This window comes from Triticum aestivum, chromosome 2A (genome assembly GCF_018294505.1).
Source record: "Triticum aestivum cultivar Chinese Spring chromosome 2A, IWGSC CS RefSeq v2.1, whole genome shotgun sequence".
NCBI classification, from domain to species: Eukaryota; Viridiplantae; Streptophyta; class Magnoliopsida; order Poales; family Poaceae; genus Triticum; species Triticum aestivum.
Genome location: NC_057797.1, coordinates 774,017,980 through 774,090,068, shown reverse-complemented (window position 1 = coordinate 774,090,068; position 72,089 = coordinate 774,017,980). Strand labels below are relative to the sequence as shown.

Genomic DNA, 72,089 nt, shown 5'->3' with positions numbered 1-72,089 from the left:
GTCAATCCCTTGAACTTGTCGATAACCCTTAGCGACAAGCCGAGCTTTATAGATGGTCACATTACCATCCGCGTCTGTCTTCTTCTTAAAGATCCATTTATTTTCTATGGCTCGCCGTTCTACGGGCAAGTCAGTCAAAGTCCATACTTCGTTTTCATACATGGATCCTATCTCGGATTTCATGGCTTCTAGCCATTTGTCGGAATCCGGACCCGCCATCGCTTCTTCATAGTTCGAAGGTTCACCATTGTCTAACAACATGATTTCCAAGACAGGGTTGCCGTACCACTCTGGTGCGGAACGTGTCCTCGTGGACCTTCGAATTTCAGTAGGAGCTTGATCAGAAGTATCTTGATCATTATCATTAACTTCCTCTTTAGTCGGTGCAGGTGTTGGGTAACGTTGCAGAAAACAAAAAATTTCCTACTCGTTTCACCAAGATCATCTAGGAGTTCATCTAGCAATGAGTCATTGGATGCATCTACGTACCTTGTAGATCGCGAGCGGAAGCGTTCAAAGAACGGGGATGATGTAGTCGAACACGACGTGATTCGAATCACCGGAGATCCTAGCACCGAACGGACGGCACCTCCGCGTTCAACACACGTACGGAACAGCCACGTCTCCTCCTTCTTGATCCAGCAAGGGAGGGAGGAGAGGTTGAGGGAGATGGCACCAGCAGCAGCACGACGGCGTGGTGTTGATGGAGCTGCAGTACTCCGGCAGAGCTTCGCTAAGCAATAAGGAGATGGATGAGGTGTTGGGGAGGGAGAAGGAGGCAACCAAAGGCCAAGGACTCAAGGTATGAAGTCCCTCCTCTCCCCCACTATATATAGGGGTGCCAAGGGGGGGTGGCCGGCCCTAGGAGATCCAATCTCCTAGGGGGTGCGGCGGCCAAGGGGGGTTTCCCTCCCCCCCAAGGCACCTAGGAGGTGCCTTACCCTCCTAGGACTCTTGCCCCCTTGAACCCTAGGCGCATGGGCCTATGTGGGGCTGGTGCCCTTGGCCCAAGCAGGCCAAGGCGCACCCCCTACAGCCCATGTGGCCCCCGGGGATGGGTGGCCCCACCCGGTGGGCCCCCGGGACCCCTCCGGTGGTCCCGGTACAATACCGATAACCCCGAAACTTGTCCCGATGCCCGAAACAGGACTTTTCATATATAAATCTTTACCTCCGGACCATTCCGGAACTCCTCGTGACGTCCGGGATCTCATCCGGGACTCCGAACAACATTCGGGTTACTGCATATACATATCCCTACAACCCTAGCGTAACTGAACCTTAAGTGTGTAGACCCTACGGGTTCGGGAGACATGTAGACATGACCGAGATCGCTCTCCGGTCAATAACCAACAGCGGGATCTGGATACCCATGTTGGCTCCCACATGCTCCACGATGATCTCATCGGATGAACCACGATGTCGAGGATTTAATCAACCCCGTATGCAATTCCCTTTGTCAATCGATATGTTACTTGCCCGAGATTCGATCGTCGGTATCCCAATACCTCGTTCAATCTTGTTACCGGCAAGTCACTTTACTCGTACCGTAATGCATGGTCCCGTGACCAAACACTTGGTCACTTTGAGCTCATTATGATGATGCATTACTGAGTGGGCCCAGTGATATCTCTCCGTCATACGGAGTGACAAATCCCAGTCTCGATCCATATAAAACAATAGATACTTTCGGAGATACCTGTAGTGCACCTTTATAGTCACCCAGTTACGTTGTGACGTTTGATACACCCAAAGCACTCCTACGGTATCCAGGAGTTATACGATCTCATGGTCGAAGGAAGAGATACTTTGACATTGCAAAAACTCTAGCAAACGAACTATACGATCTTGTGCTATGTTTAGGATTGGGTCTTGTCCATCACATCATTATCCTAATGATGTGATCCCGTTATCAATGACATCCAATGTCCATAGCCAGGAAACCATGACTATCTATTGATCAACGAGCTAGTCAACTAGAGGCTTACTAGGGACATGTTGGTGTCTGTTATTCACACATGTATTACGATTTCCGGATAACACAATTATAGCATGAATAAAGACAATTATCATGAACAAAGAAATATAATAATAATGCTTTTATTATTGCCTCTAGGGCATATTTCCAACAGTCTCCCACTTGCACTAGAGTCAATAATCTAGTTACATTGTGATGAATCGAACACCCATGGAATTCTGGTGTTGATCATGCTTTGCTCTTGGGAGAGGTTTAGTCAACGGATCTGCTACATTCAGGTCCGTATGTACTTTACAAATCTCTATGTCTCCATCTTGAACATTTTCACGGATGGAGTTGAAGCGACGCTTGATGTGCCTTGTCTTCTTGTGAAACCTGGGCTCCATGGCAAGTGCAATAGCTCCAGTGTTGTCACAGAAGAGCTTGATCGGCCCCGACGCATTGGGTATGACTCCTAGGTCGGTGATGAACTCCTTCACCCATATTGCTTCATGTGCTGCCTCCGAGGCTGCCATGTACTCCGCTTCACATGTAGATCCCGCCACGACGCTCTGCTTGCAACTGCACCAGCTTACTGCCCCACCATTCAAAATATACACGTATCCGGTTTGTGACTTAGAGTCATCCAGATCTGTGTCGAAGCTAGCGTCGACGTAACCTTTTACGACGAGCTCTTCGTCACCTCCATAAACGAGAAACATTTCCTTAGTCCTTTTCAGGTACTTCAGGATATTCTTGACCGCTGTCCAGTGTTCCTTGCCGGGATTACTTTGGTACCTTCCTACCAAACTTACGGCAAGGTTTACATCAGGTCTGGTACACAGCATGGCATACATAATAGAACCTATGGCCGAGGCATAGGGGATGACACTCATCTCTTCTATCTCTGCTGCCGTGGTCGGACATTGAGCTGAGCTCAATTTCACACCTTGCAAAACAGGCAAGAACCCTTTCTTGGACTGATCCATTTTGAACTTCTTCAAAATCTTATCAAGATATGTGCTTTGTGAAAGACCTATGAGGCGTCTTGATCTATCCCTATAGATCTTGATGCCTAATATATAAGCAGCTTCTCCAAGGTCCTTCATTGAAAAACTCTTATTCAAGTAGGCCTTAATGCTGTCCAAAAGTTCTATATCATTTCCCATCAAAAGTATGTCATCTACATATAATATGAGAAATGCTACAGAGCTCCCACTCACTTTCTTGTAAACGCAGGCTTCTCCATAAGTCTGTGTAAACCCAAACGCTTTGATCATCTCATCAAAGCGAATGTTCCAACTCCGAGATGCTTGCACCAGCCCATAAATCGAGCGTTGGAGCTTGCACACTTTGTCAGCATTTTTAGGATCGACAAAACCTTCCGGCTGCATCATATACAATTCTTCCTTAAGGAAACCATTAAGGAATGCCGTTTTGACGTCCATTTGCCAAATTTCATAATCATAAAATGCGGCAATTGCTAACATGATTCGGACGGACTTCAGCTTCGCTACCGGTGAGAAAGTCTCATCGTAGTCAACCCCTTGAACTTGTCGATAACCCTTAGCGACAAGCCGAGCTTTATAGATGGTCACATTACCATCCGCGTCTGTCTTCTTCTTAAAGATCCATTTATTTTCTATGGCTCGCCGTTCTACGGGCAAGTCAGTCAAAGTCCATACTTCGTTTTCATACATGGATCCTATCTCGGATTTCATGGCTTCTAGCCATTTGTCGGAATCCGGACCCGCCATCGCTTCTTCATAGTTCGAAGGTTCACCGTTGTCTAACAACATGATTTCCAAGACAGGGTTGCCGTACCACTCTGGTGCAGAACGTGTCCTTGTGGACCTTCGAATTTCAGTAGGAGCTTGATCAGAAGTATCTTGATCATTATCATTAACTTCCTCTCTAGTCGGTGCAGGCACCTCAGGAACATTTTCTTGAGTTGCGCCATTTTCCGGTTCAAGAGGTAATACTTCATCAAGCTCTACTTTCCTCCCACTTACTTCTTTCGAGAGAAACTCTTTCTCCAGAAAGGACCCATTCTTGGCAACAAAGATCTTGCCTTCGGATCTGAGGTAGAAGATATACCCAACAGTTTCTTTAGGGTATCCTATGAAGACGCATTTTTCCGATTTGGGTTCGAGCTTTTCAGGTTGAAGTTTCCTGACATAAGCATCGCATCCCCAAACTTTTAGAAATGACAGCTTAGGTTTCTTCCCAAACCATAGTTCATACGGTGTCGTCTCAACGGATTTCGACGGGGCCCTATTTAAAGTGAATGCGGCAGTCTCTAAAGCATAGCCCCAAAAAGATAGTGGTAAATCGGCAAGAGACATCATAGATCGCACCATATCTAATAGAGTGCGATTACGACGTTCGGACACACCATTACGCTGAGGTGTTCCAGGCGGCGTGAGTTGTGAAACTATTCCACATTTTCTTAAGTGTGTACCAAACTTGTGACTCAAGTATTCTCCTCCACGATCTGATCGTAGAAACTTGATTTTCCTGTCACGTTGATTCTCAACTTCACTCTGAAATTCCTTGAACTTTTCAAAGGTCTCAGACTTGTGTTTCATTAAGTAGACATACCCATATCTACTCAAGTCATCAGTGAGGGTGAGAATATAACGATAGCCACCGCGAGCCTCAACACTCATTGGACCGCACACATCAGTATGTATGATTTCCAATAAGTTGGTTGCTCTCTCCATTGTTCCTGAGAATGGAGTCTTGGTCATTTTACCCATGAGGCATGGTTCGCACGTGTCAAATGATTCGTAATCAAGAGACTCTAAAAGTCCATCAGCATGGAGCTTCTTCATGCGTTTGACACCTATGTGACCGAGGCGGCAGTGCCACAAGTATGTGGGACTATCACTATCAATCTTACATCTTTTGGTACTTACACTATGAATATGTGTAGCAATACGCTCGAGATTCATAAAGAATAAACCATTCACCATCGGAGCATGACCATAAAACATATCTCTCATATAAATAGAACAACCATTATTCTCGGATTTAAATGAGTAGCCATCTCGAATTAAACGAGATCCTGATACAATGTTCATGCTCAAACTTGGCACAAAATAACAATTATTGAGGTTCAAAACTAATCCCGTAGGTAAATGTAGAGGTAGCGTGCCGACGGCGATCACATCGACCTTGGAACCATTCCCAACGCGCATCGTCACCTCGTCCTTCGCCAGTCTCCGTTTATTCCGCAGCTCCTGTTGTGTGTTACAAATATGAGCAACGGCACCGGTATCAAATACCCAGGAGTTACTACGATTACTGGTAAGGTACACATCAATTACATGTATATCAAATATACCTTTGGTTTTGCCGGCCTTCTTGTCCGCTAAGTATTTGGGGCAGTTCCGCTTCCAGTGACCACTTTCCTTGCAATAAAAACACTCAGTCTCGGGCTTGGGTCCATTCTTTGGCTTCTTCCCGGCAGCTTGCTTGCTGGGCGCGGCAACTACCTTGCCGTCCTTCTTGAAGTTCTTTTTACCCTTGCCCTTCTTGAACTTAGTGGTTTTATTGACCATCAACACTTGATGTTCCTTTCTGACTTCTACCTCTGCTGATTTCAGCATAGCAAATACTTCAGGAATGGTCTTTTCCATCCCCTGCATATTGAAGTTCATCACAAAGCTCTTGTAGCTCGGTGGAAGCGACCGGAGGATTCTGTCAATGACCGCATCATCCGGGAGATTAACTCCCAGCTGAGTCAAGCGGTTATGTAACCCAGACATAGTGAGTATGTGCTCACTGACAGAACTATTTTCCTCCATCTTACAGCTGAAGAATTTGTCAGAGACTTCATATCTCTCGACCCGGGCATGAGCTTGGAAAACCATTTTCAGCTCTTCGAACATCTCATATGCTCCATGTCTCTCAAAACGCTTTTGGAGCCCCGGCTCTAAGCTGTAAAGCATGCCGCACTGAACGAGGGAGTAGTCATCAGAACGTGCCTGCCAAGCGTTCATAACGTCTTGTTCTGCAGAGAGAACAGGTGCATCACCTAGCGGTGCTTGTAGGACATAATCTTTCTTGGCAGCTATGAGGATGATCCTCAGGTTCCGGACCCAGTCCGTATAGTTGCTGCCATCGTCTTTCAGCTTGGTTTTCTCTAGGAACGCGTTGAAGTTGAGGACTACGTTGGCCATTTGATCTACAAGACATATTGTAAAATTTTAGACTAAGTTCATGATAATTAAGTTCATCTAATCAAATTATAATGAACTCCCACTCAGATTTGACATCCCTTTGGTCATCTAAGTGTTACACGATCCGAGTCGACTAGGCCGTGTCCGATCATCACGTGAGACGGACTAGTCATCGTCGGTGAACATTCTCATGTAGATCGTATCTTCCATACGACTCGTGTTCGACCTTTGGGTCTCCGTGTTCCGAGGCCATGTATGTACATGCTAGGCTCGTCAAGTTAACCCTAAGTGTTTTCGCTGTGTAAAACTGTCTTACACCCGTTGTATGTGAACGTAAGAATCTATCACACCCGATCATCACGTGGTGCTTCGAAACGACGAACTGTAGCAACGGTGCACAGTTAGGGGAGAACACTTCTTGAAATTTTGTAAGGGATCATCTTATTTACTACCGTCGTTCTAAGTAAACAAGATGCATATAATAAACATCACATGCAATTATATAAAGTAGTGACATGATATGGCCAATATCATATAGCTCCTTCGATCTTCATCTTCGGGGCTCCATGATCATCTTGTCACCGGCATGACACCATGATCTCCATCATCATGATCTCCATCATCGTGTCTCCATGAAGTTGCTCGCCAACTATTACTTCTACTACTATGGCTAACGCGTTTAGCAATAAAGTAAAGTAATTTACATGGCGTTTCTTGATGACACGCAGGTCATATAAAAGAATAAAGACAACTCCTATGGCTCCTGCCGGTTGTCATACTCATCGACATGCAAGTCGTGATTCCTATTACAATAGCATGAACATCTCATACATGACATATAGATCATTCATCATTCATCACAACTTTGGCCATATCATATCACAAAGCACTTGCTGCAAAAACAAGTTAGACGTCCTCTAATTGTTGTTTGCAAGTTTTACGTGGCTGAAGTAGGGTTCTAGCAAGAACGTTTTCTTACCTACGTGAAACCACAACGTGATTTGTCAACTTCTATTTACCCTTCATAAGGACCCTTTTCATCGAATCCGCTTCAACTAAAGTGGGAGAGACAGACACCCGCCAGCCACCTTATGCAACTTGTGCATGTTAGTCGGTGGAACCGGTCTCACGTAAGCGTACGTGTAAGGTTGGTCCGGGCCGCTTCATCCCACAATACCGCTGAAGCAAGATAAGACTAGTAGCGGCAAGAAAGTTGACAAATCTACGCCCACAACCAATTGTGTTCTACTCGTGCAAGAAGAACTACGCATAGACCTAGCTCATGATACCACTGTTGGGTAACGTTGCAGAAAACAAAAATTTTCCTACTCGTTTCACCAAGATCATCTAGGAGTTCATCTAGCAACGAGTCATTGGATGCATCTACGTACCTTGTAGATCGCGAGCGGAAGCGTTCAAAGAACGGGGATGATGTAGTCGAACACGACGTGATTCGAATCACCGGAGATCCTAGCACCGAACGGACGGCACCTCCGCGTTCAACACACGTACGGAAACAGCCACGTCTCCTCCTTCTTGATCCAGCAAGGGAGGGAGGAGAGGTTGAGGGAGATGGCACCAGCAGCAGCACGACGGCGTGGTGTTGATGGAGCTGCAGTACTCCGGCAGAGCTTCGCTAAGCTATGAGGAGGTGGAGGAGGTGTTGGGGAGGGAGAAGGAGGCAACCAAAGGCCAAGGACTCAAGGTATGAAGTCCCTCCTCTCCCCCACTATATATAGGGGTGCCAAGGGGGGGTGGCCGGCCCTAGGAGATCCAATCTCCTAGGGGGTGCGGCGGCCAAGGAGGGTTTCCCTCCCCCCAAGGCACCTAGGAGGTGCCTTACCCTCCTAGGACTCTTCCCCCCTTGAACCCTAGGCGCATGGGCCTATGTGGGGCTGGTGCCCTTGGCCCAAGCAGGCCAAGGCGCACCCCCTACAGCCCATGTGGCCCCCGGGGATGGGTGGCCCCACCCGGTGGGCCCCCGGGACCCCTCCGGTGGTCCCGGTACAATACCGATAACCCCGAAACTTGTCCCGATGCCCGAAACAGGACTTCCCATATATAAATCTTTACCTCCGGACCATTCCGGAACTCCTCGTGACGTCCGGGATCTCATCCGGGACTCCGAACAACATTCGGGTTACTGCATATACATATCCCTACAACCCTAGCGTAACTGAACCTTAAGTGTGTAGACCCTACGGGTTCGGGAGACATGTAGACATGACCGAGATCGCTCTCCGGTCAATAACCAACAGCGGGATCTGGATACCCATGTTGGCTCCCACACGCTCCACGATGATCTCATCGGATGAACCACGATGTCGAGGATTTAATCAACCCCGTATGCAATTCTCTTTGTCAATCGATATGTTACTTGCCCGAGATTCGATCGTCGGTATCCCAATACCTCGTTCAATCTTGTTACCGGCAAGTCACTTTACTCGTACCGTAATGCATGATCCCGTGACCAAACACTTGGTCACTTTGAGCTCATTATGATGATGCATTACTGAGTGGGCCCAGTGATATCTCTCCGTCATACGAAGTGACAAATCCCAGTCTCGATCCATATAAAACAATAGATACTTTCGGAGATACCTGTAGTGCACCTTTATAGTCACCCAGTTACGTTGTGACGTTTGATACACCCAAAGCACTCCTACGGTATCCAGGAGTTATACGATCTCATGGTCGAAGGAAGAGATACTTTGACATTGCAAAAACTCTAGCAAACGAACTATACGATCTTGTGCTATGTTTAGGATTGGGTCTTGTCCATCACATCATTATCCTAATGATGTGATCCCGTTATCAATGACATCCAATGTCCATAGCCAGGAAACCATGACTATCTATTGATCAACGAGCTAGTCAACTAGAGGCTTACTAGGGACATGTTGGTGTCTATTATTCACACATGTATTACGATTTCCGGATAACACAATTATAGCATGAATAAAGACAATTATCATGAACAAAGAAATATAATAATAATGCTTTTATTATTGCCTCTAGGGCATATTTCCAACAAGAATTGTATTAACCGGAAACATAATACATGTGTGAATACATAGACAAACTTAGTGTCACTAGTATGCCTCTACTTGACTAGCTCGTTAATCAAAGATGGTTATGTTTCCTAACCATGAACAAAGTGTTGTTATTTGATTAACGAGGTCACATCATTAGTTGAATGATCTGATTGACATGACCCATTCCATTAGCTTAGCACCCGATCGTTTAGTATGTTGCTATTGCTTTCTTCATGACTTATACATGTTCCTATGACTATGAGATTATGCAACTCCCGTTGCCGGAGGAACACTTTGTGTGCTACCAAACGTCACAACGTAACTGGGTGATTATAAAGGAGCTCTACAGGTGTCTCCAATGGTAGATGTTGGGTTGGCGTATTTCGAGAATAGGATTTGTCACTCCGATTGTCGGAGAGGTATCTCTGGGCCCTCTCGGTAATGCACATCACATAAGCCTTGCAAGCATTGCAACTAATGAGTTAGTTGCGGGATGATGTATTACGGAACGAGTAAAGAGACTTGCCGGTAACGAGATTGAACTAGGTATTGGATACCGACGATCGAATCTCGGGCAAGTAACATACCGATGACAAAGGGAACAACGTATGTTGTTATGCGGTCTGACCGATAAAGATCTTCGTAGAATATGTAGGAGCCAATATGGGCATCCAGGTCCCGCAATTGGTTATTGACCGAAGACGTGTCTCGGTCATGTCTACATTGTTGTCGAACCGTAGGGTCCGCACGCTTAACGTTACGATGACAGTTATTATGAGTTTATGCATTTTGATGTAACGAAGATTGTTTGGAGTCCCGGATGTGATCATGGACATGACGAGGAGTCTCGAAATGGTCGAGACATAAAGATTGATATATTGGAAGCCTATGTTTGGATATCGGAAGTGTTCCGGGTGAAATCGGGATTTTACCGGAGTACCAGGAGGTTACCGGAACCCCCCGGGAGCTATATGGGCCTTAGTGGGCTTTAGTGGAAAGGAGAAAGGGGCAGCTGGGCTTTAGTGGAAAGGAGAAAGGGGCAGCCCAAGGTGGGCCGCGTGCCTCCCCCCTCCCCTAGTCCTATTAGGACAAGGAGAGGTGGCCGCCACCTCTCTCTCTTTCCCCCCTCGAGGAATCCTATTCCAACTAGGATTGGAGGGGGGGAATCCTACTCCCAGAGGGAGTAGGACTCCCTTGGCGCGCCCTCCTTGGCCGGCCGCCCCTCCCCCTTGGCTCCTTTATATACGGAGGCAGGGGGGCACCCTAGGACACACAAGTTGATCCTTGAGATCGTTCCTTAGCCGTGTGCGGTGCCCCCTGCCACCATATTCCACCTTGATCATATTGTAGCGGTGCTTAGGCGAAGCCCTGCGACGGTAGAACATCAAGATCGTCACCACGCCGTCGTGCTGACGGAACTCCTCCCCGACGCTTTGCTGGATCGGAGCCCGGGGATTGTCATCGAGCTATACGTGTGCTAAGAACTCGGAGGTGCCGGAGTAACGGTGCTTGGATCGGTCGGATCGGGAAGACGTACGACTACTTCCTCTACGTTGTGTCAACGCTTCCGCAGTCGGTCTGCGTGGGTACGTAGACAACACTCTCCCCTCTTGTTGCTATGCATCACCATGATCTTGCGTGTGCGTAGGAAAATTTTGAAATTACTACGTTCCCCAACAGTGGCATCCGAGCCTAGGTTTTATGTGTTGATGTTATATGCACGAGTAGAACACAAGTGAGTTGTGGGCGATATAAGTCATACTGCTTACCAGCATGCCATACTTTGGTTCAGCGGTATTGTTGGACGAAGCAGCCCGGACCGACATTACGCGTACGCTTACGCGAGACCGGTTCTCCCGACGTGCTTTGCACATAGGTGGCTTGCGGGTGACAGTTTCTCCAACTTTAGTTGAACCGAGTGTGGCTACGCCCGGTCCATGTGAAGGTTAAAACAGCACCAACTTGACAAACTATCATTGTGGTTTTGATGCGTAGGTAAGATTGATTCTTGCTTAAGCCCGTAGCAGCCACGTAAAACTTGCAACAACAAAGTAGAGGACGTCTAACTTGTTTTTGCAGGGCATGTTGTGATGTGATATGGTCAAAACGTGATGAGATATAAGTTGTTGTATGAGATGATCATGTTTTGTTAAAGTTATCGGCAACTGGCAAAAGCCTTATGGTTGTCTCTTTATTGCATAAGATGCAAGCACCAAATAATTGCTTTACTTTATCACTATGCGATAGCAATAGTTGCAAGAGCAATTGTTGGCGAGACGACCACGTGACGACACATTGATATAGATCAAGATGATGGAGATCAGTGTGTCATGCCGGTGACGATATAGATCATGACAGTACTTTGGAGATGGAGATCAAAGAAGCAAGATGATGATGGCCATATCATGTCACATATTTTGATTGCATATGATGTTTATCTTTTATACATCTTATTTTTGCTTTGATTGACGGTAGCATTATAAGATGATCTCTCACTAATTATCAAGAAGTGTTCTCCCTGAGTATGCACCGTTGCCAAAGTTCGTCGTGCCCAGACACCACGTGATGATCGGGTGTGATAAGCTCTACGTCCATCTACAACGGGTGCAAGCCAGTTTTGCACACGCAGAATACTCGGGTTAAACTTGACGAGCCTAGCATATGCAGATATGGCCTCAGAACACGGAGACCGAAAGGTCGAGCGTGAATCATATAGTAGATATGATCAACATAACGATGTTCACCATTGAAAACTACTCCATTTCACGTGATGATCGGTTATGGTTTAGTTGATTTGGATCACGTGATCACTTAGAGGATTAGAGGGATGTCTATCTAAGTGGGAGTTCTTTAAGTAATTTGATTAATTGAACTTAAATTTATCATGAACTTAGTCATGGTAGTATTTTGCAAATTATGTTGTAGATCAATAGCTCGCGTTATTGCTTTCATATGTTTATTTTGATATGTTCCTAGAGAAAATTGTGTTGAAAGATGTTACTAGCAATGATGCGGATTGGATCCGTGATCTGAGGTTTATCCTCATTGCTGCACAGAAGAATTATGTCCTTGATGCACCGCTAGGTGACAGACCTATTGCAGGAGCAGATGCAGACGTTATGAACGTTTGGCTAGCTCAATATGATGACTACTTGATAGTTTAGTGCACCATGCTTAATGGCTTAGAATCGGGACTTCAAAGACGTTTTGAACGTCATGGACCATATGAGATGTTCCAGGAATTGAAGTTAATATTTCAAGCAAATACCCGAGTTGAGAGATATGAAGTCTCCAACAAGTTCTATAGCTAAAAGATGGAGGAGAATCGCTCAACTAGTGAGCATGTGCTCAGATTGTCTGGGTACTACAATCGCTTGAATCAAGTGGGAGTTAATCTTCCAGATAAGATAGTGATTGACAGAATTCTCTAGTCACCATCACCAAGTTAGTAGAACTTCGTGATGAACTATAATATGCAAGGGATAACGGAAACAACTCCCAAGCTCTTCGTGATGCTGAAATCAACGAAGGTAGAAATCAAGAAAAACATCAAGTGTTGATGGTTGACAAGACCACTAGTTTCAAGAAAAGGGCAAAGGGAAGAAGGGGAACTTCAAGAAGAACGGCAAGCAAGTTGCTGCTCAAGTGAAGAAGCCCAAGTCTGATCCTAAGCCTGAGACTAAGTGCTTCTACTGCAAAGGGACTGGTCACTGGAAGCGGAACTACCCCAAGTGATTGGCGGATAAGAAGGATGGCAAAGTGAACATAAGTATATTTGATATACATGTTATTGATGTGTACTTTACTAGTGTTTATAGCAACCCCTCAGTATTTGATACTGGATCAGTTGCTAAGAGTAGTAACTCGAAACGGGAGTTGCAGAATGAACAGAGACTAGTTAAGGGTGAAGTGACGATGTGTGTTGGAAGTGGTTCCAAGATTGATATGATCATCATCGCACACTCCCTATACTTTCGGGATTAGTGTTGAACCTAAATAAGTGTTATTTGGTGTTTGCGTTGAGCATGAATATGATTTGATCATGTTTATTGTAATACGGTTATTCATTTAAGTAAAAGAATAAATTGTTGTTCTGTTTACATGAATAAAACCTTATATGGTTACACACCCAATGAAAATAGTTCATTGGATCTCGATCTTAATGATACACATATTCATAATATTGAAACCAAAAGATGCGAAGTTAATAATGATAGTGCAACTTATTTGTGGCACTGCCGTTTAGGTCATATTGGTGTAAAGCGCATGAAGAAACTCCATGTTGATGGGATTTTGGAATCACTTGATTATGAATCACTTGATGCTTGCGAACCATGCCTTATGGGCAAGATGACTAAAACACCGTTCTCCAGAACAATGGAGCGAGCAACAGATTTGTTGGAAATCATACATACTGATGTATGTGATCTGATGAATATTGAGGCTCGCGATAGGTATCATTATTTTCTGATCTTCACAGATGATTTGAGCAGATATGAGTATATCTACTTGATGAAACAAAGGTCTGAAACATTTGAAAAGTTCAAAAAATTTCAGAGTGAAGTGGAAAATCATCGTAACAAAAATGAAAATTTTCTACGATATGATCGCAGAAGTAAAATATTTAAGTTACGAGTTTGGTCTTCAATTAAAACAATGTGGAATAGTTTCACAAACTCATGCCACCTGGAACACCACAACATAATGGTGTGTCCGAATATCATAACCGTACTTTATTAGATATGGTGCGATCTATGATGTCTCTTACCGATCTACCACTATCGTTTTGGGGTTATGCATTAGAGACAGCTGCATTCACGTTAAATAGGGCACCATCTAAGTCCGTTGAGACGACACAATCTGAACTGTGGTTTGGCAAGAAACCAAAGTTGTCGTTTCTTAAAGTTTGGGGTTGTGATGCTTATATGAAAAAGTTTCATCCTAATAAGCTCAAACCCAAATCGGAGAAATATGTCCTCATAGGATACCCGAAGGAAACTGTTGGGTACACCTTCTATCACAGATCCGAAGGCAAGACATTCGTTGCTAAGAATGGATCCTTTCTAGAGAAGGAGTTTCTCTCGAAAGAAGTGAGTGGGAATAAAGTAGAACTTGATGAGGTAACTGTACCTGCTCCCTTATTGGAAAGTAGTTCATCACAGAAATCTGTTCCTGTGACTACTACACCAATTAGTGAGGAAGCTAATGATGATGATCATGTAACTTCAGATCAAGTTACTACCAAATCTCATAGGTAAACCAGAGTAAGATCCGCACCAGAGTGGTATGGTAATCCTGTTCTGGAAGTCATGTTACTAGACCATGACGAACTTGCGAACTATGAGGAAGCGATGATGAGCCCAGATTCCGCGAAATGGTTTGAGGCCATGAAATCTGAGATATGATCCATGTATGAGAACAAAGTATGGACTTTGGTTGACTTGCCCACTGATCGGCAAGCAATTAAGGATAAATGGATCTTCAAGAGGAAGACGGACGCTGATAGTAGTGTTACTATCTACAAAGCTAGAATTTTCGCAAAAAGGTTTTCGACAAGTTCAAGGTGTTGACTACGATGAGATTTTCTCACTCGTATCTATGCTTAAGTCTGTCCGAATCATGTTAGCAATTGCCGCATTTTATGAAATCTGGCAAATGGATAAACAAAACTGCATTCCTTAATGGATTTACTAAAGAAGAGTTGTATACGATGCAACTAGAAGGTTTTGTCGATCCTAAAGGTGTTAACTAAATACGCAAGCTCCAGCGATCCATCTATGGACTGGTGCAAGAATCTCGGAGTTGGAATATACGCTTTGATAAGTTGATCAAGGCATATAGTTTTATACAAACTTGCGGTGAAGCCTGTATTTACAAGAAAGTGAGTGTGAGCACTACATCATTTCTGATAAGTATATGTGTATGACATATTGTTGATCGGAAATAATGTAGAATTATTCTGCAAAGCATAAAGGAGTGTTTGAAAGGAGTTTTTCAAAGAAAGACTTCGGTAAAGCTGCTTACATATTGAGCTTCAAGATCTATAGAGATAGATCAAGAAGCTTGATAAGTTTTTTCAATGAGTACATACCTTGACAAGATTTTGAAGTAGTTCAAAATGGAGCAGTCAAAGAAAGAGTTCTTGCCTGTATTACAAGGTGTGAAGTTGAGTAAGACTCAAAGCCCGACCACGGCAGAAGATAGAAAGAGAATGAAAGTCATTCCCTATGCCTTGGCCATAGGTTCTATAAAGTATGTCATGCTGTGTACCAGATCTATTGTATACCCTGCACTGATTTGGCAAGGGAGTACAATAGTGATCTAGGAGTAGATCACTGGACATCAGTCAGAATTATCCTTAGTGAAATAAGGATATGTTTCTCGATTATGGACGTGACAAAAAGGTTCGTCGTAAAGGGTTACGTCGATGCAAGTTTTTGACACTGATCCAGATGATTCTAAATCTCAATCTGGATACATATTGAAAGTGGGATCAATTAGCTAGAGTAGCTCCGTGCAGAGCATTGTAGACATAATTTTGCAAAATACATACGGATCTGAATATGGCAGGTCGTTGACTAAATTTTTCTCACAAGCAAAACATGATCACTCTTTGGGTGTTAATCACATAGCGATGTGAACAAGATTATTGAATCTAGTAAACCCTTTGGGTGTTAGTCACATGGAGATGTGAACCAATCACATAAAGATGTGAACTATTGGTGTTAATCACATAGCGATGTGAACTAGATTATTGACTCTAGTGCAAGTGGGAGACTGAAGGAAATATGCCCTAGAGGCAATAATAAAGTTATTATTTATTTCCTTATATCATGATAAATGTTTATTATTCATGCTAGAATTGTATTAACCGGAAACATAATACATGTGTGAATACATAGACAAACTTAGTGTCACTAGTATGCCTCTACTTGACTAGCTCGTTAATCAAAGATGGTTATGTTTCCTAAGCATGAACAAAGTGTTGTTATTTGATTAACGAGGTCACATCATTAGTTGAATGATCTGATTGACATGACCCATTCCATTAGCTTAGCACCCGATCGTTTAGTATGTTGCTATTGCTTTCTTCATGACTTATACATGTTCCTGTGACTATGAGATTATGCAACTCCCGTTTGCCGGAGGAACACTTTGTGTGCTACCAAACATCACAACGTAACTGGGTGATTATAAAGGAGCTCTACAGGTGTCTCCAATGGTAGATGTTGGGTTGGCGTATTTCGAGAATAGGATTTGTCACTCCGATTGTCGGAGAGGTATCTCTGGGCCCTCTCGGTAATGCACATCACATAAGCCTTGCAAGCATTGCAACTAATGAGTTAGTTGCGGGATGATGTATTACGGAACGAGTAAAGAGACTTGACGAGGAGTCCCGGATGTGATCATGGACATGACGAGGAGTCTCGAAATGGTCGAGACATAAAGATTGATATATTGGAATCCTATGTTGGGATATCGGAAGTGTTCCGGGTGAAATCGGGATTTTACCGGAGTACCGGGAGGTTACCGGAACCCCCCGGGAGCTATATGGGCCTTAGTGGGCTTTAGTGGAAAGGAGAAAGGGGCAGCCCAAGGTGGGCCGCGCGCCTCCCCCCTCCCCTAGTCCTATTAGGACAAGGAGAGGTGGCCGGCCCCCTCTCTCTCTTTCCCCCCTCGAGGAATCCTATTCCAACTAGGATTGGGGGGGGGGGGGCGGGAATCCTACTCCCAGAGGGAGTAGGACTCCCTTGGCGCGCCCTCCTTGGCCGGCCGCCCCCTCCCCCTTGGCTCCTTTATATACGGAGGAAGGGGGCACCCTAGGACACACAAGTTGATCCTTGAGATCGTTCCTTAGCCGTGTGCGGTGCCCCCTGCCACCATATTCCACCTCGATCATATTGTAGCGGTGCTTAAGCGAAGCCCTGCGATGGTAGAACATCAAGATCATCACCACGCCGTCGTGCTGACGGAACTCCTCCCTGATGCTTTGCTGGATCGGAGCCCGGGGATTGTCATCGAGCTGTACGTGTGCTAAGAACTCGGAGGTGCCGGAGTAACGGTGCTTGGATCGGTTGGATCGGGAAGACGTACGACTACTTCTTTTACGTTGTGTCAACGCTTCCGCGGTCGGTCTGTGTGGGTACGTAGACAACACTCTCCCTTCTCGTTGCTATGCATCACCATGATCTTGCGTGTGCGTAGGAAAATTTTGAAATTACTATGTTCCCAACACAAGTGTGTGCACAGATTCACCAAAGCCGTGATCGAGATCTTTGGACCAAAAGTACTTGAGGGCTCCCACTTATGAAGATATTGAGAGGCTTTTGGCAGAAAGTAAGGAGGGGTTGGCCAGGGATGCCTGGATCCATTGATTGCATGCATTGGACATGGAAGAATTGTCATGTGACATGGCAAGATCGGTTCAGAAGGCATTACTATGATCCAACCATCATTCTTGAGGCAGTCGCATCACATGATACATGGATTTGACATTCACACTTTGGGATGCTTGGCTCTCACAATGACCTAAATGTGCTCTAGAGAAGTCGTCCTTTTGCAGACTAATTGTCGATGACCCTCCACCCTACAACTATGTTGTCAATGGTCATGAGTACAACATGGGTACTGCCTTGCGAATGGTATCTATCACCGTGGGCCACATTTGTGAAGACATTCCTGTATCCTCAAGGCAACAAGAGAACTCACTTTGCAGTGGAAACATTTTTAATTTACACATGAACATTTTCTAGATATAATTTATTACATGATAAATATTTTAAATTACATGACAAACAATTTTGAAGAACATGAAGAACATTTTGTAAATACATGACCATTCTTTCAATATCCGACATACTTATTTTTAATACACGATGAACCTTTTTGGAAAACATGATGAACATCTTTAACGCAAGCAATTTTTTTGTGGGTAGAAAATATGCTCTATTAGATGAAGAACTTCTATTAATACCTGATGAGAAAAAATATCGTACACGAGGAGTTTTCATACATGATGAAAAAAATTATAAAAACACGAAGAAAATGTTTCTAGCACGTGATTAACATTTTCTAAATAGGCGTCAATGTTTTTTAATACATGACTAGCATCTTATATAAACACAATAGAAAAGAATTAACATGGACAAAAAAAATAATACGTGCAAAAATTGTCTTTATACACGATGAATAAAAATCTTGTAATACGTGACTAATTATTTTTAAGGCACTTTTACATTTGTCCCCAACTCAAACTCACTATTCAGATTTGCCCCTAATTTCGAAGCATGCTCAAATTTGCACCTCTGCCATTAGTTGCACTTACAGAAATGCCCTTTCGTACCGTTACCGTCCAGTCAAAGCCGCTTAACCGTTTCTTTGACATTTTTGCCCCTGTCTCCATGTGTCACTTACTGGTTGGACCCATTCTAATAAAATAAAATGAAAAAACCCTTTGTCTCACCCCCTTTCTCTCACACACTTACATGTGGGGTCAAACTAGAGAAAGTAGAAAAGATAAAAGATAAAAGAAAAGGACCTCTCTCTCGGTCGATGCTATATTCGTTTGATCTCGCATGAAGATCCGTAAAAATCCTTTTAGTTTTTCTTTTTTCTTTTTATATAGTATATCACTTGAGTGAGACTTTGTTAAGTCTCAATCCACTGAGAGACATACCCTGTTTTAATATATGACAAACATTTCTTATACATGGTCAACCTTCTGAAAAACGTGATGATCTATTTCTTAACATGGACGAATGTGAAAAACATTTCTTTAAATACATGAAAAAGTTTTTTCATACACGAAGAAACTCTTTTATAAAATAAATAAGAACAAATTTCTAATACGCCGCCAATATTTTTTAATTTATGATGAAAATATTTTAATAAGTGATGAACGTTTTTAAAAAGAATAATGCTTTCAGGAAATATCCATACAATTTCAAACGCATGCGCAGGTTTTTAGCAAAATCTTTGTGTATTTGCAATCTATATATATTAAATTTATTTGTAAAATACAAAAGCGATTGTTCATAGACCAAAAGATTAAAAAATACAAGAGATAAGGAAAGAAACAAAGTGAAATAAACAAACGGAAAAGAAGAAACCAAGAAACAATCTGGCCTACAGCAAGATTAGTTCCTGCGAAACATCCCGGGTAACAAGAGAAAAGGAATATTACATCAACTAAGAAATAATTACGTAAAGAACCAAGTGCTAGTCCATTTTTGAATATTACATCGGCTTGTGAATGCTTGCATCTGGCCACCGCTATCGATGACTATATCCGCATTGCAGAAGAGGAAGATCTCATCCTTTAGTGTGTGCACAAATTAACCAAATGAGTGATCGAAATCTTTGGACCGAGACTACTTTTGGGCTCCCACTGATGAAGATATTGAGAAGCTTTTGGCACAAAGTAAGGAGAGAGGTTGCCAGGGACGCTTAGATCCATCAATTGTATGCATTGGACATGGAAGAATCGTCATGTGACATGGCAAGGTCGATTCAGAAGGCACTACTATGATCCAACCATCATTCTTAAGGCAACTGCATCACATGTTATGTGGATTTGACATTCATACTTTGGGATGTCTGGCTCTTGCAATGACCTTAATGTCCTCTAGAAAATTCCTCTCTTTGCAAGGCTTGTTGTCGGTGACATCCCTCCACCTTGTAACTATGGTGTTAAGTAAACACGGGTACTACCTTGTGAATGGTATCTATCCCCATGGGCCACATTTACGGAAACAATCCAGCATCCTCCAAGCAAAAGAGAACCCACTTTGAAGTGAAAACCTTTTTAATTTATAAGAACATTTTTTAGATATATGATGACCAGTTTTTATTACATAATAAATATTTTCAATTACACTATGCACAATTTTGAAGAACATGATGAACCTTTTATACATACATGACCAATTACTAAAATATGTGACATACTTGTTTTTAATACACAATGAACCTTTCTGAAAAACATGATCAACAGTTTTTTAACCTGAACAAAAACATATTATATGATGAACAATTTTTAATACATGATGAACAATTTTTCCATACTCAAGGAATTTTTCTTATTGCATCATGGAAAATTTTAAAAACACAAACAACAAGTTTCTAATTCCATACTCAAAAGAAATTTAATGTATGATAAGCTTTTTGAAGAAGACAATGGAAAACAATATTATGGAAGGACTTTTTTTAATATGTGAAGAAATTTTCTTCATATATGATGAGAAAATATTCATACACGACCAAACTTTTTAAAAACCATGAAGAACAAACCTTGTAATATGTGACTAATAATTTTTGAATATGTGAAAAACATTTTTGAAACATGACGAACCATTTCAAAAACCCGATGGACAATTTCTTAACATGCACGAATGTGAACATTTTTTTTAATATGTGGTGAACAGTTTTTTTCATACACGGTGAATTTCTTTTATACAAAAGAAGAACAAATTTTTAATAGACAACAAATAATTTTTTATATACAATGAACATATTTTAAAACAAGATGAAGTTTTTACAAAATTTCCATGTATCGCAAAAATATTCATGTAATCTCAAAAGTGGTCATGCATTTTTAACTATTTTTTATGTATTAGTAATGTACATATTTAAATTTAAATTTAGATAAAAATAAAAATAAATACAATAGAAAAGGAAGAACAGAAAATAATGAGCAAAAAAAGGAAAACCGTCCAATATGTAACAACTCTTGGACAGAAAAAAATAGTTTTTTTTTGGAAATCCAGGGAAAAAATAGTAACCCAAGTATTCTAGCGAGCACAAGCAACATAATTGGTTGTTGGGCCGGCCCGCTAGCGGGTCCGCTGTAGGCGGGCACCCCTTAGCTGGCCGTCCTTGGTTGATTCTAAAAAGAAGAGTTAATTACACAAAACCACAACTTCAGAGTAACTTATAACACTTTATCACAACTTTTGAGTTTGTTAACAAAAAACACAACTTCAGGTCAACTTATAACACTTTACACAACTTTTGAGTTTCTTTAACACAAAACCACAAATTCTGAACTAATTCTCAACATTGAGCCCAAATCTATAAGTCAACTTCTTTTAATAGACAATCTGATTGATTGGGCCCACATGTTAGGACCTAAGCAGGAAAAAGGTGGCATGTGCGCATCTCCGATGTGGCCTACCATTTCCTCCTCTTGCCATCCCTTACCGGCGCTATGAACTCCATCGGCGCATTGAGCAGGGAGCTAGGTGTTGTTTGGGTGGTCAAAATTCTGCCATATGATGATCACTCCAAGCGTTCTCGATGGCGAGGTTCCTATTGTCGCAAAGCCGCGCCCGCATGTCACTGTTGTTGGCGTTGGAGTTTCAAATGATCTCGACGCCGTAATCAGTGAGGACGAGCGCGTTGAAGTGGTCGTTAAGTATGAGGTGGCAGCCCTGATTGTGCACGACGTGGCGGCACGGATGTGCTGGCAACGCCTGTTCGGACTATGACATGGTCGGGCGGGGCGCGCAAACTAGACAGAAAGGTCCTGGGAAGGACGAGCGCGTCTTTAGGCGGTGCAGCACAAGGTTGTGCATGTGCTAGCTGTGGCTGTCTAGACGACAACATGGTTGGGCGGAGTGCGCCAGATGAAGAAGGTGAAGACGGTGGATTCTTTTCTTTTTTGAGGTATATGGTGTAGAAGCTGCAGGCGAACGCATCGTCGAGGAAACGACGATGTTGTATGCACACTGGCACACTGCTATGTTACACATATTCAGTCAGCGCCACGTAGGAGGGAACTTGTCGCCTAGAGCCTGACATGTGGGCCCAAGCATTCAGATTGGCTATTAAAGAAGTTGACCGGTAGATTTGGACTCAATGTTTAGAATTAGTCTAACAGTTATGGTTTTGTGTTACAAAACATAAAAATTATGGTAATAAGTTGCTACAAAGTTGTGGTTTTGTGTTAAAAAACTCAAATGTTGTGGTAAAGTGTTATAAATTATTCTGAAGGTGGTTTTGTGTAATTAACTCTAAAAAGAAAGAAAAAAGCTGGCCGTCCTATGAACAACGGCGTTGGTGGCGAACCAGCGACGGTAGACGGTGCAAAGGCGTTTGCCGTCGGCGAATTAGGCGAACCCCTCCCTGCTCGCTGCCCTGCCCTCCCGTTTCAGCGGTGGCGCGTCTGTCAAGCGGCGAGCTGATCTGCATCTGCCGAGCTTTGGCGCTCATCCTTCCTTCCTAAGGCAAGTCCCAGGCTCGAGCGCATTTTATTCTTTTTCCAATGCAGATGCAGGGGCTTGCCCCCAAGTTCATTCATCACGAAAACCGATGAGAAAAGACTCGATCGCGCGCTGGCGAAGCTAACAATGGTTCTGCTGAAGAACGCGAGGACGGATTCCTCTGCCTCTAGCTGTATCTGGTCACGCTCACCAGGTGCTCGAGACATTGCCAGCGCCTGGGTCTGCCCTCCATTTGGCAAGGATAACTCATACCATCTCTCGCATGGATGGAGGCATCGACCCATGGAGACGTTCACAGTTCGATTTGGGATGGAACGCAGCCAGGTGGAGTAGGCCGACGACGAGACAATGCGCACCAGGTCAGGTGTTTGATCAAATGCCTGTTGCAGAGGCTGTAGTTCATATATAAACCACAGGAAAAGTGAACACCACCATAGGAAGAAGGTGCTGCAAGCAGGCACTGAATCATGTTCCGGAATCATCTAGCATGGTACTGAGTGTGTTTCTACCTCCTAGTGAAGATCAGCAGGTGCAAGACAATTGTTCAAATATTCAGTGCCGCGGCTGATGGCAGTCTTGACCAATAGAAGTGTGATTGCGCCAAGGAATATATCAATTGCAGCTCTCGAAGCTCATTTAAGTACTGGAATGGAAGATCAAAGGAGGAAAAAATAATGCCGGCGCAGAGGAAGTGGGAGCAACAAGAGCAGGATACAGAACTTCCTTGCTTCTTATACTCTGCTTTTGATCTACCTGACAAGGAAGCTGTTGGCGTCGCATTGTCCTGAATCCTGATAGGGGAAGATAACAGGGTACAAGTGACTCACGGTTCCTCACTTGGTGGTGTTCTCAGTTTTGCAAAGTAAATGTGGCCTTGTTCCTTGAGAAGAGATTCAACAGTAAGTGAAATCTCTATCAACAGCTTTATGGAATTTTTGCGCACTGAACATAGGTGTCTGGTCATTTGTGAGCCTGTTACTGAAATCTGTCAAGAGGACTCTAGTGAAGCTTAGTCTATGAAACTTCTGTTTATTTGGCCAATGACTTTACCGACCTTGCTATTTGTCATTAGATCAGTGATGACTTGCATGAAACCATGTGCGGTTTAACTACCACACTAGCTAGGGAGAAGACGGACAAATATCTGAGAAACCTCTGATCTGCATAAAACTCCACTTCAAGGGCTATAATTAACTGCTGCTGGTAGCTGCGTTGTTATGTATACATATATGACATACAACCAGTTCATCATTGCAGAACTCAGCCAAAGCACATGATATAACACACAACAGTATATATTAATAAGAAGTCAAATGTGCGTACAAGCATCACACTTATTACATGGAACCATTTTGTCCAGAGGAAAGCCACACAAATCCAGACCCGTGAGCATATGCACAACCATTATGCTCGACCACAATCACAAGCCACACATGCAGGTCAGGACAAGTAACTGGATACACCCACACCACTTAAATCACTGGGCACAAGCCGAACACAAATGCACACTCAGTAGACGGAAACACACAATGGCAAATCACACGAGCACACACAAACACATACCATTGCAGGAATTGACGATGAATGGACGAAGTAACGGGAAGCCCTTCAGTTCCTCCAGCGCCAGTTCTTCGCCTTCCCCAAGGATGGGCATCTTGCACCATCTGCTTCTCTTTTGTTTTCTTCTTATTTTTATGGCCTATCCCTGGGTTTATAGTCAAGCCTAATCTTTTGTTTTTTAATGTCTTCTTTCAACTTATTAGGGACACTGTCACCACCTTTCAACTCCAGCTCCTTTAATGCAGGAAGCTTGTCGATTCCGGACAGAGAAACAATTCCCTTGAATGACCAGACGATCTTCTCAAGATTAGGAGACCTGTTGGTAAAGCTTATCTTGGTTATGTCAGACTCAGAGGAGTCAACAATAAGAAGGTTGAGCTTTTGGAATTCATCTTCGAAGATAAGATGACTGCCATTATAAAACTTCCACAGGAGCACTAGGGAGCGCATCTTCTTATTGCTAGCAAGGATTTTCAGATCACCTTGCTCCAGCATTGTATCACGAAGAGTCACCTTGGTTATGTGTTTGGCATTGTCAAATAATGAATGCACCATCTCCATGTTATTGATGCCCTTCAGCTCGAGCTCCTCCAGTTTTTGAAGGCAGTTGACTCCACTGATAGAGACTATGCTGGTGAAGGACAAAACGATCTTCTCGAGGTTACTAGCTGCTCCATTATCAAATGTGATTTCAGCCATGTTGTTTCCCTCAACAAGAAATTTGTTGAGATTTTTGAATTCTCCCTTATTGAAAGTGAGCTTGCTCTCATTGTACGCACTGTGTCGAAGCTTGACACAACGTAAGTTCTCAAGCTTGGCAAGGACCTTCAGATTTTCCTGGCTCAAAAAAGTGCGACTTAGAGTTATCTTGGCAAGTTGCTTTCCATTTTCAGTCAATGATTCAAGAAGCTTCCACATTTGTGTGCTAGTGCTTTTGATATCCTCGGGGCACGTTTTGCTTCCATTGATAGTTAGGCTCTCAAGATCCTTGGGGCTGTTTACCAGACTCAGCTTTGAGGGAGAGTCCTTGTATATGGTTATGTCAAGAGTAATTGACAGAAAGCGGAGGGACTTGTTTAGGAGCTCACTGATTGCATTAAGCAACGGCTGGAGGTCACTCTCCTTGTTGATAACCACACCGAGCTTCTTCAGGTCATTTAGAGTTGCAATGCTTACCAAGTCTTGTTGATTCTTGGGCTTGACATTGGACAATACTTCCACACCCAGCATTTTTTCGATCTTCTCAGGGATCTGCACACTGGAGTAATCAGCAGGACTTGAATCAACATGACCGTCCAACAGACGCTTCAGACCATTCTGAAGCTTGCCATTGCACAGTACCTCCACAAGCTCCACTTTTTTGGTCTTGTCATCAGAACTGCTTTGAATTGAGTCAACGTGACTAGCTATCAGACCCTTCAGCTTTCGACCAGCCAACAGTCGTTTCAGCTTTCGGAGCAGGATATTTCTTGTGGCAGACATAGGGATCTTGGTATCCCGGATATCCAATACCTCCAGCTCAAGAAGATTGTTGATTTCACTGGGCAGCCTGGTAATGCCTGTTCCCCTCAGGCCGAGATACTTTAGCATTACTATGTTCCTGCATATGTCATTCAGGTAGTACTGGTACTCTGGGAAGCATTCACAGCCTTCTAGATCTAGCACCTTGAGCTTGTAGAACTGAGATGACTTTTTAAAGAAATCCTCTATTGTGTCTGAGCTGCGGAGGCGGACATCGTTGAATATGGAGAAGTGACGAGCCAAGTGATGTGACAGCCATGTCTCCAGAATGCGCTCCTTGATGGCGACCGTGGTAATGAATCCATAAACTAGCTCATCCACCATGCAGCTCTTGACCCTTCCAGCAGCACCAATGCCGGCAGGACAAACAAGGCACCGTGCGACCAGTGTATCAAAACATTTCTCGGCTTCATCCACTGAAGAGGACCGGCGTGAGTCTTTGGTGGTTATCAGCCCTTCTGCAACCCATCGTCCTATCAAGGTTGACCGTCTCATGGCACGTCCTTGAGGGAAGATAGCAAGGTACAACAAACAGAATCTGTACTCTTTAGGTAGCTCCATGTAGGAGAACTTGAACATCCTACTGGGCAATGATTTTTGTGTGACACGGTCACACAAGGTTCTGTGCAACTTGCTCAGCTCTTCACTGCTCCTCTTGGGTTTGGTATACAATGCATGAGCAAAGAGCTTCATACAGAATTCTTGTGACTCGCACCTGCACAAGATGTCGCGAAGAATCTGGCAGGTTTCTTCACTATCCATATGCTGGCCTATTTTTCTGAGCACAGTATCAAGGTAGAGGCCAGCAAGAGAATATTCCATACGATCCAGCTCTGGACCTTGAAATGCTTGCTGCTTCTTGTCCCGTTGAGCGGTCTTTGTGGCCACAATCACAGCACCAGTGATGGGGCACTCCAATAGGCTCAAACTGTTTCTGGTCTCCTCCCATTGGCATACATACTTGTCATAAACTAATTTGAGGATTACCAGGATCTTTTGATCATCTCTCAGACATTCTTTAATCTTTTGCACCATCATTTTGATCTTGAGACGGTTCCTAATCTTCTTTACGATTTCTTTCTTCTTCTCTGTGGTTTTGTTAATATCAGCTTCTGGGTTCTTGTCAGATTTGTCTAATTTCTGGAGCTCATTTATCATCTCTTTAACCCCTTCAACTGTTTCTTCGATTTCTTCGTCGACCGATGTGCCACTGGGACTATTGGCGGCAGCAGTGGTGGTGATGCTGGTCGACTTTGGAAACACCGTCTTCAATATGTCTTCATATTCAGGCTCAGGCAGCTCTGGGCTTGAGTCGCCTTTTTCTATTTTCCATTTGAGTTTCCTGGCTGTTTTTTTTATGATGACATTGTACAATATTGCTACTCCGGATTTAATCTTTTTGTCTTTTTCAGATACAGCAGCACTAGTTGAGTGGTAGATGAGCAGCCGGAGGAGTTGGCCCAAGCCGATTTCTTCATTTTTCAACTGGTCCGAATCCCCAAGATTGTGTATTGCGTTGACATCCACTCCTCTTATCATGTCCTTGATTTCACGAATCTTTTCCCTTGTGTATGTGTAAGTAAGCCATCTTGATCTGGGAGTGCCTTTCGGCCACTCGAGCTCAGCGAGGATGTAGCACAGGATCTTGTGGGGTTGTAGTGGTACACTATCGTAGTGCACCGTTGGGACATCGACGAAGACGATGATGTTCCCAGCGTCCTTGTTCTCTGGTAGCACAGCTACCTTATCTTGGACGTCTTTTGCCCTCTTGAAATAGTCTTCTACCACCCCCAGGACTTTAAGCGCAAGACGGTCGGTGTCCTCGGCCTTCGTTACCTCAAAGGCGATGCATGGTAGTAATGGTTTTGATTCGGCCGCCAGTTTTGTTGATCCTGTCGCATTCGGCTCTATGTCTCCCTTCACCTCCGAACTCACCACCGATCCCATCCAGTCATCTAGCCTTTCTCGAAAGTAGGCTTCCTTGTCCATCCTCATGCTGGTCATGGATAAGGCCACCTTGAGTGGATCACCAGCATGTTGGTAGTAGTCTTCTTCTTCTTCTTCATGGTCTTGTGTGGCCGACAAGAACAATGGCTCCCAGAGCTGCCCAGCCCTCGAAGATGATGACTCTGTTTTGACCTCGACGCCATACCTCCTTCGGCGGTTGCTGATGTCCAATGCGCGGTCCTTGAGCTCCCTCAGCTGGCCGGCCGCGCGGTGTTGCGCGAGCAGCTTCCGTGGCAGCCAGGAAGTCCACCAGAGGCAACGGGCGGGACCTTCCTTGGGCCGGTGGAGCGCGGGGTTCCCGCGGTAGAGGTAGAGGTCGATGCAGTTGTTGCAGTCATTGGCGAGGATCCGGACCTGGTTCATCCAGGTGCGGACCTGCTCGTCGTGCTCGCGGCTGTTTGCAGAGAGGTTTGCCAGGAAGCTGCCCATGCTCTCCATCTCCTCCTGGATGAACTGCACGTCGTGCCGAACACGGCCGAGCCTCAGCGCCTCTTGGCCGATCACACCCAGCAGGGTGCTCACGGCACCCGTTGCGAGCTCCGCCATGGATAAATCCCTTCGCCGCCGCCGGCGGCCTGGTGTGTGTGATGGTGTCTCAAGAGTTTGATTGATCGGTGTAGCAGAAGCAGGCTAAGCTAGCACCTAGCATGCGTTCATGCGTCTTGTGGTGTGTGGCCTTGCATGCAATGCGATGCACACGTCTATCTGTGTGTGTGCCGTGAGCAGCTAGCAAAAGGATTTGTTCTTCTATTCTAGTACCTGGTACCCACGCCACTTAAGGCAGCTTCTTCTTTTCCTTTCTCTACATTCTTTACTTCTTTCAGCATGAACCTTCATGATGAATGTATGAGGGCAGGGGACCGCGATTTGCCTACTCTTCAGAAAGAGCATGAACCCATTACCCAACTTCTTCTTTTTCTTTTCTGTCATTTCTTTACTTTTCAGCAGGCTGCATGCAGATCCTTCATCACGATTTCTCATTTCATCTTTGATAGTCTAAAGTAGTACTCCCTCCGTTCCTAAATATAAGTCTTTGTAGAGATTCCACTATGGACTACATACGGAGCAAAATTGAGTAAATCTACATCTAAAATACGTCTACATACACCCGTATATAGTTTGTACTGCAATCTCTAAAAGGACTTCTATTTAGGAACGGAGGGAGTAGACGGGATGACATTACACGCGTGCAACGCGCAGTCTTTCAAAATCAGTTGCAAGCAGGATGGAGTGCTTAGTGTTTTCCACATTCTGACGAATGTTTTGTTTTAAAATGCAGGCGAGGATATTTTTATTTGGGAAGAGAAGCAAACGGGTGATATATACTTCGAAAATTAGCTCCAAGCAGGAGCCGGCCTGGGTGCATCAGTGCTACCACTATCAAGGTAAAGGGTCTTTGGTACCTCTTGCAGAAGATGTTCCTGAGATGGCCTTGTTCTCACTGACCACAGTTAAATTGTGCTGATGAAGTTAGAAAAGAAACCATAGTTCTGCAAGCAACCACAATTGGTAAGTTCCCGTGTCATCTTTGGTCTTCTGGAAGGATACGCCATTAATTGATTCATCGCCCACTGTTACAGTTTTGCATGGTCCCTTCCGTGTGATGAACTTGTCGAAAGCTCAAGCCTTTGATTTCATTCGAACCTTGGTCGTTTGGAAGGGGGATGGCATTTGATTCTTGCTCCAAGCGGGAGTCGACCTGGGTGCCTCAGCACTACGCCACCCTTCCACTGGGTCGTTGCCCTGTTCTCTGAAGAATGTTTTGTGTGCATAGTGCAGGCAACGTTAAGGGTCTTTGGTTCTCCCCTGCAGATTTTGTTTCTTAGACGACATTCTTCTCACTAGTTCATGTATATATATACACTTGCCATAATTAAAGACCTAAAATCTATGAACAGTTAAATTGTGTTGATGGAGTTTCAAAAGAAAACAGAATTCTACAAGGAAGAACACCATCTACTGGCAATCTCAGAAAGAAAAGGCGTTTTTGGTAGTCTTCTGCAAGTTATCTCTAGCCGGAGCATCAGCCCTACCCAACTTCTTCCTTTCTTTTTTCTTTCTGTTACTCCTTAACTTTTCAGGAGGCATGCTGATCCTTCATGACGGTTTCTCGTGTCATCTTTGGTGTTCTTGAAGGATGCGTTATTAAATTGATTCCTCATCCTCTTGTTACGATTTTTGTTATGGTCCCTTCCATGTGATAAATTTGTCGACAACTCGATTACTTGGCTGACAAGTGACTTTGATTTCATTTGAACCTTGGTTCTTTGCACGGCGATAGCATCTGTGTTCCTTTCTCCTTTGCTTCCATTTTGCATTTTTGCTCCAGGAACACTGAAGAGCCTGCATTGTTAAGCATGCACTTTGGGACAATTACAGTAGTAACATCGATGATCAACGTTGAAAGAATAGTTGTAATGGATAAACATGTTGAAATAGCAGCCATCGCATGATATAGTTTCAGTACTAACATAATAATAGGAAGGTTTACATTGATAAGTCTCCTAAAAGAAAGGGGTGCAGGCTGAATTTTTATTTGTCCATAAACACCACATAGGCAAAAGGTTGAATGATTATATACATATATGGCCTATGGGTTTTATTTTTCTTAACTGATGGCATCCAGTTTTGACTAGCATGATCCTTCCATCCTTTCTCTTCGTAGAAGAACCTTTTTGACTACCATCGGTTTTCTCTCTCATCATTTTCCATGTTCTAATGAATGCTTTTGAATGCAGGCATGTACTAGCACCTAGTAGCTAGGGTATTTTTAGTAAGGAAGAGAAGCGACGGGTGAGATACTTCAAGAAAAATTGCTCTAACCGGGAGCCGGACTAGGGTATTTTTATTGCCCTGTGTCTCTAATGAATGTTTTATTCATAAAACAGGCAAGCGTGAAGGGTCGTCGGTTCTCTTCTGCAGATGATGTTTCTGAGATGCATTCTCACTTGCTTCATATATACATAAACAGATAATTGTCGTAATGAAAGACCTAAAATCGATCTGGACAGTTAAATTGTGCCGATGAAGTAAAAAAAGAAAAGAAAAGATGTATAGTTCTGCAAGCAAGCACAATCAAGGCGTCTATTGGCAACTTATCACCACGCAGAACATCAACCCTCAACCCAGCTTCTTTTTCTTTTCTGTCCACTTTTTACTTTTCAGCAGGCTGCAGATCTATCATTACGATTTCTCGTGTTATCTCTGGTATTCTGCAAGGGTGCGTCGTTAATTGATTCGTTGCCCCATGTTACAATTTTTCTATATATGGTCCCTTCTATAGATGCCCCCCCTTTTGTGTGATAAACTTGTCGACAACTCAACTACTTGGCTGGCAGGTGACTTTGATATCATCCGATCCTTGGTCTTTTGGATGGAGATAGCATTTGATTCTTCCTCCTCTGTTTTCATTTTGCTCTAGGAACAACTTGTATTTCCCCAAACGTAAGTCACCGAAGAGGCGACCGTGTCTGGTACAAACACGGGAAATGCAGTTTGTTACAAATTGCTAATAGCAATATTTGTTACATTTTCCAGCAACAACATCTCTAAACGAGTCATTCAGTGTAGCCAATACCGTTGGTCGTGTCATCGCGTTCCCAGTGGTGGCTTCAGTGCATGCTTGCCCATCGCATAGTATGCATCTCCCATGGCCAAGCGTCGGCTCCAAGAGGCACATATGAAGCGTCAGCGAGCTCGTTCCCATGCAACCACGTAGGCTTCCTGCACGGCTCGACATCAATACCCAGAAACCTCAATCCTCTCCGACCAGCTATGTAAAGACCCCCAATCCCTTGCCAAGTCATGCATTGCATCCATCCCCCAAGGTCGTTGCCACTCCACATCGCATTCACCCCTAAGGTTGCCTCCACTCCACATCGCATTCTCCCTTCTCCCCCGACCGCCGATGGCACTGCTGCGCCATTGCCCAATGACCTGTCCTGTAGATAAGCTCTCTATCTAGCCACATATAGTTTTCGTAACACTAATTCTAGTTCTCCTCTCAAGTCTTGATAGATAGCTAGGTGGTGGAAGAAGTCTGAAGCGCCTCTCTTATTGATAGTTCAAACAATTTTGCACATGACACTTATATTAAATATTTTCATGTAGGTAAGTATAATCAAGTAGCTACTTTTTCCTCCAAGAGAGTTTCATTATCAAATATAGCTACCTTGATCGGAAACCATGAACTTAATTAGTGAACAAGCTTTGTGTTTTTAATATTCAAGTTTAGGGGCCATTATCTTGCCAGTGATTACAATTACAAATACACCCACCTTGCCACTCATAACCAAGATACAAGTGATTAGAAAGTTGAGCTTCACGTGATAGCATTTCCACTACAGCCGTTCTTCCACTAAATAGACAAAATCTGGGATTAAACCAAAAGGAGAGCTTCACCAAAATAATCAAAAAGTTGGTCTAACTTTTATTATGCAAAAATGAAAGTAAACATGCTAAATGAAAGAAAAACGCAAGGAGAAAGGAGGAATTGACCTCCCCCAAGCACATGCTTTTGACCTAGCTAGCTGGGTCTATTTGTCGTCCCTACCATCGTTCGACGACTGTTGAGGCCACTGGTACACTCGATGTGCACCGGAGGACGTTCCTGGCGGATGGATGTGGTGGCTTCCCATAGGGTGGCTCGTAGAACAAGGCATAAGGTGGTGCCGTGTGCTACCCGCTAGGCACCCACGTGAGTACAGTGTAATATAGTTCCCGCTGATGACTATAGTCATATGCATTCGAGATATATTAACAAAAGAAAAATTGCTCTAACCGGGAGCCGGACTAGGGTATTTTTATTGCCCTGTGTCTCTAATGAATGTTTTATTCATAAAACAGGCAAGCGTGAAGGGTCGTCGGTTCTCTTCTGCAGATGATGTTTCTGAGATGTATTCTCACTTGCTTCATATATACATAAACAGATAATTGTCGTAATGAAAGACCTAAAATCGAGCTGGACACAGTTAAATTGTGCCGATGAAGTAGAAAAAGAAAAGAAAAGATGTATAGTTCTGCAAGCAAGCACGATCAAGGCGTCTATTGGCAAGTTATCACCACGCAGAGCATCAACCCTCTACCCATCTTCTTTTTCTTTTCTGTCCTCTTTTTACTTTTCAGCAGGCTGCAGATCTATCATTACGATTTCTCGTGTCATCTCTGGTATTCTGCAAGGGTGCGTCGTTAATTGATTTGTTGCCCCATGTTACAATTTTTCTATATATGGTCCCTTCTATAGATGCCACCCCCCTTTCGTGTAATAAACTCGTCGACAACTCAACTACTTGGCTGGCAGGTGACTTTGATATTATCCGACCCTTGGTCTTTTGGATGGAGATATCATTTGATTCTTCCTCCTTTGTTTTCATTTTGCTCTCGGAACAACTTGTCTTTCCCCAAACGCAAGTCACCGAAGAGGCGACCGTGTCTGGTACAAATACGGGAAATGCAGTTTGTTACAAATTGCTAATAGCAATAGTTGTTACATTTTCCAGCAACAACATCTCTAAACGAGTCATTCAGTGTAGCCAAAACCGTTGGTTGTGCGATGGCCGTGTTATGAATGGAAGGAGCCCACCAAGATGTGGGTGGGGATGGGAAACCCATGTGACGAGGAGGACCTAGAGTTTTTCTATGCATCTACCACTATCATTGTTGGTAACGGTGCAAAAACCCCCTTCTGGGACTCACCTTGGCTCTTTGGGCGCAAACCGAAAGACATTGCCCCGCTCATTCACGAAGCGTCCACAAGAAAGAATTGGAAGGTTTGAGAGGCCCTCAAACACAACGCGTGGATTCTCAAGATCAAACCTCCCGCCAACGTCTCCGCGGAGCACATCACACAAATCTTCACACTTTGGGCGCTTTTGCATGAGGTCCAACTCGATGAGCTCACCGAGGACGACATCCTATGGAAGCATACGGCTAGTGGGCTCTACTCGGCGGCATCCGCATACAAGGCGCAATTTTTAGGGATGGTTATCTCACCCATGGATAAAATGATATGGAAAGCTTGGGCTCCCCCAAAGGTCAAGTTCTTTGCTTGGTTGGCTCTACAAGATAGAGTTTGGCTCTACAATTCTTTGCTAGTGGTCGCGTCCTACTCGGTTGAGGCTTGGTGGGCAAGTACCTGCGACAAAGACACGCCAAACCGCCAAGCTAAGGCGTCCCTAGCCATGCTTGTTTCATGGACTATTTGGAACGAGCGAAACGCAAGAGTCTTCAAGCACAAGAGCGCACCGCCGACTATATTGCTTGCCTCCATCGAGACCGAGGCCAACCTTTGGGTCATCGCCGGTGCAAAGAAATTATGGTCTATTATTTTGCGAGAGTAATCTCATGTCATGTATTCGGGTTACTTGTAACAAACTCCATTCTTCCTTATTTAATGGATGAGGCAAAGCTTTGCCTCCGTTTAAAAAAAACCGTTGGTTGTGTCAGCGCGTTCTCAGTGGTGGCTTCAGTGCATGCCTGCCCATCGCATAATATGCATCTTTGATGGCCAAGCGTCAGCTCCAAGAGGCACAGATGAAGCGTCGGCGAGCTCGTTCCCTGAGGTGGTGGAACGGAGGCCAACCTTTGGGTCATCGCCGGTGCAAAGAAATTATGGTCTATTATTTTGCGAGAGTAATCTCATGTCATGTATTCGGGTTACTTGTAACAAACTCTATTCTTCCTTATTTAGTGGATGAGGCAAAGCTTTGCCTCCGTTTAAAAAAAACCGTTGGTTGTGTCAGCGCGTTCTCAGTGGTGGCTTCAGTGCATGCCTGCCCATCGCATAATATGCATCTTTGATGGCCAAGCGCCAGCTCCAAGAGGCACAGATGAAGCGTCGGCGAGCTCGTTCCTTGAGGTGGTGGAACGGAGGCCAACCTTTGGGTCATCGCCGGTGCAAAGAAATTATGGTCTATTATTTTGCGAGAGTAATCTCATGTCATGTATTCGGGTTACTTGTAACAAACTCTATTCTTCCTTATTTAATGGATGAGGCAAAGCTTTGCCTCCGTTTAAAAAAAAACTGTTGGTTGTGTCAGCGCGTTCTAGTGGTGGCTTCAGTGCATGCCTGCCCATCGCATAATATGCATCTTTGATGGCCAAGCGTCAGCTCCAAGAGGCACAGATGAAGCGTCGGCGAGCTCGTTCCCTGAGGTGGTGGAACAAGTCTGAAGCGCCTCTCTTATTGATAGTTCAAACAATTTTGCACATGGCACTTCCATTAAATATTTTTGTTCAGCTAAGTATGATCAAGTAGCTACTTTCCTCCAAGAGTGTCATTATCAAATATAGCTACCTTGATCGGAAGCCACGAACTTAATTAGTGAACAAGCTTTGTGTTTTTAATATTCAAGTTTAGGGGCCATTATCTTGCCAGTGATAACAGTTACAAATACACCCACCTTGCCACTCATAACCAAGATACAAGTGATTAGAAAGTTGAGCTTCACGTCATAGCATTTCCGCTACAGCCGTTCTTCCACTAAATAGACAAAATCCGGGATTAAGCCAAAAAGAGAGCTTCAACAAAATAATCAAAAAGTTGGTCTAAATTTTATTATGCAAAAATGAAAGTAATCATGCTAAAAATGCAAGGAGAAAGGAGGAACTGACCTCCCCCAAGCACATGCTTTTGACCTAGCTGGGTCGACTACTGCTGAGGCCACTGGTACACTTGAGGTGCACTGAGATGGATGTGGTGGCAACAAACCCAAATTGCAAGTACCATGTTTTGAACCTAGGTGGGTGAGAAGGCATCAACCCTTTTCCACCACTAGGCTATGCCTTAGTCTGCCATTCAAGATATATTAACAACGTCGTGTGTTCTATCTTTTGGCTACTAGCGTGACGCCCTTGTATTGCTACGGACTACAAAGAAATTGAAGTTGTATCGGATTATCAGTATACAACAACCAATGGACTTGCAACACTACAAAGAAAAACAAGCAATTAAGCAAAAATGCATATCTGTAACTGCACGACCGTGGGAGCACTGACATGTACTTATAAAATACTTTCTCATTGAAAACATGAGTAAGTTTGTCGCTTGCTGGTTTGATTGAGTTAGGTGTAGACAGAGACGTGTGGCTTGAGGCTCCCCAATGGCATTATTTTTATTGTTTCATCTATAAAAGAATTTCAAACCGGAGGGATCTAGTGGATTCTAGATGGATGAGAAGATTGGGATGGAGTGGACAGTGATCTCTTCCAAATTGGGAGGGATCTAGTGGGTTCTAGATGGATGAGTGAGATTAGGACGGAGTGGGGATTTAAGTCACCACCAACTCCAATTTATAAGGTAGTAGACAGATATCTCCAAGAGATACTGATAATGTCATATGTAAGGGAATGTACGGTGGTTTCTAAGGCGACATTGCCGTACACATTTCACGTCATCCAATGAAGATAAAAAACAAGTTAAGCAACAGATTATCTCTTTGTTTACATTCTCTTAAAATTAGAGTGGTCAAAATATAAAAAAATATGCGACTTAGAGAAGAATAATGAAATATGTCATATCTTGCTTACCAAACCATCATCTCCTGGATAAAAGAGGGCAAACATCATTATTTTTTGTTTATCACTCTACCGACCAAACAAGAATAATAACCAGCAATTATCCTATGTGCCATTTGCTAAGACAATACTGTTGTACATGCCTTCTTTGATTTTTATTTTTATTTTTGTCTGAAACAAATCATATGGGGCTCCTTTGATTCAAAGGATTTTCATATGAATTTTGGAGGATTGTAATCCTTAGGGAGTTTTCCTATCTTGGTTGTTTGACGCATAGGGCTGAATCCTATAGGTATTTTTTCTATGGACTCATTTGTACTTCATTCGATAGGAACTTTAGCATCCACTCAAACCTCACTAGTAGAAAACGGGCCTTGTGTCCCGGTTCGTAAGGGCCTTTTGTCCCGGTTCCTGAACCGGGACTAAAGGGTCGTTACTAATGCCCTGACCCTTTAATCCCGGTTCTAACCAGAACCGGGACAGATGGGCCTCCACGTGGCCTGCGCGCTGAGCCCAGGCAGGAGGGCCTTTGGTCCCGGTTGGTGGCACCAACCGGGACCAATAGGCATCCATGCGTCAGCATTTCTGTGGCTGGGGTTTTTGTTTTTTTTGAAGGGGGGGGGGGGTTGGGGTTTTTGGGGGGTTAATTTAGGTATTTCATATATTGTGTTAGATAGCTAATTAATAGAGAGAAGTGTCCTCTCTTATGTCCGTGCTTGGTCGACACTACGTACTATACATACGTATAGAGAGGACTAGACACGCTAGCTAGCTAGTAAGCAAACGAAGGAAACAGAAGATCGTCATGAACATATATGCATACAGAGAGAAGTGATATCGACCACCTCTCCTTCTCCGAGAGATTGGTCGAACAACAAGTTCTCGTATATCTATCCGACACTACCGGCTACATATATACAATAATTATATCTTACAAATATAATCTCCTAAATTACGGACGCATGGTCCACATAGTATTCTCCGTTTTCAGCGATCACGTGGTCAAGAAAGAATGCTGCCAATTCCTCTTGAATTGCTCGCATGCGATCTGGTGCTAGGAGTTCATTCCACATCCGAAACATCTAATTTGAAGAAGGGGGTCAATACATAAATATATGAATGAATGAAACTCAACACAAATGATGGTAATAAAATAAAATTGTGAATATTGTTATTTACGCACTTCATATTGTTTGTCAGAGTACCTGCCCCGCTCACAGGTCGTGTGGCGGATGGACTCGCAGACGTAGTATACACAGAAATCATTCCCTTGTTCCTGCCACAATCACTTTACAAGAAATAGAGGTCAATCAAACTGATAAGTAAGAACGCCAAATGGTATTGATGAAACTAGCGCTTGAATCACTAGGAGATGCGCGGAACATGCTACTATAGTACTTACTTTTGGGTGTCTAAATTGCAGCTCCTTCGGCAGTCCCAGAGCTTTTCTGGTGAATTTTCTCCAAACCCTGTCGGACAAAGAAAACAATTACTTGATATCAGGAAATGAACAAAGTTGCTGATATGGTGGATAATGATCGATTTAACTTACTTCTTGAGGATTTCAGTCATGTCCGCATACTCCTGGGGATCTTTTCGTTTAGAGTCCAAGACAGTTAATACTCCCTGCTCAAGCCTAATCTCTAGGAGAATATAGTGGTATCTGCGCACGCATGCATAACTCATCAATTACATTACTATAACCTGGACTAATATATAAGGGAAACCGAATATGCACAAGACAGTAACACTCACTTGAAGTTGTAAAGAAAGAGTATTATATCTTTGTTTTCATTTATTTTGAATGATCGTAGCAAGTTGGCCTCGGTATCTTCGGGACGATGTTCAACCTCAGTTGCATCTATGAGATATGTGTTAACGAACCCAATATCATCGATTTGTCTTTTATTCAATTCGACGATCTTCAATCTGCATAATATAGTGAGGATAATTATAAATACATGCAATGAAAGAGCTGAGCTATATAGAGAGACTTAATGACAGAAGTAGTAGTACTTACAGACAGTAGCAGGTGACCGTTGCTTTATCGAGGGCCAATTGATTGAAAAACCGATAGAACTCCTCAAATGGAATAGGCAACAGTTCAATTCCAACGACGTCATGCTCCGGTTTAACTCTCGCATACAAAGTACTCCTCCCCCCAGACTCTCTGTAGATTTTCAAGTATCAATCATGCAATCTTCACATCATCGTTGTTAGAGATTTTTCATCTTTGACGAGAGGCTTCCCGTACCCGTATCTGTGTATCTGCACCTCCATGGGATCATAATGTACATCGTTGGGCAGGTAATCATCAAGATTGCTATAACCGGGCACCATCCTCGGATCGACGATGTCGCTAGGCACCTTGAGCGGGGGGCAGGATTGCTTCGCTTGTTCGCCGAGCTGGGCAATTTGTTCCCCAGCTGCTCGTCGTTCTTTCATCCTTTGATCACTGATTGTACTTCCCGACCGCTCTGCTTCGGCCCATGTCTTTGCAATAATGCGCTCATAGTTGCCTTTCGGTGGAGACTTGGGTGGTTTTGCAAGGGCAGCCAGAGTGCGCTTCACTTTCACCGGATCTACCTTATCCTCCGGAGGTGGATGTCTCTTTGCTTTCAACCCTTGAAACCAGTCATCCACTTCGGTTCGCGCGATCTTCGCGTTCTCCTCCGGGTCCTCTCGTATGGTAACTTCTCTGGAGTCTTCAGAGAAGGACCGAATCTGTATGTCCTCCTGCCTCTGGCTGTACTGCTAAATGCCGGCCGAACAGACGGAGCGGCTGTTTTCTTTACTTGCTTACGAGGCGGAGGAGAAGGACTACGACACGCCGGAGCAGCTGCTGGAGCGGCGGCGGGTCTCTTCCACCCTTGCTGACGAGGCGGAGAAGGAGGAGGCTGGCTGCTCGGGCGCGCCGGCGCAGGCGGAGAAGGAGACGGAGTGCCGCCACGCGCCGGAGAAGGAGCCGGCCGAGGGCCATGATCGTCACTCGCCGGAGGAGGAGGCGGTGGAGGAGGCGGAGTGCCCTGACTCGCCGGAGGAGGAGGAGGAGGCGGAGGCGTCCAGTTCGGAAGGTTGATGAGCTCCTTCCGCCATAGGCATGGAGTCTTCAGAGAAGAACCCAGCCGAGTCTCCCCTTCTCCGGTAGGGTGGTCAAGCGGGAGGTCCTCAAATCCCTCCATTATTTCATCCACCATCACCTTAGCATATCCTTCTGGAATCGGCCGGCAGTGAAAAGTTGCGCCGGTTTCATTAGGAAAAACAGAGCCAACAGCCGCCTTGACCTTCATATTAATCCATTGCGTCATAAGGTGGCAATTTTGAGCCTCCGTGATAGCATCCACGGGATAGCTGGCAGGAGCTGTCAAGACAAGCTTCGGCTGAAGCAGCTCGGTGGAAGCCACGCTGCTTCTCCACTGAGATGGCGGGGTAGCTTCAGGGGAAGCTTCGGCAAGTCGTTTGCTGTGATTTGCTTCTCGTTCCTCTATCGCTTGTACCCTTGCGTGCAGCGCCTGCAGTTCGGTCTGCTGCACTTTTTTCCTCCTCTCGTGGCTTTTGTAACCGCCTGCGTCCGGAAACCCAGCCTTCGACAGAATGGAGCCTGGTGTGCCTCGTGTCCGTCCAGGGTGCTCAGGATTTCCGAGGGCCTTTGTGAGCTCGTCGTTCTCTCTGTCTGGAAGAAACGTCCCTTTCTGCGCTGCATCGATATAGTACCGAAGCTTCTTCAAGGGTAAGTCAAGTTGCTCGTCCGTCCAAATGCACTTCCCTGTTACAGGGTCCAAGGTTCCGCCAGCCCCGAAGAACCAAGTACGGCAACGGTCTGGCCAGTTCATTGTCTCTGGTTTGATCCCTTTTTCAACCAGATCATTCTCAGCCTTGGCCCACTTAGGCCGGGCTACGAGGTAGCCACCTGATCCCGCGCGATGGTGAAGCTTCTTCTTCGCAGCATTTTTCTTGTTTGTCGCCGACATCTTCTTACTCTTTTTCGATGTCTTGTTGGCCACAAATGCGGACCAGTGATCTCTGATCTTCTCATATCCGCCCTTGAATTCTGGTGTCTCTTTTTTATCGACAAACCTATTCAACTCTTTCTTCCACCTCCTGGATAGGTCTGCCATCCTCTTAAGAGCAAAAGACTTGATTAATTGCTCTTTAACTGGCTTCTCCGGATCATCCTCTGGCGGTAGGGTGAAATTTGACTTCAGCTCAGTCCAAAGATCATTTTTCTGCATATCATTGACGTAAGACACCTCAGGATCTTCTGTAGCTGGCTTTAACCATTGCTGGATGCTGATCAGGATCTTGTCCCTAACCAGAACCCTGCACTGAGCAACAAATGCGTTCTTTGTTCGGATGGGTTCAATCGGTTGGCCGTCGGGCGCGATTGCTATGATCTCAAATCTTTCATCCGAGCACAACTTTTTCTTCGGGTCTCGTCTCTTTACCTCAGTTGTGTTCGATACGGAGGGCTAGGAAAAAGAACAAAGACTTAATTAATATGTGTACATACCAAAACAATGAATGCATCAATTAGCTAGTCAGCACAGGCTTAACTAATATATATACCTGGCCGGACTCGGTTCAGTCACCGGAGCCATCATCACGGTCTCCTTCTTACACCAGCATTGGGTCACCGGAGCCGTCCTCACGTTCTCCTTCTTGCACCGGCATTAGGTCACCGGAGCTAGCTTCTTCACCCTCTCCTTCCAGACCATCGGTGTCGTTGAGAAACAACGAGACGACATCACTTCCTTCTGCGATTATGTCCCTCAACAACGCTTCTTTTGCTTCGTCTCGGGCAGTGTCCATAGTTTCTACAAATATTTACAACATGGCAATTATTATTCAAACATGACAGATGGATATATTAGTGGCAAACGTAGAACTAGCTAGCTAATAATAGTAAGGAATCATATATATTAATTAGTGGCCTCGACGCTGCTTCTCTAGGGTTTGGGGTGGCCTCGACAATGCTTCAAGGGTTTGGGGTGGCCTCGAGAGAGTTTGTCGGGTAGGGGCGCGGCAGGAGGGGGTAGGAGACCGACATCGTTTTTTTCTAGGGTTTGGGTGTCCTCGAGAGTTTTGGTCGAGCGAGAGGGTCGGAGGGTGCTCCCGCGGTATAAGTTATCACAGTCGAGAGGGGGTATATATATCGACCGCCCCTCATGTCGAAGTTATCCGAGGGGTATATCGACCCCCCCTCGTGTTGAAGTTATCGGGAGAGGGAATAGAGTAGAAGAAGAAAGGAATAGAGGAGAAGATCGAAGAAAAAAAAGAAGAAAAAAAAGAGGAGAAGAAGAAGAAAAAATAGAAATTTCTATTTTTTCTTCTTCTCCTCTATTCCTTTCTTCTTCTCCTCTTCTTTTTCTTCTTTTTTCCTCTTCTTTCTCCTCTTCTTCTCCTTTCTTCATCTTCTTATTTTCCTTTTTCCTCTCATTCTTTTTCTTCTTCTTCCTTTAGCTAGATATATAAAACTTTTCTAAAAATGTAACTTTTGCATATATAAAACCTTTTCTTCCTTCTTCTTCGAACCTTCTATTCCTTCTTCCTAAATATATAAAACTAAACTAAAATGTACTAAATCAGAGAACATATATAGATAAAACTTTTCTAATTAAAAATCTAACTTTTGCATATATGTATTTTTTAAACATCATTACAATTGAAAAAATACATACATACATACAAAAAACATGTAAAAAATACATACATACATATATGAACATACATAAAAAAATACATATATCTAAAAACTACATACATACATATAAAGGGACGCCGCTTCCCGCCCTTTGGGCTGCTGAAAAGAGGCCTTTGGTCCCGGTTGCTTGCACAAACCGAGACTAAAGGGGGGCATTGGTCCTGGTTTGTGGCACGAACCGGGACCAATGCCACCCTTTGGTCCTGGTTCGTCCCACCAACCGGGACCAATGGCCTTGTGCTGCCCCGCGCCCAAAAGTTTAGTCCCACCTCGCTAGTTGAGAGGGCTCGGGAGTGGTTTATAAGCGTTGCTGCGCCCACCCTCTCGAGCTCCTCTCAACTGCAGGCTTTCGGGCCTAATCTATAACTGCAATGCCTGTGGGCCTACTGGGCCTGCTGCAGGCCTGAATCCATGCCCATGGTTGGGTTTCTAGTCGTATTCAGGCCGTGGTGGCCCAGTAGGTGGCATTTTTTTTATTTTTTGCTATTTATTTTGTCATTTCTACTTAGAACTAAATACTTATAGTTTTGTAGTGATTTCTTTTTTATTTTAGGTCACAAAAATTATAAACTTTCTGTTAGTGCCATTAGTTTTAAAATTTGAATAGTTTAAATTTGAATTTTTTAAAATTTGTGTGAATCACAAGTTTGTGATTAACTTTACTAAAAAATGAACATAGATGCACCTATAGGGAAAATTGAACCTAAATTCATAATCAATTTCTATGAATTTCAGAGAAATTCATTATGAATTTAGGTCAAATTTCCTGTATAGGGGCATCTATTTTCACTTTGAGAGGAGCTCAACAATGCAGAGAGGGACGGGCTTATAAACCGGTGTGGGCGCCCTTCGGTTGGCGAGGTGGGACTAAACTCTGGGTGGAACGAGGGCCAACCCTTTAGTCTCGACCTAAATTCATAGTTTTCAAATGAACTCTGAAAAAGTTGGCATAGCATACTCGTCTGTTACAAATTTGGCATGGTATCATCATAATAGTTGCGGGAGAAAGTCTTCACTTTTTCTTCGCTTGTGTCATTTGCTTATTGCGTCGTAACCATGGATAATCTTCATCGTTTATCAGGATGCTTGGGTCAGCCTTGACATTGAAGGGAGTAATTTCATGAAACTTTTCATAATCTTCAGACATGTCTGTCTTGCCCTCCACTCCCAGGATGTCCCTTTTTCCTGAAAGAACTATGTGGCGATTTGGCTCATCATATGATGTATTCGTTTCCTTATCTTTTCTTTTTCTCGGTCTGGTAGACATGTCCTTCACATAGATAACCTGTGCCACATCATTGGCTAGGACGAACGGTTCGTCAATGTACCCAAGATTTTTCAGATCCACTGTTGTCATTCCGTACTGTGGGTCTACATGTACCCCACCTCCTGACAGATTGACCCATTTGCACTTAAACAAAGGGACCTTAAAATCTTGTCCGTAGTCAAGTTCCCATATGTCCACTATGTAACCATATTATGTGTCTTTTCCCTTCTCGGTTGTTGCATCAAAGCGGACACCGCTGTTTTGGTTGGTGCTCTTTTGATCTTGGTCAATCGTGTAAAATGTATTCCCATTTATCTCGTATCCTTTGTAAATCAATACAGTCATAGATGGTCCCCTGGACAACAAGTACAACTCATCACAAACAGTGTTGTCACCTCTGAGACGTGCTTCCAACCAACTGCTGAAAGTCCTAATGTGTTCACATGTAATCCAGTCGTCGCACTGCTCCGGGTGTTTGGAGCGCAGACTGTTCTTGTGTTCATCGACATACGGGGTCACCAAGGTAGAGTTCTGTAGAACTGTGTAGTGTGCTTGAGACCAAGAATGCCCGTCCCTGCATATTATTGAGTCCGCTCCTAGCGTGCCTTTTCCAGTCAGTCTCCCCTCATACCGCGATTTAGGGAGACCTATCTTCTTATAAGGCCAGGAATGAAGTCAACACAAAACCCAATGACATCCTCTGTTTGATGGCCCATGGAGATGCTTCCTTCTGGCCTAGCGCGGTTATGGACATATTTCTTTAGGACTCCCATGAACCTCTCAAAGGGGAACATATTATGTAGAAATACGGGCCCCAGAATGACAATCTCGTCGACTAGATGAACTAGGACATGCGTCATGATATTGAAGAAGGATGGTGGGAACACCAGCTCGAAACTGACAAGACATTGTGCCACATCACTCCTTAGCCTTGGTATGATTTCTGGATCGATCACCTTCTGAGAGATTGCATTGAGGAATGCACATAGCTTCACAATGTCTAATCAGACGTTTTTCGGTAGAAGCCCCCTCAATGCAACCGGAAGCAGTTGCCTCATAATCACGTGGCAGTCATGAGACTTTAGGTTCTGGAACTTTTTCTCTGGCATATTTATTATTCCCTTTATATTCGACGAGAAGCCAGTCGGGACCTTCATACTGAGCAGGCATTCAAAGAAGATTTCTTTCTCTTCTTTCGTAAGAGCGTAGCTGGCAGGACCTTCATACTGCTTCGGAGGCATGCCGTCTTTTTCGTGCAAACGTTGCAGGTCCTCCCGTGCCTCAGGTGTATCTTTTGTCTTTCCATACAGGCCCAAGAAGCCTAGCAGGTTCATGCAAAGGTTCTTCGTCACGTGCATCACGTCGATTGAAGAGCGGACCTCTAGGTCTTTCCAGTAGGGTAGGTCCCAAAATATAGATTTCTTCTTCCACATGGGTACGTGTCCCTCAGCATCATTTGGAACAGCTAGTGCGCCGAGACCCTTTCCAAAGATTACGTGTAAATCATTGACTATAGCAAGTACATGATCACCGGTACGCATGGCGGGCTTCTTCCGGTGATCTGCCTCGCCTTTGAAATGCTTGCCTTTCTTTCGACATTGATGGTTGGTCGGAAGAAATCGACGATGGCCCAGGTACACATTCTTCCTGCATTTGTCCAGGTATATAATTTCAATGTCATCTAAACAGTGTGTGCATGCGTGGTATCCTTTGTTTGTCTGTCCTGAAAGGTTATTGAGAGCGGGCCAATCATTGATGGTCACGAACAACACCGCCTTTAGGTTAAATTCCTCTTGTCTGTGCTCATCCCACGTACATTCACCGTTTCCTTTCCACAGCTATAAAGTTCTTCAACTAATGGCCTTAGGTACACATCAATGTCGTTGCCAGGTTGCTTAGGGCCTTGGATGAGAACTGGCATCATAATGAACTTCCGCTTCATGCACATCCAAGGAGGAAGGTTATACATACATAGAGTCACAGGCCAGGTGTTGTGATTGCTGCTCTGCTCCCCGAAAGGATTAATGCCATCCGCGCTTAAAGCAAACCATACGTTCCTTGGGTCCTTTGCAAACTCATCCCAGTACTTTCTCTCGATTTTTCTCCACTGCGACCCGTCAGCGGGTGCTCTCAACTTCTCGTCTTTCTTACGGTCCTCACTGTGCCATCGCATCGACTTGGCATGCTTTCCGTTTCTGAACAGATGTTTCAACCATGGTATTATAGGAGCATACCACATCACCTTCGCAGGAACCCTCTTCCTGTGGGGCTCGCCGTGAACATCACCAGGGTCATCTCGTCTGATCTTATACCACAATGCACCACATACCGGGCATGCGTTCAGATCCTTGTATGCACCGCGGTATAGGATGCAGTCATTAGGGCATGCATGTATCTTCTCCACCTCCAATCCTAGAGGGCATACGACCTTCTTTGCTGCGTATGTACTGTCGGGCAATTCGTTATCCTTTGGAAGCTTCTTCTTTAATATTTTCAGTAGCTTCTCAAATCCTTTGTCAGGCACAACATTCTCTGCCTTCCACTGCAGCAATTCCAGTACGGTACCGAGCTTTGTGTTGCCATCTTCGCAATTGGGATACAACCCTTTTTTGTGATCCTCTAACATGCGATCGAACTTTAGCTTTTCCTTTTGACTTTTGCATTGCGTCCTTGCATCGACAATGACCCGGCGGAGATCATCATCATCGGGCACATCGTCTGGTTCCTCTTGATCTTCAGCAGCTTCACCCGTTGCAGCATCATTGGGCACATCGTCTGGTTCCTCTTGATCTTCACCAGCTCCCCCCGTTGCAGCATCACGGTATTCAGGGGGCACATAGTTGTCATCGTACTCTTCTTCTTCGTCGTCTTCCATCATAACCCCTATTTTTCCGTGCCTCGTCCAAACATTATAGTGTGGCATGAAACCCTTGTAAAGCAGGTGGGTGTGAAGGATTTTCCGGTTAGAGTAAGACATCGTATTCCCACATTTAGTGCATGGACAACACATAAAACCATTCTACTTGTTTGCCTCAGCCGCATCGAGAAACTAATGCACGCCCTTAATGTACTCGGAGGTGTGTCTGTCACCGTACATCCATTGCCGGTTCATCTGCGTGCATTATATATAATTAAGTGTCCAAATTAATAGAAGTTCATCATCACATTAAAACCAAAGTACATACATAGTTCTCATCTGACAACATATAGCTCTCCAGAGCATCTAATTAATTAAACCATACATTGAAACTATGTAAAACATTTAAATGCGAAAACAAAGGCGATCATAATCGCAACCAAGGTAACAATTGATCGAACGGCATAATGATACCAAGCCTCGGTATGAATGGCATATTTTCTAATCTTTCTAATCTTCAAGTGCATTGCATCCATCTTGATCTTGTGATCATCGACGACATCCGCAACATGCAACTCCAATATCATCTTCTCCTCCTCAATTTTTTTTATTTTTTCCTTCAAGAAATTGTTTTCTTCTTCAACTAAATTTAACCTCTCGACAATAGGGTCGGTTGGAATTTCCGTTCACATACATCCTAGATAAATAAAATCTATGTCACGTTGGTCGGCATAATTTTCATAAACAATAAATGAACCAATAGTTATAAAGATAATATATATACCACATCCGAATCATAGACAGGACAAGGGCCGACGGGGGCGGATACCAAAACCATCGCACTATATAAGATGCAATAATAAAAGTAAGAAAATGATACAAGTATCTATCTAAACATACAAGTAAGAATATTTTTCCTTTCAGAAAGAAGATAAGAACAAGAGGCTCACCACGGTGGTGTCGGTGATGAGATCGGCGCGGGTGATCGACGGTGGTGAAGACGGGGGTGGGGCGTGACGGACCGCTAAATCTAGACAAATCTCGAGGAAAATGGAGCTTTGAGGTCGAGCTTCGAGAGGAGAAAGCTTAACTAGTGTGGCTCGGGCATTTCATCGAACACCTTCATGTGCATAGGAGGTGAGCTAGAGCACCACAAAGCCCTCCCCTCGCCGGCCAGAGAAAAACATAGCACTGGAGTGCTCTGCTCGCAGGCGAGGGTATATATAGGCACCTCATTGGTCCCGGTTCGTGGCATGAACCGGGACTAAAGGGGGGCCTTTGGTCCCGGTTCAGGCCACCAACCGGGACCAATGATGGTGGGCCAGGAGCCAGGCCCATTGGTTCCGATTCGTCCCACCAACAGGGACCAAAAGGTCCATACGAACCGGGACCAATAGCCCACGTGGCCCGGCCGGCCCCCTGGGCTCAGAAACCGGGCCCAATGCCCCCATTGGTCCCGGTTCTAGACTGAACCGGGACTAATGGGCTGACCCGGCCTGGACCTTTGCCCCCTTTTCTACTAGTGCCTCTTTGAAAGAATCCTCTCTTGCTTTTCCTATGTTGCAATCAAACAAGCCACGGATTGATGAGAATGACTTTCCAATCTTATATTTTTCCTATTCCAGCATTTTTTATCCTACAAATCAAAGAGGCCCTAATATAATGAACTAACCTAGACAATAGTAAAAATCAATGTATTTATAGCTAAGAAAGAAGTGATAGCTCCCGGGAGTCCTTAAACCCTATATGAACAGTAAATTCAAAAAATAGAAATCAAAAATCAAAATAATCTGAAACTTTGCGACATCAAATATGATCAAACTTTGTAGGTTATTGCAAGTGTTCATAACTAAATATCATGTAGAGCTCCTCGACTATCACGAGTTTCAGATTTCTATCCTAAAAGTGCTCAAAACTTCAAGCGTCGAAATCTTTTTCTTGTGTAGAGCTCCTCGAATGTTTTTTTTGGCATGAAAACTTGCACGCACTCACAAAGCTTGATAACATTTGATGTTGGAAAGATTCAGATTTTTTTAAATTCCTTTTCTTTTTTTCTTTAATTTACTGCTCATAGAGGGTGTAGGGTCACATGGGAGCTGAAAACCCACTCTCATTTACAGCCATTATGTATTATCAAGTTATTTTAGGACATAAGATATAATAAATCAGCCACCACGGAAAAATCCATGAATTCAAATACATACTCCATTTAGGGTGCGTTTGGTTTACCACCAACGCTAGCCGTACCGAACGCTAGCCGTACCGAAAAATCAGCTCACCGACGAGATTTAGCAGCTGTTTGGACTAACACCAAAAAACCGGCTCGCCCAGCCCGCCCGGAGCGCCCACGAGGGCGCACAAAACGGTCGCCAAAAAATTGGCAGCACACTCTTGTCCGCTTATTGTGTGGGTCTCTTATGGTTTTTGTGTTATGGTGGTCTCGTTTGTGTGTTATAATAGAGGATCAATACAGGGGATTAATTGCATGGGAAGCTGTCTAATTATCGAACAGTTTTTTGGATGGATTTTTGCATTGACCTGTTCGTTTTTTGATGAATCAATCGCGTGTAAGCGGCAGCCCAACACTCCTTTTACTTCCATAAAAAAAACTTTTACTACTGAATTCCCTTCAACTAAGAAAACCTTTTACTTATACTGGACTAATTGTCCCAGAACCTCTAGTACTACATACTAATTATCTTGGTTCGGACCCTCAAAAAAAAATATCTTGGTTCGGTCGTTAGTTTTGTTTATTTTGGCATGTTATAGTTAATTAATTCTTATATTGGTGTCCCTTCTTTCTTTGTTGGCTCAAGGTACATTTGGCAGCTCGGTTGGTGGCAAATCAAATGAAATCTTAGCAATTTTGCCAAAATTTTGGCAAGTACACCGGCTACAATCCAAACAATTCTGTCTTGCCAATATTTTGGTCATGCTCTCACTTTGGTCATGCCAAATTTTTGGGTGGGCTAGCCGAGGCACAAACCAAACACACCCTTAAAGACTTAACATCATTTTTCAATCGATATTAATTTCTTGGATAAAAATTTAAACAGGTTAAGTGAAATATTTACAGGCGTCGTAATTTTGGAACATAAATTTATTATGCGAAAGATTGAACAACGCAACTATAGCATTAGTCTTGAAATTAGGAAGATGTCCAGCAGATCAAGAATTCTACTGCATGCTCAAAATATGTCAAGCGTGCATTTTTATTTCCAAGCGTGAAATCAACTATTACAAATCAAGGTCGATCACACAGTGGAGCAACTACATTGCGACGTTATGAGTAGATGCTAAAAACGCCCTTTATCCCAAAAAAAGGGGGGCTCGCCTAATTAACATGGATACTCGATCTGACAGACCGGGTGAATCACTAACTATTTGTGGATGGATCGGTAGGTCTTGCCGGCCTGCCAGCCGGAGGGGATGACGTTGGTGGCGACGAGCTTCCTACCAGAGCTGGAGGTCAGGCGGATCGACATGGGCGCCTGTAGGGTGGACCCGGCTTGGTACTTCCACACCGCGCCCCATGACTGCTGCATCGGCACCCACCTGCCGCCGCGCTGCTGGAGCTCGACCGCTTGCAGGTCGCCGTCGCCGGACTCATACTCGATGAGCACCGCCAGGTAGTTCGGGTTTGAGCCAGCGTCGACCCTGAAGGCCACCCCTCGCCAGTGGCATGGAACCCTGCGAGCGAAGAAATCATTCAAAGAGATGCATGAATCGCTCGAACCACGAAGCACTGGGCTCGAGCTTACCGGTTGTACTGGACTTTGATGTTGCCGACGTTGCGGAGGTTGTCGGCCTGACCGGGCTTTGCCAAGGCGCCGAACGCCTTCCCGCTGAGGTCGAAGTGGGTGGCCTCGGCCAGGCACGGCCCGCCGGGGCACTGGTCGGTGACAACCACGGTCACTGGGCGGCCGGAGCAAGCAGCATTGCTGCTGCATCTCACCTGATAGCAAGCGCCGCAGCCCTTGCCGTTCTTGTAGAGGGAGGGGCCGCCCGCCGTGATCATGGCGGAGAACGGCGGGCTCTCCACGTCCCGCTGGTACCCGCACGCACCACCTGCATGCGGCATGCACGTGCACGTACATTCATCCATGCTTGCGTTAGTACACAAAAACAACTACTGTAGACACGTCATCGACGTGTGCATGCGTCGTACATGCATATGATATATACTGTACGTACCGTCGCTGCCGCCGCCGATGCGGGGGCCGTACCACGTCGCGCCGGCGTCGGACCAACCGGAGACGCTGTGGGAAAGGAGGAGGAGCCAGCAGCTGGCTTGGGCCGCGAAAACGGCGAAGGAAGAAGAGGCCATGTCGCGCAGGATGCTCCGCGACTCCGTCTACGTGGAGGAAGAGGAGAGTGAGTGGATTGGAGGAGAAAGATGAGGTGATGTGTGTCCCAGCGTGTATTATATAGGCAGCGCCGAGATCGCACGCTCATTATATTCCTTGCAATTTGCGGACCGGAGGATATTATTCTTGTTAATGAGCCGATTGATCCTCAAGCATGATTCCGTTTCTCTAGAGACTGATTCGCCGGGCTTAAATTCCTTAATTCAGCGGAACCTCTACCCTGATTCTAGGTATTACGATCTCAGTAATATGCTCCAATGCATAAATTGTTTGATGAGTAATATCGGATGGAAATCGGACGGAAATTATCATATCGATATGTATGGCTAGCATCATTCATAACTTTGTACATCAATACTACTAGAAGGGTTGGACGTGCTTTGCTACGCCATTGATGTTGTTGCGTATCTTTAAAAATGGAGATGGACGAATTCAGATACCAGTACGAAAAGCCTCTCGTCAAAGATCGAAGTCCTCCTCTAACAACAATGATGCGAAGATTCTATCAATGGTACATGAAAACCTGTAGAGAGTCTGGGAAGGATGTTTTGACGATGAGAATTAAAGAGGATCACGACCTCGTTGGAACTGGTCTGTTCTCTGTTGAATTTGACGAGTTATTCCAGTTATACAATCAAAAGGCCCTCGACAAATCACTCGTGACTTGCTACTGTCTATAAATACTACTTCTGTAATTAAGTCTCTCTATATAGCTCAACTCTTTCATTGCACGTGTATATATAATTATCGTCACTATATTTTGCAGATTGAAGATCTTCGAATGCAGAAAAGCACAAATCTATTACATTGGTTCATTAACCCAAATATCATACATGAATGGATGGTTAAAAAGAATGTCACAGAAAGCGAGGACAACTTGCTACAATCGTTGCTCAAAAATCAAAACAAAGATAAAATACTCTTTTCTTACAACTTCAAGTGAGTGTTACTGTCTTGTGCATATTCGGTTTTCCTTATTACTCGAGGTTATAGTAATGTAACTGATGAGTTATGCATGCGTGCGTAGTTTCCACTTTATTCTCCTAGAGATTAAAGCTTGAGCGGGGAGTAGTAACCGTCTTAGACTCGAGACGAAAAGATCCCGAGGACTATGCGGACATGACTCAAATGCTCCAGAAGTAAGTTCAATCGATCATTATCACACCATATCGGCAACTTTGTTCATTTTCTGATATCAAGTAATTATTTTCTTTGTTTGGCAGGGTTTGGAAAGAGTTCACCGCAATTTCTCCGGGACTGCCGAGCGAGCTGTGATTTGTACACCCGAAAGTAAGTACTACTACCTAGTTTTGCACATCTCCCATTGATTCTAGTTAGTTTCATCAATGCCAATTAGCATGCTTTTACTTATCAGTTTGATTGACCTCTATTTTTTGTAAAGTGCTTGTGGTAGGAATCCAGGAATGATTTTTGTGGATACTACGTTTGTGAGTTCATCTACAACGCGACGGCCTCTAATAAGCGGGGCTACTTTGAAAAACAATATGAAGTGCGTAAGCAAAAATATTTATTACCATCATTTGTGTTGAGCTTTATTCATATACATGTATTGACCCTCTTCTTCAATTTAGATCTGGCAGATGCGGGATGAACTCCTACCGCAAGATCGCATATGAGCAATTCAAGAGGAATTAGTGAGATTCTTTCTTGACCATGTCATCAATAAAGCCGAAGAATACCATGTGAAAGTTGACATTAGATGTTAGGGATTGTAAGACATCTTATATTGTATATATGTAGCTAGTAGCGTCGGATAGATATACGAAAACTTGTTGTTCGACAAATCTCTCGGAGAAAGAGAGGTGCACTCCTCTCTGTATATGTTCATGACAATCTTGTGTAATTAATGGTTCCCTCATTTTCTTAATAGCTAGCGTGTCAAGTTCTCTCTATACATATAGTAGCTAGCGTCGACCAAGCACGAAGATAAGAGATGTCACTTCTCTCTATTAGCTAGCTAACAAATATAACAAACCCCTAAATTAACCCTCAAAAACCCCCTAACCCCCCCCTCCTTAAAAAAAAGAGAAAAACCCCTGCTCCTGCCAGCTGCTGACGCGTGAATGCCTTTTGGGCGCCCTGCACCGGCCACGTGGAGCCCTTTCTGCCCCGGGTTGTAAGCGAACCGGGACTAAAGGTTTTGGGATTAGTCCTGACCCTTTAGTCCCGGTTCCAGAACCGGGACAAATGGGCCTCTAGAACCGGGACAAATGGCCCGTTTTCTACTAGTGGGTATGTGTGGCTTGAGGCTCCCCAACAGCGTTATTTTTGTATTTTCATCTATAAAAGAATTTCAAACCGGAGGGATCTGGTGGATTCTAAATGTATGAGAAGATTGGGATGGAGTGGGCAGTGATCTCTTCCAAACCGGGAGGGATCTAGTGGGTTCTAGATGGATGAGTGAGATTGGGATAGAGTGTGGAGTTAAGTCACCACCAACTCCAATTTATGAGATATCTCTCTACTACCTCATAAATTGGAGTTAGTGGTGACTTAACTCCATGGAAAAGAATTCTATGAGACCAGGTCTCACGGGTTAGCAGGTAAGACCCATCCTGATGGATGACACGTGGCATTCACAAACCACAAAGCATCTACCTCACCTCCCACTTGAAACCAGGGGGAGAGATTAGATGCTTTGTGATTTGTAAATGCCACGTGTCATCCATCAGGATGGGTCTCACCTGCTAACCGTGAGACCTCGTCTCATATAATTTTTCCCCCTCCAAGAGATACTGATAATGTCATATGTAAGGGAATGTATAGTGGTTTATAAGGCGGCATTTTCATACACATTTCACGTCATCTAACACAGATAAAAAAATAAGTTAAGCAATAGATTGTCTCTTAATATATTTGTGTCAATTAATGTTTGCATTCTCTTCAAATTCGAGTGATCAAAATATAAAAAATATGCGAATTAGAGTAGAATAACGAAATATGTCATATCTTGCTTACCAAGACATCATCTCTTGGATAAAAGAGGGCAAGCGTCATTATTTTTTGTTTATCACTCTACTGACCCATCAAGAATAATAATCAGCAACTATCCTACGTGCCATTTGCTAAGATAATACTATTGTACATGCCCTCTTTGACTTTTATTTTTGTCTTCTCAAAGTAGAATAGTGTCCCCATTATACTGATGTGAAACAAATCATACGGGGCTCCTTTGATTCAAAGGATTTTCATGTGAATTTTGGAGGATTGCAATCCTTAGGGAGTTTTCTTATGTTGGTTGTTTGATTCATAGGGCTGAATCCTATAGGAAATTTTTCTATGGATTCGTTTGTACTTCATTCAATAAGAATCATCTCTTTGCTGTTCCTATGGTGCAATCGAACGAACCAAAATTCAGTTATGTAGGATTGATGCATGACATTCCAATCTTATAATTATCTTATTCTATCATTTTTCAGTCCTAGGAATCAAAGAGGCCCTTATATAATGAACTAACCTAGGCAATAGTAAAAATCAATGTATTTATAGCCAAGAAAGGTGTGATAGCTCCCGGGAGCCCCTACACCTTCTATGAACAGTAAATTAAAAAATAATAAGAAAAAGCAAAATAATCTGAAACTTTGTGACATTATAGATCGTCAAAATTTGTAGGTTCTTGCAAGTTCTCATAACTAAATATCATGCAGAGCTCCTTGAATATCATGAGCTTCGGATTTCAGTGCTAAAGTGTTCAAAACTTCAAGCGTTGAAATTTTTTTCTTGTGTAGAGCTTTTCGAATGTGTTTTTGGTATGAAAACTTGCATGCACCTAAAAAGTTTGATCATATTTGATGTTCAAAGTTTTAGATTTTTTTGAATTTCTTTTCATTTTTTCTTTAATTTACTGTTTATAAAGGGTGTAGGCAGTGGTTAATCAACTGGGCAGGCTTTAATAGGCTTGAGCCTGCCCTCCAGCGATGCAAAAGAAAATTTTAGTAGTTAGTAGTACATGTTCCTAGTAGTATTCTAGAAACTTTTAATCTTGTTTGCACAAAAGTGCTAGGGGTTAGTGACTTTTTTTCCATATCATTAACTTTGAGCCTGCCCTTGATTTTCTTACAAGATTCGCCACAGGGTGTACAGCCATTATGCAATATCAAGTAATTTAGGACATAAGAAATAACAAATCAACCACCACGGAAAATCCATGAATTCAAATACATACTCCATTTAGGGTGCGTTTGGTTTACCACAAATGCTAGTTGTACCAAAAAATCAGCTCGCCCACGAGATTCGGCAGCTGTTTGGACTAGCACCAAAAAAGTCGGCTCGCCCAGCCCGCCCGGACCGTCCGCGAGGGCGCACAAAAAGCTCGCCAGAAAATTGGCAGCTCGCTCTCGTCCGCTTATCACGTGGGTCAAGTATGGTTTTGGTTTTACGGTGGTCTCGTTTTTTTGTTATAATAGAGGATCAATACACCGGGTTAATCGCATGGGAAGCTATCTAATTAGGGCACGTACAATGGTTGATAAGATAATCTTATCTTAGGTCTTGCATGTAATTAAGAGATGACAAAAAAAATGTCTACAATGGGTCATTTCTTAGCCTTATCTTTATAACTAGTTACTCCTAAAAACGTGGTGACACATATTGTGCGAAGATATCATCTCTTGTCCTATCTTAAATAAGAGAAGACAAGTTTTTTCTTATGAGTTCTCTCTCCTCCACCTCATCATTTATCCTACATGGCACTCCTAAGATAGCACCATTGTACATGCCCTTACCGAACATCTTTTGGGATGGAATTTTTCATTTACGTGTTAAACGGCATCCCAACACTCCTTTTACTTCCATTAAAGAAAACTTATACTACTGGACTCCGTAGTACTACTCATTATCTTGGTTCGGTCGTTAGTCTCTCTGTATGTAGTGCATGCTCATTTTCTTTATTTTGGCATCTTATATAGTTAATTAATTTTTGTATTACTAAATATAAGTTTTTTATGTGTCCCTTGTTTCTTTGTTGGCTCAAGGTACATTTGGCAGCTTGGTTGGTGGCAAATCAAATGAAATTTTAGCAATTTTGCTAAAATTTTGGCAAGTACACTGGCTACAATCCAAACAATTCTGTCTTGCCAAAAATTTGGCATGCCGAACACACCCTTAAAGACTTTACATCATTTTCCAGTCGATATTAATTACTTGGATAAAACTTTAAACCGGTAAAGTGGAATATTTACAAGGTGTAGTGATCTTCAACCTAAATTTATTACACGGAAGATTGAAGAGCGCAGCTATAGCATTAATCTTGAAATTAGGAAGGTATCCAGCAGATCAAGAATTCTGCTGCTCAAAATATGTCAAGCGTGTAATTTTATTTTCAAGCATGAAAACTACTATTACAAATCAAGGTCGATTACACGGTGGAACTACAATATTGCGTATGCGACGTCATGATGAGTAGATAGAAAACGCCCTTTATCCCAAAAAAAGGCTCGACTAATTAACATGGGTAGTCGATATGACAGATCGGATGAATCACTAACTATTTGTGATGGATCGGTAGGTCTTGCCAGCCTGCCAGCCGGAGGGGATGACGTTGGTGGCGACGAGCTTCCTACCAGAGCTGGAGGTCAGGCGGATCGACATGGGCGCCTGTAGGGTGGACCCGGCTTGGTACTTCCACACCGCGCCCCATGACTGCTGCATCGGCACCCACCTGCCGCCGCGCTGCTGGAGCTCGACCGCCTGCAGGTCGCCGTCGCCGGATTCATACTCGATGAGCACCGCCAGGTAGTTCGGGTTTGAGCCAGCGTCGACCCTGAAGGCCACCCCTCGCCAGTTGCATGGAACCCTGCGAGCGAAGAAATCATTCAAAGAGATGCATGAATCGCTCGAACCACGAAGCACTGGGCTCGAGCTTACCGGTTGTACTGGACTTTGATGTTGCCGACGTTGCGGAGGTTGTCGGCCTGACCGGGCTTGGCCAAGGCGCCGAACGCCTTCCCGCTGAGGTCGAAGTGGGTGGCCTCGGCCAGGCACGGCCCGCCGGGGCACTGGTCGGTGACAACCACGGTCACTGGGCGGCCGGAGCAAGCAGCATTGGAGCTGCATTTCACCTCGTAGCAAGCGCCGCATCCCTTGCCGTTCTTGTAGAGGGAGGGGCCGCCGGCCGTGATCATGGCGGAGAACGGCGGGCTCTCCACGTCGCGCTGGTACCCGCATGCTCCTCCTGCAACATGCACATGCACATGCACATGCTTGCGTTAGTACGTATACATTACACAGTACACACAAACAACTACTACTGTAGACGCGTTCTATCCTGCATGCATTGCACTCTCATGTGCATGCGTCGTACATGCATACAATATAGGAGTATGCTGTACGTACCGTCGCTGCCGCCGCCGATGCGGGGGCCGTACCACGTTGCACCGGCATCGGACCAGCCGGAGACACCGTGGGAGAGGAGGAGGAGGAGCCAGCAGCTGGCTTGAGCCGCGAAAACGGCGAAGGAAGAAGAGGCCATGTCGCGCAGTGAAGGACGATCACGTGGATTGGAGAGAGATCAGGTGATGTTCGTGCTAGCAAGCGTACTCCCAGCGTGTATTATATAGGCAGGCCGAGATCCCACGCTCATTATATTCCTTTCAATATGCTATAATGAGCATTCCCCTTCAAAGATGATTCCATTCCTCAAGACTGATTCGCAGGGATTAAACTCCTTAATTCAGCGGAACCCCTACCCTGATTCTAGGTAGTACGATCTGAGTTATTTGCTCCAATGCATAAATTGTTTGATGACACAACATGTAGATGTTTGGGTGCGTGCGCTGAGGCGCTGATCTAGTCTAGCCTTCCTCTTCCCCCTCCCTCTCTTTCATGGAAAACTGCTGTAAAACATGGCGTCCCCCCTCGTTTCGGGGTCCTTGGCAATAAAATTTAGATGGGGGGCGGGGGGGGGGGGGGGGGGGCAGTACCCCCCTCCCGGTGACACAAAAAAAATTGCTTGATGAGTAATATCGGATGGAAATCGGACGGAAATTATCGTACCTATATGTATGGCTAGCATTGTTCATAACTTTGTATATCAATAGTATTCATATTATAGGATATCAACATATATAATTATAGGAGATCCAGGACAAAGATTACAGGGTGTCCACACATAAATTAGAAGTGACTTTGCAGGTGTGCAGCTCACCAGTCGGATTAGGGCTTCACTTTTTATTTTGTACTCCTATGTGGTCTATTATAGCTGACTCACTATGCATTTCGTCTCTATTGGGCTGACATTTAAGTATGGTTGTGTTGTTTCAACATAAAATTGTTACTGAAAAGATCATGATAATTATAGGCGTAGTCATTTTCAACATAAGCTTGTTACTTCCAAGATTGAATACCGCAACTAGTGTTAATCTTGAAATTAGGAAGATATCCAGCCGATCAAGAATTCTAGTGATCAATATTTCCAGCATGCGATTTTATTTTCAAGCATGAAAACAACTATTCCAAATCACGGTCCATCACACGGTGGAGCGACATTATGAGTTGATAAAAACTCTCTTTAACAAAAAAAAAGGGGCGCGACTACTTAACATGCATGGGTACTTGATCTGCCGATTGAGATCAGTATTTTTAGATGGATCGGTAGGTCTTGCCGGGTTACCAGCCGGAGGGGATGACGTTGGTGGCAACAAGCTTCCTCCCGGAGCCGGAGGTGAGGCGGATCGACATGGGCGCCTGTAGTGTGGTCCCAGAGTTGCACTTCCAGACCACGCCCCACGACTGCTGCATCGGCGCCCACCTGCCACCGCGCTGCTGGAGCTCGACCCCCAACAAGTCGCCGTCACCGGACTCGTATTCGATGAGCACCGCAAGGTAGTTTAGGGTGGAGCCAGCGTCAACCCTGAAGGCGACGTCCAATCAGTGCCAGCTGCATGCAACCCTGCATCGAACTTCCCGACTAAAATCCAGCCACATTTGAATGGTTTGTTCAAATGCAACAAATTCGGCATCGAGCAACTGAAGGAAGATCTCATTGAGCATCTATGGGTTGTTAAGGAAGACAAAAATGTTGAAGTGTAGCATTTGAACTTTTTATTAAAACTACTGTTGCATTTGAACTTTTGAACTATTTTAAACTATATATGCAGCCATTTCAATGTGCTTTCCTTTAAAAAGATGGGATCCGATGTATGCGGGCTACGTTGGATGGCCGCCTCCAGCATCCGTATCCGCGGACTGATTCCCTCGTCCGTGGACAGATGTCGGAGAAAATTTGCGGTCAGCGTTAGAGATGCACTTATGCCCTTGCGACATCACCGAATCGGTATTTATTTACTTTTTGAACCGGCTAAATACCAAAAACAGTCTACCAAATTCAAGGTAGTGCGTCACTGATTTGAGCAAAATAATTGGTGTTCTCGGCCAATGGGTTCTTGCGAACTAGCGAATGAGAAAATCCCTCGGACTTCGGCATCCCACTCCCACCCCCTTTTGTTATGCCCTTGCCACATAACTGAAGCAACATTTGACAACGCAACTACAAACCCAAAACCGCCCACGACGTGACATAAGCGGCTTGATTAATCCGGTTTTGCAAGGTGCAGAGATTAAATTATAGTGCTGTTAACACATGGAACATCCAGCCGATCTTCAGATAAGAAAGTAGGGGAAACCAACAGATTTTTGCCCGGCTCGCCTGAATATAGCAGAAGCATATACCGGCAGTTATCAAGATCAAACTGCCACCGATCTGCATTATTTGACATGTTCCATGCAATTCGTGCAAATCATGTTTCGTTGTTTCCCGTATAATAATAATTCAGTCTCAATAAGATAGTAGCACTTGAACTACCCCATCACATGCAGTGAGAAGATAAAGCACACCATGCAAAACATAAAAGATTGGTGAACATACAATAGTCAGATCAAACAGAGGTTTATAGCAAAAACCAGAAATAGAATTGCACATGATTAGCATATACTCCCCCCGTCCCATAATATAAGATCATTTTGCAAGTTGTTTTAGCTTGCAAAAGGATATTATATTATGGCACTAGTAGAAAACAGGGTTTTGGTCCAGGCCTGGCCAGCCCATTAGTCCCGGTTCAGTCACGAACCGGGACCCATGGAGGCATACGGCCCGGTTCGTGCGCCCAGGGTGCTGGCCGGGCCTCGTGGGGCATGGGTCCCGATTCGTATGGACCCTTTGGTCCCGGTTCCAGCCACAAACGGGGACCAATGAGCCGACCAAAGGAGGGCCTTTAGTCCCGGTTCCAGCCATGAACCGGGACCAATGAGGTGCCTATATATACCACCTCGCCCGCGAGCAGAGCACTCCCACTACTCTGTTTTTTCTGGCCGGCAAGGGGAGGGCTTTGTGGTGCTCTAGCTCACCACCTATGCACATGAGGTGTTCGATGAAATGCCCGAGCCACACTACCTAAGCTTTCTCCTCTCCAAACTCGACCTCCAAGCTCCATTTTTCTCAAGATTTGCCTAGGTTTAGCGGTCCGTCACGCCCCGTCCCCGTCTTCACCGCTGTCGATCGCCCGCGCCGATCTCGTCGCCGGCACCACCGTGGTGAGCCTCTTGTTCTTATCTTCTTTCTAAAATAAAAAAAAATTCTTACTTGTATGATTTAGATAGATACTTGTATAATTTTCTTACTTTTATTATTGTTTGTTATTATATAGTGCGATGGTTTTGGTATCCGCCCCCGTCGGCCTTCGTCCTGTCTATGATTCAGATGTGGTATATATTATATTTTATAAATATTTGGTTCATTTATTGTTTATGACAATTATGCCGACCAACGTGACATAAATATTTTTATCTAGGAGGTATGTGAACCGGAAATTCCAACCGACCCTATTGTCGAGAGGTTAAATTTAGTTGAAGAATAAATCAATTACTTGAAGGAAAAATTAAAAAAATTGAGGAGGAGAAGATGATATTGGAGTTGCGTGTTGCGGATGTCGTCGATGATCACAAGATTAAGATGGATGCAATGCGCTTGAAGATTAGAAAGATTAGAAAATATGTCATTCATACCGAGGCTTGACATTATTATGCCTTTGGATCAATTGTTACCTTGGTTGCGATTATGATCGCATTTGTTGTTGCATTGAAATGTTTTACGTAGTTTCAATGTATGGTTCAATTACATGCTTTGGAGAACTATGTATGTACTTTGCTTTTAATGTGATGATGAACTTCTATTAATTTGGTCACTTATCTATTCATGATGTTATGTAATGGTTTTTGACACACTTAATTATATATAATGCACACAGATGAACCGACAATGGATGTATGGTGGCAGACACACCTCCGAGTACATTAAGGGCGTGCATAATTTTCTCAAAGTGGCGGAGGCAAACAAGGAGAGTGGTTTTATGTGTTGTCCATGCCCTATATGTGAGAATACGAAGTCTTACTCTGACTGGAAAATCCTTCACACCCACCTGCTTTATAAGGGTTTCATGCCACACTATAATGTTTGGACCAAGCACGGAGAAAGAGGGGTTACGATGGAAGACGGCGAAGAAGAAGAAGATGACAACTATGAGCCCCCTGAATACGGTGATGCTGCAACGGGGGAAGCTAAAGATCAAGAGGAACCAGACGATGTGCCCGATGATGATCTTCGCCGGGTCATTGTTGATGCAAAGAGACAGTGCGAAAGTCAAAAGGAGAAGCTGAAGTTCGATCGCATGTTAGAGGATCACAAAAAATGGTTGTACCCCAATTGAGAAGATGGCAACACAAACCTCAGTACCGTACTGGAATTGCTGCAGTGGAAGGCAGAGAATGGTGTGCTGACAAAGGATTTAGAAGCTACTAAAAATATTGAAGAAGAAGTTTCCAACGGATAACGAATTGCCCGACAGTACGTACGCAGCAAAGAAAGTTGTATGCCCTCTAGGATTGAAGGTGCAGAAGATTCATGCATGCCCTACTGACTGCATCCTCTACCGCGGTGCGTACGAGGATTTGAACGCATGCCCGGTATGCGGTGCATTGCAGTATAAAATCAGACAAAATTACCCTGGTGATGTTGAGGGTGAGCGCCCCAGGAAGAGGGTTCCTGCCAAGGTGATGTGGTATGCTCCTATAATACCACTGTTGAAACGTCTGTTCAGAAACAAAGAGCATGCCAAGTTGATGCGATGGCACAGAGATGACCGCAAGAAAGACGGGGAGTTGAGAGCACCAACTGACGGGTCGCAGTGGAGAAAAATCGAGAGAAAGTACTGAAAGGAGTTTGCAGGTGACGCAAGGAACGTATGGTTTGGTTTAAGCGCTGATGGCATTAATCCTTTTGGGGAGCAGAGCAGCAATCGCAGCACCTAGCCCGTGACTATATGTTCTATAACCTTCCTCCTTGGCTGTGCATGAAGCGGAAGTTCATTATGATGCCAGTTCTCATCCAAGGCCCTAAGCAACCCGACAACGACATTGCTGTATACCTAAGGCCATTAGTTGAAGAACTTTTACAGCTATGGAATGGAAAAGGTGTATGTGTGTTGGATGAGCACAGACAGGAGGAATTTGACATGCATGCATTGCTGTTTGTAACCATCAATGATTGGCCTGCTCTTAGTAACCTTTTAGGATAGACAAACAAGGGATAATACGCATGCACGCACTGTTTATATGACACCCAAAGTATATACCTGCACAAATGCAGTTAGAATGTGTACTTGGGGCATCGTCGATTTCTTCCGACCAACCATCAATGTCGAAAGAAAGACAAGCATTTCAAAGGCGAGGCAGATCACCGGAAGAAGCTCGCCATGCGTACCGGTGATCACGTACTTGCTATGGTCAATGATTTACAGGTAATCTTTGCAAAGGGTCCCGGTGGACTATCTGTTCCGAATGACGCTGAGGGACGCACACCCATGTGGAAGAAAAAAAAATTTATTTTGGGACCTACCCTACTGGAAAGACCTAGAGGTCCACTCTTCAATCGACATGATGCATGTGAAGAAGAACCTTTGTGTGAACCTGCTAGGCTTCTTGGGTGTGTATGGAAAGACAAAAGATACACCGGAGGCACGGAAGGACCTGCAACGTTGGCACGAAAAAGACGGCATGCCTCCAAAGCAGTATGAAGGTCCTGCCAGCTATGCTGTTACCAAAGAAGAGAAGGAAATCTTCTTTGAATGCCTGCTCAGTATGAAGTTCCCGTCTGGCTTCTCGTCGAATATAAAGGGAATAATAAATATGTAGAGAAAAAGTTCTAGAACCTAAAATCTCATGACTGCCACGTGATTATGATGCAACTGCTTCAGGTTGCATTGAGGGGGCTTCTACTGGAAAAAGTTCGATTAGACATTGTGAAGCTATGTGCATTCCTCAATGCAATCTCTCAGAAGGTGATCGATCCAGAAATCATACCAAGGCTAAGGAGTGATGTGGCGCAATGTCTTGTCTGTTTCGAGCTGGTGTTCCCACCATCCTTCTTTAATATCATGACGCGCGTCCTAGTTCATCTAGTCGGCGAGATTCTCGTTCTGGGCCCTGTATTTCTACACAATATGTTCCCCTTTGAGAGGTTCATGGGAGTCCTAAAGAAATATGTCTGTAACCGCGCTAGGCCAGAAGGAAGCATCTCCATGGGCCACCAAACAGAGGGTGTCATTGGGTTTTGTGTTGACTTCATTCCTGACCTTAAGAAGATTGGTCTCCCTCAATCGCGGTATGAGGGGAGACTGACTGGAAAAGGCACGCTAGGAGGGGACTCAATAATATGCAGGGACGGGCATTCTTGGTCTCAAGCACACTACACAGTTCTACAAAACACTACCTTGGTGACCCCATATGTCGATGAACACAAGAACATTCTGTGATCCAAACACCCGGAGCAGTGTGACGACTGGATTACATGTGAACACATCATGACTTTCGGCAGTTGGTTGGAAACACATCTCAGAGGTGACAACACTGTTTTTGATGAGCCGTACTCGTTGTCCAGGGGACCATCTTCGACTCTATTGACTTACAAAGGATACGAGATGAATGGAATACATTTTACAGGATCGCCCAAGATCAAAAGAGCACCAACCAAAACAGCGGTGTCTGCTTTGATGCAACAACCAAGAGGGGAAAGGACACATATTATGGTTACATAGTGGACATATGGGAACTTGACTACGGACATGATTTTAAGGTCCTTTTGTTTAAGTGCAAATGGGTCAATCTGAAACCCTGATACTTCGAAAGATATTGTCCATTTTGTACACGAAGTGCTTCCAGTTTTGCTGTAAGCCTCTCAACTTTTTAGCACATGCTGTGTGGGTGAAATGATGATACCATGCCAATTTTCAACCACTTCAGAGTTATTTGAAGTGATTTTCAATTTCAGGGTCATTTAGCGCAAAAAAAATCAGTAAATGCATAAAAAATAACAAATGAAGTCATAAAGGGCCACTACTGCAGGATATTGCTAACGCGACACTATGATCAGAGACCCTTTGCCGAAATTGTGTGCGATGCAATAATCGCAAACAGTTGTGTAAAAAACCGTCAAAAAAGGTGCAAAATGTTTGTGATGGCGGAGCCATCAAACACGATTTAGATTTTAGTTGTGTGTGTGATGCAGGACACACGGTTAATCCATTCAAACTGTCTGCGATGAGACAGAACAACAGAAACGGGCGGCCATAACAATGTTTGTGCGATGCAGGACACACGGTTAGTCCATCCGAACTGTTTGCGATGAGGTAGAACAACAAAAACGAACAGCCATATCAATCTGTGTGCGATATATGGCATACAGTTAACTTGGACGAACTGTTTTCGATTAGGGAACACAACAGAAACGGTTCAACTTAACAAGATGTGTGTGATATGCGGCATATAGTTCACATGGATGAACTGTTTGCGATGAGCCAAAAAAACACAAAGGAGTCGTGTAAACAAGATGTGTGTGATACGTGGCAAACAGCCGACTTGGATGAACTGTTTGCGATGAGAAATTGCAACACAATCGATCAATACAGTTACTTTGTGTGTGATTCTGTGTGTACAAAAAACTTTGAAAAATGCAAGCTAGTTTCTTGCGGTGACGGAGTATCGCACAAGATGCGTCTGCGAGTACTCGTGTGCAATGATTAGTATGTTACACATACATTTCCTTATGTTAACATGTGTGTGAATTTTCAATATGGACAGTTAATATGCAAATGCCTTCTGGACATCGGGCACACGCTTAAACTCAATGAACTGTGTACGATACTAATACTTTCCATGAAAATTTATGAACTTGGGTAACATCATTTGAGTAACATATATATAGTGGTTACACTATTCGACAAACGGAGGATCATCGTAATACGGTTTTGACAATCATACATACTTAACATGGTAACAACTATCACATTTTAAGAGGCTAAGGGCCAACAACCATATGGTCCATATCTACATACTTAACATATATAGTAACAACTAGCACATTTTAAGAGGCTGAGGGCCAACAACCACAACTATCCACTGGAAGCAGCTGATCACGGTGACTCGGCATCTCGTCAATGAAAAGGAAGAGCCCTCGTGTGCATTGGTAGAGCATGAGTAGAACAGTGTCTCCAATTTTCTAATATGGATGCATTGCTGATACGTCTCGAACGTATCTATAATTTTTGATTACTCCATGCTATTATATTATCTATTTTGGATGTTAATGGGCTTTATTTTACACTTTATATCATTTTTGGGACTAACCTACTAACCGGAGGCCTAGCCTGAATTGCTGTTTTTTTGCCAATTTTAGAGTTTCACCGAAAAGGAATATCAAACGGAGTCCAAATGGAATGAAACCTTTGGGAACGTGATTTTCTCAACAAACGTGATCCAGGAGACTTGGAGTGGGCGTCAAGAAACAATCAAGGAGGCCACGAGGCAGGGGGCGTGCCTACCCTCCTGGGCGGGCCCTCCACCCTCATGGGCCCCTCGTTGCTCCACCGATGTACTTCTTCCTCCTATATATATCCACGTACCCCCAAACATCCAGGAGCACCACGAAAACCTAATTCAACCACCGCAACCTTCTGTACCCGAGAGATCCCATCTTGGGGCCTTCTTCGGAGCTCCGCTGGGGAGGGCATTGATCACGGAGGGCCTCTACATCAACTCCATGGCCTCTCCGGTGATGTGTGAGTAGTTTACTTCAGACCTTCGGGTCCATAGTTATTAGCTAGATGGCTTCTTCTCTCTCTTTGGATCTCAATACAAAGTTCTCCTCGATTCTCTTGGAAATCTATTCGATGTAATCTTCTTTTGCGGTGTGTTTGTCGAGATCCGATAAATTGTGGGTTTATGATCCAGATTATCTATGAACAATATTTGATTCGTCTCTGAATTCTTTTATGTATGATTGGTTTATCTTTGCAAGTCTCTTCGAATTATCAGTTTGGTTTGGCCTACTAGATTGATCTTTCTTGCAATGGGAGAAGTGCTTAGCTTTGGGTTCAATCTTGCGGTGCTCGATCCCAGTGACAGTAGGGGAAACGACACGTATTGTATTGTTGCCATCGAGGATAAAAAGATGGGATTTATATCATATTGCATGAGTTTATCCCTCTACATCATGTCATCTTACTTAAAACATTACTCTGTTCTTATGAACTTAATACTCTAGATGCATGTTGGATAGCGGTCGATGTGTGGAGTAATAGTAGTAGATGCAGAATCGTTTCGGTCTACTTGTCACGGACGTGATGCCTATATGCATGATCATGCCTAGATATTCTCATAATTATTCGCTTTTCTATTAATTTCTCGACAATAATTCGTTTACCCACCGTAATACTTATGCTCTTGAGAGAAGCCACTAGTGAAACCTATGGCCCCGGGTCTATCTTATATCATATTAATCTTCCAACACTTAGATATCTCTATTGCCGTTTATTTTACTTTGCATCTTTATTTCTCTTTATCATAAAAATACCAAAAATATTATCTTATCATATCCATCAGATCTCACTCTCGTAAGTGACCGTGAAGGGATTGACAACCCCTTTATCGCGTTGGTTGCGAGGTTCTTATTTGTTTGTGTAGGTGCGTGGGACTCGATCGTGATCTCCTACTGGATTGATACCTTGGTTCTCAAAAACCGAGGGAAATACTTACGCTACTTTACTGCATCACCCTTTCCTCTTCAAGGGAAAACCAACATAGTGCTCAAGAGGTAGCAAGAAGGATTTCTGGCGCCGTTCCCGGGGAGATTGCGCCAAGTCAAGTCAAGATTTGACTCCCGACAACGAGCCATTTCTGGCGCCATTGCCGGGGAGTCTACGCACAAGCCAAGACATACCAAGTACCCATCACAAACTCTTATCCCTCGCATTACATTATTTGCCATTTGCCTCTCGTTTTCCTCTCCCCCACTTCACCCTTGCCATTTTATTCGCCCTTCCTCTGTTCGTCTTTCCATTTGCTTTGATGTCTTACTTGGCTCGTTTGCTCGTTTGGTTGGATTAGTTGTTTATTTATTCCTAAACAGAGAACCTAAGATCTATGGATCCTCATACGCTTGCTAATCTTTTTAAGAGATCCAATTATGATGAACCAATTGCTAGTGAGTTTTGTGCACTAGATTATCTTTATGAAGTTTTGCTTGAAATTCGTGAATCTAAAAATTGTGATGAAGTACTTTATGGAGTGATTCACGATGGATCTTTGAATAGAAAGCATGATTGCAATGATGATAGTATAAATTATATTAATGTCAATTGTGCTTATAATATGCAAAACCCTAAGCTTGGGGATGCTAGTTTTGCTATGTCTACTACTTGTTGCAATGATCATGATTGGGGTGATTCTTATTTTGATCTTGAAAATTTATTTAAGCCCCGTGATAAATATGAGATTGATAATAGTGTTTGCAATATTATTGAAAGTGGGTTTGGAAGAGTGTCAACTTTAGATCCCACATATTTGGAGAATATTCAATCTTATGAAATTTTTGATAAAAGTGGGTTTGGAGAGGTCATGACTTTAGTTAATGTTAATCCCACTATTTTGGAAGAGTGTCAACTTTGCATGCATGTGGATCGTGTTGAAAATATTTTATGTGATAGCTATTTTGTTGAATTTGATTATGATCCCACATGCAATTATTATGAGAGAGGAAAATATGGTGGTAAAAATTTTCATGTTACTAAATTACCTCTCGTTATGTTGAGATTGCTATTGTTTCTTTCTGCTTCCTTGCATATGCTAATTTTTTGCTTGCCTTGATAATTTGTTTGCCTATAAGATGCCTATGCATAGGAAGTATGTTAGACTTAGATGTGTTTTTCATGTGTTTTATCATGCTTTCTTTGTGCTTCAATTCTTGTCTTTCATGTGAGCATCGTTGAAATCTTATGCCCAACTATAAGGCTTTAAAGAAAAGCGCTTGTTGGGATACAACCCAATATTTTTCCTCGCTGTTATTTAATAAATAATTTATCTAGCCTCTGTTTTGGTTGTGTTTTTTGCATTTAATTAGTTTTTGTGCCAAGTAGGACCGTTGGGAAGACTTGGGGAAAGTCTTTTTGATCTTGCTTTAAAAAACAGAAACTTTAGCGCTCACGAGAATTGCTGCCATTGTTATTTGGAAAGTACTATTTAGTTAATTCTTTTTGCATATAATTAATAGATAAATTCCTCACATCCATCAAGTTACTTTAGAATTTTTGGGGTTCCAGAAGTTTGCGTTAGCTACAGATTACTACAGACTGTTCTGTTTTTTGTGTGTTGTTTGCTTATTTTGATGAATCTATGGCTAGTAAAAGAGTTTATAAACCATAGAGAAGTTGGAATACAGTAGGTTTAACACCAATGTAAATCAAGAATGAGTTCATTACAGTACTTTGAAGTGGTGTTTTGTTTTCTTTCGCTAACGGAGCTCACGAGATTTTCTATTTAAGTTCTGTGTTGTGAAGTTTTCAAGTTTTGGGTAAAGATTTGATGAATTATGGAACAAGGAGTGGCAAGAGCCTAAGCTTGGGGATGCCCATGGCACCCCAAGGTAAAATTCAAGGACACCAAAAAGCCTAAGCTTGGGGATGCCCCGGAAGGCATCCCCTCTTTCGTCTTCGTCTATCGGTAACTTTACTTGGAGCTATATTTTCATTCACCACATGATATGTGTTTTGCTTGGAGCGTCTTGTATGATTTGATTATTTGCCTTTTAGCTTACCACAATCATCCTTGCTGTAAACACCTTTTGAGAGAGACTCACATGATTCGGAATTTATTAGAATACTCTATGTGCTTCACTTATATCTTTTGAGCCATATAGTTTTTGCTCTAGTGCTTCACTTATACCTTTTAGAGCATGGCCATGCTTTTATTTTATAGAAATAATTGATCTCTCATGCTTCACTTATATTATTTTGAGAGTCCGTTAGAACAACATGGAAATTTGCTTTTAGGAATAATATAAAAACTTTCATAGAAAGTGCATTGAATATTATGAGAAGTTTGATACTCGATAATTGTTTTGAGATATGGAGATGGTGATATTAGAGTCATGATAGTTGAGTAGTTGTGAATTTGAGAAATACTTGTGTTGAAGTTTGTGATTCCCGTAGGATGCACGTATGGTGAACCGTTATGTGACGAAGTCGGAGCATGATTTATTTATTGATTGTCTTCCTTATGAGTGGTGGTCGGGGACGAGCGATGGTATTTTCCTACCAATCTATCCCCCTAGGAGCATGTGCGTAATACTTTGTTTCGATAACTAATAGACTTTTGCAATAAGTATGTGAGTTCTTTATGACTAATGTTGAGTCCATGGATTATACGCACTCTCACCCTTCCACCATTGCTAGCCTCTCTAATACCTCACACTTTTCGCCGGTATCATACACCCACCATACACCTTCCTTAAAACAGCCACCATACCTACCTATTATGGCATTTCCATAGCCATTCTGAGATATATTGCCATGCAACTTTCCACTGTTCCGTTATTATGACACGCTTCATCATTGTCATATTGCTTGCATGATCATGTAGTTGACATTGTATTTGTGGCAAATCCACCTTTCATAATTCTTTCATACATGTCACTCATGAGTCATTGCGCATCCCGGTACACCGCCGGAGGCATTCACATAGAGTCATATTTTGTTCGAAGTATCGAGTTGTAATTCTTGAGTTATAAGTAAATAAAGTGTGATGATCATCATTATTAGAGCATTGTCCCAAGTGAGGAAAGGATGATGGAGACTATGATTCCCCCACAAGTCGGCATGAGACTCCGGACGAAAAAAAGAGAAAGGCCATAAAAAAGAGAAGGCCCCAAAAAAATGAAAAATGAGAGAAAAAGAGAGAAGGGACAATGCTACTATCCTTTTACCACACTTGTGCTTCAAAGTAGCACCATGGTCTTCATGATTGAGAGTCTCCTATGTTGTCACTTTCATATACTAGTGGGAATTTTTCATTATAAAACTTGGCTTGTATATTCCAATGATGGGCTTCCTCAAAATTCCCTAGGTCTTCGTGAGCAAGCAAGTTGGATGCACACCCACTTAGTTTCTTTTGTTGAGCTTTCATATACTTATAGCTCTGGTGCATCCGTAGCATGGCAATCCCTACTCACTCAGATTGATATCTATTGATGGGCATCTCCATAGCCCGTTGATACGCCTAGTTGATGTGAGACTATATTCTCCTTTTTGTCTTCTCCACAACCACCATTCTATTCCACATATAGTGCTATATCCATGGCTCACGCTCATGTATTGCGTGAAGATTGAAAAAGTTGAGAACATCAAAAGTATGAAAAATTGCTTGGCTTGTCATCGGGGTTGTGCATGATTTAAATATTTTGTGTGGTGAAGATGGAGCATAGCCAGACTATATGATTGTGTAGGGATATTTCTTTGGACATGTTATTTTGAGAAGACATGATTTCTTAGTTAGTATGCTTGAAGTATTATTATTTTCATGTCAATATTAAACTTTTATCTTGAATCTTTCGGATCTGAACATTCATGCCACAATAAAGAAAAATTACATTGATAAATATGTTAGAAAGCATTCCACATCAAAAATTCTTTTTCTATCATTTACCTACTCGAGGACGAGCAGGAATTAAGCTTCGGGATGCTTGATACGTCTCCAACGTATCTATTATTTTTGATTGCTCCATGCTATTATATTATGTATTTTGGATGTTAATGGGCTTTATTTTACACTTTTATATCATTTTTGGGACTAACCTTCTAACCGGAGGCCCAGCCCAAATTGCTGTTTTTTTGCCTATTTTAGAGTTTCGCCGAAAAGGAATATCAAACAGAGTCCAAACGGAATGAAACCTTCGGGAACGTGATTTTCTCAACAAACGTGATCCAGGAGACATGGAGTGGGCGTCAAGAAACAATCTAGGAGGCCACGAGGCAGGCAGCGCGCCTACCCCCCTGGGCGCGCCCTCCACCCTCGTGGGCCCCTCATTGCCCCACCGATGTACTTCTTCCTCCTATATATATCCACGTACCCCCCAAACATCCAGAAGCACCACGAAAACCTAATTCAACCGCCCCAACCTTCTGTACCCGAGAGATCCCATCTTGGGGCCTTCTCCGGAGCTCTGCCGGGGGGGGGGGCATTGATCACGGAGGGCCTCTACATCAACTCCATGGCCTCTCCGGTGATGTGTGAGTAGTTTACTTCAGACCTTCGGGTCCATAGTTATTAGCTAGATGGCTTCTTCTCTCTCTTTGGATCTCAATACAAAGTTCTCCTCGATTCTCTTGGAGATCTATTCGATGTAATCTTCTTTTGCGGTGTGTTTGTCGAGATTTGATGAATTGTGGGTTTATGATCCAGATTATCTATGAACAATATTTGATTCTTCTCTGAATTCTTTTATGTATGATTGGTTTATCTTTGCAAGTATCTTTGAATTATCAGTTTGGTTTGGCCTACTAGATTGATCTTTCTTGCAATGGGAGAAGTGCTTACACTAGTAGAAAGAGGGCCTTTTGTCCCGGTTCATAAGGGCCTTTAGTCCCGGTTCTGCAACCGGGACTAAAGGGTCAGTACTAAAGCCTCCCCCTTTAGTCCCGGTTCTTATACGAACCGGGACTAAAGGCCCTCCACGTGGCCGCTGCCTGGAGGTCCACCTTTAGTCCCGGTTGGTAACACCAACCGGTACTAAAGGGAATTTTATGATTTTTTTTATTTTTTTTGGTTTTCAAATTTCTGAATTATTTTAACCTCTAATCTCTAATCACCCCTCATCACTGCTCAATTTAACCTTTAATCTCTAATCACCCCTCATCATTCCAAATCATCTAACTTCCTGAACGGTCACCCATCCTCTCACTACTCCAGCCTGAGCACGCTTAACTTCCGGGTTCTATTCTCCCTCGTTTCCCTGTCTGCACTTGTTGTTTTCCTAACAATAGTAAGATGTCAATCCTATTAACCCTCAGGAATTTAGCTTGAGCATGAAGTCACACATTTCACTGTTTGAGTTTGAAACTATTGTTCTAAAAAACAATAATTATTTAGTAACACTAATATTTCTTGAATAAGTAGTTCGACCACAGTTTGACCCTAGTTTGACCACAGTTTGACCATATTTGACCAAAATTCAAAAAAACTGAAATAATTATTTAGTAACACTAGTATTTCTTGAATAGTAGTGAGGGAGTCCTGGATTAGTGGGTCTCCGGACAGCCGGACTCTCTCCATCGGCCGGACTGTTAGACTATGAAGATACAAGATTGAAGACTTCATCTCGTGTCCGGATGGGACTCTACTTGGCGTGGAAGGCAAGCTAGGCAATACGTATATGGATATCTCCTCCTTTGTAAATGACCTTGTGTAACCCTAACCCTCTCCGGTGTCTATATAAACCGAAGGGTTTTAGTCCGTAGGTCAACAGTCACAACATACAATCATACCATAGGCTAGCTCGTAGG

At 43.6% G+C, this 72,089-nt stretch overlaps 3 protein-coding genes across 3 annotated transcripts; all 3 read right to left on the bottom strand.

Annotated features, from left to right (window-relative positions):
* Positions 1-22,203: 22,203 nt before the first annotated feature.
* Positions 22,204-28,229, bottom strand: LOC123038278 (uncharacterized). Its single transcript, XM_044462145.1, has 3 exons — positions 24,096-28,229; positions 23,112-23,187; positions 22,204-22,788 (listed from the first exon to the last, which is right to left on the bottom strand). The coding sequence occupies exons 1-3, from the start codon at positions 28,028-28,030 to the stop codon at positions 22,342-22,344; spliced, it is 4,458 nt and encodes a 1,485-aa protein (XP_044318080.1). The 5' UTR covers positions 28,031-28,229; the 3' UTR covers positions 22,204-22,341.
* Positions 28,230-49,203: 20,974 nt separating this feature from the next.
* LOC123038277 (putative expansin-B14) lies at positions 49,204-50,150 on the bottom strand. The gene is made up of 3 exons (XM_044462144.1): positions 50,018-50,150; positions 49,585-49,891; positions 49,204-49,513 (listed from the first exon to the last, which is right to left on the bottom strand). Exons 1-3 carry the CDS (start codon positions 50,148-50,150, stop codon positions 49,204-49,206), a joined length of 750 nt encoding a protein of 249 aa, XP_044318079.1.
* Positions 50,151-55,692: 5,542 nt separating this feature from the next.
* LOC123038276 (putative expansin-B14) lies at positions 55,693-56,680 on the bottom strand. Its single transcript, XM_044462143.1, has 3 exons — positions 56,545-56,680; positions 56,077-56,383; positions 55,693-56,005 (listed from the first exon to the last, which is right to left on the bottom strand). Exons 1-3 carry the CDS (start codon positions 56,678-56,680, stop codon positions 55,693-55,695), a joined length of 756 nt encoding a protein of 251 aa, XP_044318078.1.
* Positions 56,681-72,089: the final 15,409 nt, after the last annotated feature.

Bases quoted from the DNA above. Each gene is read 5' to 3' on its own strand.
- LOC123038278 (XM_044462145.1), bottom strand. From the start codon at position 28,030: ATGGCGGAGCTCGCAACGGGTGCCGTGAGCACCCTGCTGGGTGTGATC. The intron at 23,188-24,095 runs GCCATAAAAATA...TTCCCCTATCAG, and splicing joins GACTATAAACCCAGGGATAG to GATTCAGGACAATGCGACGC. The intron at 22,789-23,111 runs GTATCCTGCTCT...TATGAACTACAG, and splicing joins ATAAGAAGCAAGGAAGTTCT to CCTCTGCAACAGGCATTTGA.
- LOC123038276 (XM_044462143.1), bottom strand. From the start codon at position 56,680: ATGGCCTCTTCTTCCTTCGCCGTTTTCGCGGCTCAAGCCAGCTGCTGG. The intron at 56,384-56,544 runs GTACGTACAGCA...TGCATGTTGCAG, and splicing joins CATCGGCGGCGGCAGCGACG to GAGGAGCATGCGGGTACCAG. The intron at 56,006-56,076 runs GTAAGCTCGAGC...CTTCGCTCGCAG, and splicing joins ATCAAAGTCCAGTACAACCG to GGTTCCATGCAACTGGCGAG.
- LOC123038277 (XM_044462144.1), bottom strand. From the start codon at position 50,150: ATGGCCTCTTCTTCCTTCGCCGTTTTCGCGGCCCAAGCCAGCTGCTGG. The intron at 49,892-50,017 runs GTACGTACAGTA...TGCCGCATGCAG, and splicing joins CATCGGCGGCGGCAGCGACG to GTGGTGCGTGCGGGTACCAG. The intron at 49,514-49,584 runs GTAAGCTCGAGC...CTTCGCTCGCAG, and splicing joins ATCAAAGTCCAGTACAACCG to GGTTCCATGCCACTGGCGAG.